Source organism: Eschscholzia californica, unplaced genomic scaffold (genome assembly GCF_041429995.1).
Source record: "Eschscholzia californica isolate CP2 unplaced genomic scaffold, dmEscCali1.0.p SCAF_5, whole genome shotgun sequence".
Taxonomy (NCBI): domain Eukaryota; kingdom Viridiplantae; phylum Streptophyta; class Magnoliopsida; order Ranunculales; family Papaveraceae; genus Eschscholzia; species Eschscholzia californica.
Genome location: NW_028238472.1, coordinates 38,601,114 through 38,673,202, shown reverse-complemented (window position 1 = coordinate 38,673,202; position 72,089 = coordinate 38,601,114). Strand labels below are relative to the sequence as shown.

The 72,089-nt window shown below is 36.9% G+C and overlaps 2 protein-coding genes and 2 long non-coding RNA genes across 7 annotated transcripts; 1 reads left to right on the top strand and 3 right to left on the bottom strand.

Moving 5' to 3' along the window:
* Positions 1–10,521: 10,521 nt before the first annotated feature.
* On the bottom strand, positions 10,522–16,970 carry LOC147539065 (uncharacterized). Its single transcript, XR_015226439.1, has 3 exons — positions 16,091–16,970; positions 14,164–14,422; positions 10,522–12,515 (listed from the first exon to the last, which is right to left on the bottom strand). It is a non-coding gene; the product is annotated as an uncharacterized LOC147539065 (long non-coding RNA).
* Positions 16,971–47,281: 30,311 nt separating this feature from the next.
* Positions 47,282–48,494, bottom strand: LOC147539064 (putative calcium-binding protein CML28). Its single transcript, XM_086643877.1, has one exon. It carries the CDS (start codon positions 48,331–48,333, stop codon positions 47,599–47,601), a length of 735 nt encoding a protein of 244 aa, XP_086500003.1. The 5' UTR covers positions 48,334–48,494; the 3' UTR covers positions 47,282–47,598.
* Positions 48,495–54,426: 5,932 nt separating this feature from the next.
* LOC147539063 (PX domain-containing protein EREL1-like) lies at positions 54,427–62,778 on the bottom strand. 4 transcript variants are annotated; one of them, XM_086644515.1, is made up of 10 exons: positions 62,160–62,778; positions 60,706–60,816; positions 59,005–59,103; positions 58,806–58,895; positions 58,334–58,442; positions 57,313–58,109; positions 56,480–56,644; positions 56,163–56,405; positions 55,375–55,593; positions 54,427–54,911 (listed from the first exon to the last, which is right to left on the bottom strand). In XM_086644515.1, the coding sequence occupies exons 1-10, from the start codon at positions 62,256–62,258 to the stop codon at positions 54,636–54,638; spliced, it is 2,208 nt and encodes a 735-aa protein (XP_086500641.1). In that variant the 5' UTR covers positions 62,259–62,778; the 3' UTR covers positions 54,427–54,635. The 4 variants fall into 4 exon arrangements, with proteins under 4 accessions (XP_086500641.1, XP_086500640.1, XP_086500642.1 ...); XM_086644514.1 differs by having other exon boundaries at positions 58,334–58,453; positions 58,802–58,895; positions 62,160–62,711; XM_086644516.1 differs by having other exon boundaries at positions 58,334–58,453; positions 62,160–62,681.
* A 3,912-nt stretch (positions 62,779–66,690) lies between these two features.
* Positions 66,691–67,231, top strand: LOC147539062 (uncharacterized). The gene is made up of 2 exons (XR_015226282.1): positions 66,691–66,829; positions 66,969–67,231. It is a non-coding gene; the product is annotated as an uncharacterized LOC147539062 (long non-coding RNA).
* Positions 67,232–72,089: the final 4,858 nt, after the last annotated feature.

The following is a 72,089-nucleotide window of genomic DNA, read 5'->3' as shown; positions in this document are numbered from 1 at the left end:
CTTGGATATTTAGGAGTTCCTTTGTTTTAGGATCTTCGATAGATATCTTCCCGAGTTGATAGATCCTCTAGTAGATGCTTCCTCCTTCGAGACTCTTGAAGCCCAAGTTAGGTAAATACTTGAGATCTTCAGCGAGTGAGATCTTTGATAAGATTCAGGATTAATTCGGTAAGTGTGAGCATGCTTCTACCTTCCTATGTTTCGGTCTTAAGATATCGTCCTTGCTTACGTGGACTTCTCTAGCCTTTCCGCAAATCCCATGGCAGAGCTCGTTGTGTTTGAGTCAGGGCAGGCCTTAAGGCACCAGGCATGATCGTGCCGACCCCCCAGTGTAGGGCTTGAGTGGCAGTCCTCCTTCGTATTCACCTCCCTGTGGACTTGATGTGGATTGACCCGCTTGACTTTTGGCCTTTTCTTGACTCATTGACCTTAGTCAACTGATGACCATTTTTTGGATCATCAGAAAGTAAAAATTCTTAATAACTTGAATAGAGGACTTAATACATAAGAGCTTAAAAACAAAGAAAATAAAACGCCTAAAACCTATAGGGTATACTAGCATACTATTTCCCCCTTTTATTTGGAAAATTCACGAGAAAACTTTAATTTAACTTGAATAATATTCTTACCTATTCCTGCTCTGATCTGACCGAGCTTATATGGATTTTCATTCTTGCATATCAGTCAGACTTGCCTATTTGGGCTTTAGGGTTTTTCCTTGGTTGCTTGCAATTTTGAGTCGCGATTACATAGCAATCTTGAGCTAGGCCTTGATTTCCCTTGATAGTTCCTATTAGGCTGGTTCTTAGGATGGGGAACTTCATCATTAAGTGTGACATGAAGACGATAGATCTACAATCTTGAATGAAGTGTCTTCCTAGGATGATGTTTTATGCATGAGTTGTTCAACTATGAGGAAATCCACCATAATCGCCCTTCCTTCTACAATCGCCAAAGGCAATGAGATTATTGTGTCTATGAGTACTTGACTCTCATTTAGCTCCGCTAAGAATGCATGAAATGGTTTTAAATAACTTGGGCTCACGACTAACTGTTGGAAACAAGCTCCGCTCATTCCATCCGCAGAGTTGCCAATATCAACCATTATTCGGTTTACACTCCAATTTGCTATTTTCGCAATGACCACCAGAGGATCGTTTTGCGGGGTAATTATCCCGACTAAGTCATCAGCTTGGAAGATAATTGGAGGATTTTTGGCTTCAAATTTTTTGTATATGGGAGTGGCCCCTAGCTTCGATTGCGTACCTATTTCGAGGGTTTTTGGTATTTCTTCTGAATGCTGGGCCTCCAAACATTGTGTTGACGCTTCCTACCGTCTTGGGTTCCGAATCTTCTTTGGGTTCTTTCCCATTCCCGATTTATTCTTTTCAGATGTGAAGTGGGTTTTGGTGTCCAGCCTTGATCCTGTTCCTCCTTCTCCAGTGAACTTCTTTACTCTATAATCGAGCACTCGAGCACGATATTATTGCTTGACATATCTGTCTAGCTATCATTTCTCTTTTGTACAGGTCCTACTCGTTGGCGGGCTGGTTCTCTTCTCTTTCCCTTTTTCTGGGCGGCTCCCTTTACGCCAGGAGATAAGTGATTTCTTTCATCTTTTGTATATCTCCTTCGTCTTTATCGCAGATTGGACTATCTCGATGAAGCCCTTTCAGGTGGAAGGCTCGTTTTTAGCTATTTCTTCGAGTATGTTATCCTGCCGCAGGGTTATCCAGATGACTTCAGAGTTCTAGTGAGACATTTGATCCATCTCGTTTCGGAACCTTTGCAAGTAGCTGGCCAACGATTCCACCTTTACCTATACAATGTTGAAAGATTCGCTCCTGTTTTATCCATTATTCGACTGCCCTGAAAATAGTGCAGAAGGCAGGATCTCGTCGAACGAATGGATAGTGCAAGTGCCAAGAGCGTTGTAACATGATCTAGACGGTCCTTTCAGAACTGTTGGGAAAACCAAGCACCACATCGATTTATCCGTGCTACTTAAGCTCATCAGTGAGATATAATCTTGGAGTAACATGCCCGGATTTGTCGAGCCATCATAGCTTTTTAAGCGAGGACACTTAAAATTTTAGGCCTGCTATTTCTGCCTTTATCGGCGTTTCTTCCGTCCTCTTAGTGAGTTCTTCCAACTGATGTATGACTAGATCGCTTGTCTGGAGGTCATCCTGGTCCCTTGATGTTGTGAGACACGGTATGACCTCTGCTTCACCGTTTTCAATCGGAGGGATGCTGATGGGCCTAGAAAGTTTCCTAAATAGGTCTACACCCGCAAGTGCACGGGTGTCAAGTTGTAATTTTCCGGTAAGACCGGTTCGTTCCTCAGAGACTAGTCAAACCTATTCTAGGACTCGGAAGTAACTCGATTTTTCTTTTAAAATTTGGTTTTGGTGATGATAAAATGAAATACTGAAACAAATATAAATAAAAATGAATTCAGATGGGGGAGAGGATCTAGGGTTTAGGAATTCACCACATAAAATTACCTTTAGAGCAAATAATTATCTAATTAATTCTCTTTTTTTTATAACTCAGAATTTCGGATAATGAACTATCCTAATTCCGGGAGATGTTTTCGTTAAAACCGAATAAAACATAACAATGTAATCATTTTATTTTAAATAAATAAATTTCTAAACTACTATTTATCAATTAATAAGTATGAACCGTCAAATGATTTAACATAAGCACGATGCATCAAATCGAAAAGTATAAATAGTGAAAAGAAAATCTATTTATCAAACTAAAACGAGTTAAACTATGAAGCATTAATCAAGAGTTAATCAATAAAAATTATATCTCTAAAAGATCAAAAATGGGTTTCATCGTAAAACCCTAGATGGAGAGTCTTAGCTAATCATGATCGAGATTTAAATAAATATGAATAATAAAAGAGGGAGAAGAAAACTTAACTTTTTCGCTATTTCAGAACCAAACAGGGCCTTAGGGAAAGATTTTCCTTCTGTTTTCCCAAAATTCTGCCAAACAGACCCTTAGGGAAAATTATTTTCTCATCTTCCCGGAAACGATTTCCAGGTGAGAAAATAATTTTCCTTCCCTGGTTTTTCTTCTCCTTCTCTGTTTTCTCCTTCTTTCTCACTCTATATTGTTTCTTTCTCTCTCTAAACAATCTATGAACACTCTCTAATGTTTATAACCGAGTGATGATAAAGAAAGAAGAAGAAGAAGATGATAATGGATTTTATAAACTTTGGTTCAATCTTTCTCTCTCTACAATATCTCTCTCTCTCTCAACTCTCTTAATCTAACTCTCTCTTTCTCACTAAGAGAAGAACTAGAAGAAGAAGATGAAAAGAAAAGAAACAGAAAACTGCAAATTTCTTTCTCTCTCTATAGCTCTCGGCTTTAATCTCTCTTTAATGGCCGAGTTCTTTGATCTCTCTTTCTCTCTCTCTCTCTCTGTAATGTCTTGTTTAGTTGAGCTCGAGAGGCTTCGTCCAATCCCCCCTGATCAAACTAAGATGATGCTCTCGGTTTTATACTTCCATGACCGGGTTTCTCTCTCTAGAATATTTTTCATCTTCTTTCCTTCTTCTTTGAATATATTCTCCAATCTTTCTCCCTTTGCAACTCGATTTCTATCCATCTCTATGTGAATTCGAAATCCTCACTTTCCTTTTCTGTCCTTCTTTCTATTTCTGTTTCAATCGGTCGGAATCTTGAAAAATCTCGGTTTTAAAAAGAAGAAGCAGCTCTCGGTTATAACAGGAAGAAGAAGATGATGATGACGTCAGCTGACGTCATCAAACTCGGTTTAGAGCTCGGTGTACCTCTGATGAAACCGAAAGTAGCCCACTTTGTTTCTTGTCCCTCCGATTACTTTGCTCGATGCGCACCACGTGTCCTTCTTGACTCTTGGTCCACCAAATTTGACCCGAACTTTGACTAGCTCTATTTTACTCATCTGGACTCCGATTTGACTTCCGTTTTCGCCTACGGGTTCATCTTGGACTCTACTTTCCATCCGAGCACTAATACTGATCATGAAATCAGAATCACAAAATTACCAAAAATACCCTCAGTCTGCATTTCTCCGACTTTTATTCGTTTTGCACACATAACTCTGAAAAAGGTACCTGAGTAGAAAAAGAGGTAATTCATGAGAGTAACTTGCCCTAGATAGACTAACTTATCCAATTTAAGAGACTAAGAGGGGACATTTTCATGTCTCATCAGATGCTTTCTCTTTGAGGGGCCCTTAAGGTTTCGACCTGGGACTGCATATTTTTCCTTCGCTTGTCGCCTCGACTCAGCAATAACTCCATGGCTTCAGAATAATAGTTACAGTTAGGGCATGGTGCAAGTGCACTGGCAGGGGTCAAGAATAGCTTTCTTAATAGAGTTTGCAGTGTTTCTTTTCGTTTATTTAGCCCCTCTGGCCCCTTCAGAGGAATTTTTTTTCTTCCTGAGCTTTACGGAAACTTGCTTGTAAAGCCAACATATTTTTTATGTCCTTCTGTTTTTCTACCTTAAGGCGTTTAACCTCAATAGCTAAGTTTGTCTTATACTTTTAGGTGTGCGGCCTAAACAGATAATTCCTCATCCTAAATCACTATTGATTTCAAAGTAAGTTTGAAAGTGAAGTAAGATATAATTCCACAAGGAATCAAGTTGAGATTCAAGTTGAATTTCAGGTTACAGAAGGATGGCGATTTGCTGGAGTCCCCCTCCTTCTAACGATAATTTGCTGATGTCAAAATTTGTCTAGAATCAGTCGAAGGGTAGGGATTGCTACGCTGTATCCCACCTTGCTCCTTTAGGTCTCGGGGCAAAATCTGCAAGGAACTCGGAAACCTCTTTGACACTCAAGACAGTCAGACTGCCCTTCCAGTTAAAATATGGAGTATTGAGTGAAACTGAGTTTATGAAGTTGTGACTTATTCGTTTATTTTGTTTGTGCCATCTTCAAGGCGATTTGATACCTTTTATAGGTTACTTTGACCGACTGTAGATATGCGGTGTTCATGAGGCGGCTGAGATCCACAGTGTTGGATTAAAACTACGATTTCATAGTGATGAGATATTAAGATTCCTCTTTGGGATAATCCGATATCTTTGGTTTATAGAAGTTACCTTGTTTAATGATACTTTATATATTGTGTTTCCAAGCTTATCGGTCCTTTAGGAAAAGTTTCCACCTTGTGGGGCTCTTCCAGCCCAAGTTTGGTAATACTTAAGATCCTCAATGACTAAGATCTTTGATTAGATTTCGTGATTAAGTCGGCAAGGCATTAGGAACACTTCTACCCCCCCCCCCCCCCCCCCCATGTTTTGGGATTGAGGTATCAGCCCCACTTACGCGGATCGCCTGGTCTTCTCTTAAATCCTTGGGTAGAGCTAGTTGTATTTGTGCCAAGGCACGACTTAGGCGCTTAGGACGCCTGGTCTTCAACATGAATAGCAGCTAGAAATATCACAAACATCAAAAACATTTGAAAAGGGAACAATATGGAGAAAGATTGGAAACATGAATAATATTTTGCAGAGATCGATGAGGTATGACAATAAAACCAATATAACCTAATGATATGGTGTGACATTAGCGGTCCCGACTGTAACTGTATATGCTTTAATGAAAGAAAAAAAATTAAATGATAAATCAAGAGACTGGCGAGAGGCTCCAAAATCATAAATATTCTCTGTAATGAGAGAACACTCAAAATAAGGGAGATTTTCTGAGAAGACCAAGAGTCATGCAAAACCTTCACTAACTCAGTTATTCCCCAAGTCGAAACGACCATACAAGATCATAAATGTTCCTTCGAACCTACATCTTGGAAGATGGAGGTGCATGTATCTTGTGCAGACCTTGGAATGCAGAGCATCTAAGGAAAGCCTTCGCCGAAAACCCCCCAAGAGATCCTTTAAGGTGCATCAACCTTTCAAACCATAAAACCGCACTTAGCCTTGCAAGCTAATGCGATAAAACTGCTAAAGTGACAATCTAACCCTGATAACTGCAAGTTAGGACAAAAGTATTTTCAATTACTTAGACACCAAAAATACCCGCAAGATGAAGCGAGGGAGCTGCTGAAGTGATAACCAGGCACTAAAAGAAAAAAACATGTTAGCTAAATCGACGAAAGTGCTGAGGCGATGGAACTGCTAAACTAATAACTAAACCCTAAGAAAAGTCATGTTAGTTAAGCTCACACATGTTTTCAACTAATCTAGGCAGTGAAAGTCCTGCTAGAGCAAAGCCCTAACCAAACATATGAATTGACGGAGTTAACCCTTGCTATTAAGGCACAATAAGTTGTACTTCAATAGACAAATTAAGTTCCAACTTCGTAAGAAAAATTAAGCCATGCTCCGCCAGGTACAGTAAGAGCCTTGCTTTGTGAGGCAAATTAAGCCTTGGTATGTTCGTCACAATAAGCCCTGTGGTACGAGGCAGTAAGCCTAGTTCAACTAGGCACATTAATACATGCTTCTCGAGACACATTAGGCCCTGCTTTGACAGACACATTAGGCCCTGCTTTGACAGACACATTAGGCCCTGATTTGACAGACACATGAGGTCCTGCTTCGCTACGCACACTAGGTCATCCTTTGCCAGACACATTAAGCCTTGCTTTGCCAGGCAATGAAAGCCCTACTTCGCCTGTAGATCTCGATCATCAAGAAGATAACTGAGAAAACTAATTTTCTACATCATCACAACATAGATAGGCGTTTTCTCTAGTAGTTTGCAGTCTCCAGCTTAAGTCTCTGTCTCTCTGAGGTCTTGGATCGAAGTGATAATGGATTAAGGTCTAATCCCAAATTATTCCATGTAATTGTTGATACTAGACTACATAAAAGTATTCTGGATGGCCTTCATGGCGGATCCAGAAATTCCTTCCAGGGAAGCTAAATGTTAAAGAATTTTTTTGACGAAATCCAGACTTGTTGAAGAAAAGTTTCCAAAAATGATTTACATAAATGATTTAAACTAAAATCACTTAACTGATTCTGGATGGCCTTCATGGCGGATCCAGAAATTCCTTCCAGGGGAGGCTAAATATTATAGAATTTTTGTGACGAAATCCAGTTGAAGAAAAGTTTTCAAAAATGATTTAAACCAAAAATGATTTACATAAATGACGAAATCCAGACTTGTTGAAGAAAAGTATCCAAAAATGATTTAAACTAAAATCACTTATAAATGAAAACCTAGTATCTTAATTGACCAAAAAATTATAGTTGAAGTCTTAAAAGAATTACATAAATAAATTACTCTCAATTTAATTATAATTAAGACTTGTATTTGTTATTTCATATTAATTTTAAAATTTAATTACATTATGTTACAATGACGAACAATACAGACTCGAATTTTCATCCTAAAGAAGAAGTCAAGAAAGCTGGTGCGGTATAACCTACGACAATAATTACAACAATTAAATTTTATTTGGGGAAAACACTAAAAAATATAATTGTCAAACAAATTTATTTTGGTTGAGTAATCTTACTTTTAAACGTTAAAATAAAATCAATCTAAAAAAGATTAATGTAATAAGTATTTTTTGTTTCTAGTGAATAAAATATTGATGGAAGAAGAGTAAAAGAAAAAATGAAATGTTGGGAGAGTTTGGAGCCGGAAGGATTCAAACCCCTACCAATGGCACCTCCACTCCAACATCCTTTCGTTTGGCTAAACAACAGTTTTGTATATAATCTTCAAAGCGATAATATTCAAAACAGGTATTATCGTCTTTCAACACTAAATCGTTTAGTCTCCGTATAGGGGATGGCCTTTAAAGATATTTTTATGGTATTTAAAAGTTCTAAGTGTTGTAGTAATTGTGGAAGTTTTTTTAATATGCTTGTTCAAGATCTTGCATCAAGTGAAATAACTATTGGAGCCAAGTAAGATTGGCTAGTAGAATCCTTTGGTGGGTCTAGATATCCCCGTTTCTTTTCACTCTTGCCATGGAGGGTCTTAGTCGTAAGCTTATGAGGAATAGTAGTCCGGAAAGATTTGAAGGTTTCAAGGCCACACAAAATAACTTTGAGATTTCCCATCTTCTTTTTGCAGATGACTGTATTATTTTTGGGAAAAACACCATTGATAATATCCATATCCTCAAAAAGATCCTCCAAGATTTCAGTGATACCTCGGGTCAGATGATCAATTATGCTAAATCCAATATCTTCTACTCTAACAATTCACATCCTAAGTTCAAAAGGCTAATTATGCGGACTCTTAAAGTGAAATATGCTTCTACATCATAGAAATATCTAGGAGCCCAACTGTTCATTGGGGCACAAAAAACTAAAGTGTTCAAAGAGTTACTCGATCAAATTCAGAAGAAGCTTAATAAATGGAATCACTCGTTTCTATCGCAAGCAGGTCGTACTGTGGTAATTTCAGCCATAGCCGCGGCCGTACCCCAATACCAGATGCAATGCTTTGCAATACCTAAAGGTATTTGCAAAAGCATCAAGGCCGTTCAACGGAAATTCTGGTGGGGTAAGTCTAATGGTATATGCACTAAAGCCTAGGATACTATTTGTACCCCTAGGAAATTTGGAGGACTAGGTCTCCATTTGCTGGATTTAGATAACACTGCTCTTCTTTCTAAGATGGCTTGGCGGCTCAAATCAAATCCAGAAGCTATTTGGGTAAAAATGCTGAAATCCAAGTACTACCCGCACTCCAACATCCCTGGTCCTGCTAAGGCTCATCACTCTTGGATATGGAAAACTATCCGTAAACATCTAGAGATGATTGAAGATCTCACCACGTGGGAAGTGCAGTCGGGGACAGATATTAATATATGGACTGACAACTGGATACCAGAAACCAACGGTACAATTCAGAACAACAATCAGTCCAATCTTATTAAAGTAGCTCAACTGATCACCAATAATAGTTGGAATAATGATATGCTGAGGGACAACTTTGACGATAATACTCAGAATCTTATTAGAACTATACCGATTAATAGTAGAGGCAGAGACCGTCCCAAATGGAAACTTACCAAATCTGGTAAATTTAGGGTAGCCTCCATGTATCAATGCCTTAGTGTCAATAATAGCAATCATAACACTAACAACCTTAACTGGAATTTTATCTGGTCTATTTCAGCTATTCCGCGTATCAAGTTATTTATCTGGAAAATCTGCTCCAAAGCCCTTCCAGTTCGAGAAAGGATAGGAAAATATATCAATAATATCACTAATTGTCCGAATTGCAATCTCTCAGAATCTATTGAACATGCACTGCTTCATTGTACGTTAGCGAAAAATATTTGGTTCTATTACAATATCATCACTCAAAACATCACTTATATTTCAGACTGAATCTTCTCGTGGGAAGATAATGTTAACCTTAGTTACACTAATAATAACATTCACTTTTCTACCATTTTATTGATTATTTGGAAAGTGAGGTGTGACCACTGCTTCCAACATGAGATTACAGATCTCAATTATATTATTAGAATGATTGAGAACTTCCCCAAAAGCAAAACTAATCAAAGAAGTAGTAAACAAAAATTAGCTGTTAATTGGCAACCTCCTCCACAAAATTTTATCAAGGTGAATGTTGATGCATCCTATACAAATCTTACTTCTAATGTGGGTGTTAGCTTTATTGTTCACAATGCAGATTCCAAATTCATCGAAGCACAGGCTAAAACACCGAGAGCGAGGAACAGTGAAGAGGGAGAAGCCCTGGCAATTTTATTTGGACTCGAATGGGCCATAGAGAATAATCATAAAAATATAATAGTGGAAAATGATAATGTCAATCTCATAAAACATCTTCATAACATAAAACACTCTATACATTGGCAATCTCTTATTCATGTGCAGAAAATCCAAGAAAAAATAAAAGAATTTGAAGAGGTGAAATTCAACTACATCCAGAGATCGGGAAACTCAAGTGCAGATAAACTGGCAAAATGGTCGAGAAAGAAGAATGCAAATAGAATATGGAAAAATATACCTTATATGTTAGTTTCAAAATACTGTAATAACTTTTTAGTATAATATATGAGCATATTTCAACAAAAAAAAAAAGTGAAATAACTATTGGAGCCACTTTTTCGAAAAAAAAATAGTAATAATATGCAACTTCAACCAAACAAGTATGGGACATAATTGATTGAATGTAAAAATATGTAAATCATTAATATCTAAAATTAGTTGTTGCAACTTCAGTCACCCTTCTCACGTTTGCACAACAAATATCTACCCCACCCCCCACTTACTGCTAAAGTTGATATGTCGTCGTGTATAATGTCCACACTACAATTGTATACTAGTATGTGAACCCTACCCTCTCTCTCTCTCTCTCTCTCTCTCTCTCTCTCTCTCTTCATCTCTATGTTTTTCTATAAAGCTGGTCATGGATGGGGCTATTATATTATGGAAGATGTGGTCCATGAACATGTGATTGGGCAAAGGGTGTTCAGTTTCTACCTCTCTCTCTCTTTTTTTCTCTCTAGAGATATCTTATAAAGTCATTCAATTGTTCACTATCTTGCAACCAAAGAAAGAGGTTTAGACCTAATTAAGCCAAGAAGAAGAAGAAGAAAAATGGGTAGTGAAAGCAGCTTAAGTCCTGTCATGCTTTTCCACAGCTTTCTTGAACTTCTTATATTTTAATTTATTTAATCAGTTCATTATAACTGTAATTCTTGATGAGAAGCTCAAGAAAGCTGTGGGAGAACATGGTGAATTAGGACTATAAAATTGTCATTAATTCGACCTCAGACTCGAAAGATCGATTGTCTTCAACCAAATTATCAATAAGAGAATTTATTCATACTAGTTGATTCTTTCTGGCTATGATGAGCATGGATTCATGGTAATTCCCATATTTTAAATATATATACGTAATTTTTCATAAATTTTATCTTAATTATAAATGTGGATCTAAATTATGAAAACTATCCTTATATAATCCATTATTTTGTAACAATTTTAGAAAAAAAAAATTTGTAGGTAGAATTTTAGATAAATTCTATGGGTATATAATAATGCTAATTCTTAATTTGATAGATAGTATTGTTTAATTTCTTTTTAAATTTTAAATTAATCATGTTTCTTCGTTCGTTTAATCACACAAACTAAACAAATCTAGTTTCTCATTCAAAAATGAAGCATTTTATTTTGAATTTTTATTTTATTAGGGTATTACTGTATTAGGTTCTTTCGATTTGCTCAAGCTACATTATATCTCTACCACTCAGCAAAGTGTTAATTGTTTAAAAACGACACCTCGACTAGCATCACTTCATACCAAGCTGAATCTTTTTCGTCACCCTTTCATCGTGACCCGGGAGGGTAACCATATCGATGTACCCTAATACTCTACAATCAATTACAAAATATGTTTCATTTTAAGGTTAGTTTAGTTTGCACATATCATTGACTTACTGTACGTGATTAATTGATCTTACATTTCTCTTAGTACTCTTGTTTAAATTCTTTTAGTGATAATTACTTAATTAGTAACATGTTGAGAAAGAGATGGCTTTTTCCAGATGAAGTGAAACATATGATTCATGTAACAAGAGAAGATTTTTCATTGCTTTGCCAAAAACATGTCTGGCCATGAAAGAGGAATTAAGTGGAACAAAATTGACCAGGTGGTAGAGTCGTGGAAAGACTTGTTTCTTCCATATTTATATCTACCTACTTAGAAAAATATGCTACTTCTGAAACATGGAAGAATTGAAATCTTAGATCACTGTCTTTCAGCCATCATTTTCCTAATCTTAATTTCGGTATATCAAAAATTCAAATGAAATAATGTAATTTGGCCTAGTTTGATATTATTTTTCTTAACTAATTGCAGACAATATATATTTTGGTGATGATACTGAAAATCTGATATAGTCCAGTTTTGAAAATATGTAAGGATTAAAATATAGATAAGACAGAAATTGGAAGGCTGAAATTGAGATAGAGAGATAGAAAAGGAGAGAGAGAGAATGGGAGAAGGGATAGGAATATTTTTTACTATGTCTGAACATGGGATCAGATTTTTATGATGAATAAAAACACAAAACTATACTATCTGTCATTGGGAATTCAAAAGAGATGATGAAAGAAAATCAACTTTACACCTTAATTTGAAAACTTCCATTTTTGACTCTTACCTCATCACCAGATCCCATCTTCACCAATTGTATGCCTGCAGATCTTTCTCTTTCTCTATACACGTGAAAAGGTAGTTCTCTTTTGTACTATTTACCATCCTTCCTTTTACTTTTCAGTTTACACCTATCTTATTAAACAACTTCATCAATCATTGTGTTACTGGTCAGTAAATAGGTCAATTGTCAACATAGTGTCAAACTTGGAGTCTGGGGTGTGAAGAGTCCATGTTTTTTTCTTTTGCTATTATTGTATTGTCCTTTATCTGTAGTGCCTGTCTTTTTTAATTTTTAAAAATTAGACTCCAAGAGTCATTACATTTCAATGACATTGCTACATCGTGAATACAATATGCAATACATCATGAATTTGAACAAACACTATAGTCAGGGACGGAACTAGGAGTAGTAGTCAAGGGGGGCCGAACCAAAAACTTTATAAAAATTGAAAAATCTAAGTCTACCAGTGCTCGAACTCAGGTATTTCAGGTCCACAACTCCCACCTCTACAATCTCCCCCACGCTACATATGTGCTATGACTTCAACTTTATTTATGTGATAAACGAGAGAGCAATCAGCATTTATAAATCAACAGGAAATTGGGTCGAAGGCCCAATTTTCGGGTTTTTTGGTTAAAAAGACAACTCATCTTTTTAAAGAGCTAGGCCCCAAATAACTTTTCGAAATGTTCTTGGAGGACAATCTTGTAGGAACTCACATTTTTAAGGTCAGAAATACCCTTTGTCTAATGAAAAATACCAAAAAAAAAAATTTCTAATAAACTACGAAGTTGTTTTTTACCAATGAAAAAAATCAAACGAGCGTGGTGGATTGGACGATTTTTCCGAGTTGATTCAATAAGGTCGAAAACGATTTCCTAATTTTTTTTATCATCAATATATTTTAGATTTTTGTAGTTGGATCTCTTTAATTGTTGTTTGAAGATGATTTTGAAGGTTTTGAGTTAGTTTTTTGTGAAGAATTCTAGAGAGAGAAAGTTGTAATTTTCAAGTTTTCAATTTTAAGGATTGAAATAATTTTTTTGCTATGTTAGTTATGATGTTTGGATGTTTATGTTCAAACTTATTTGTTGGATTTATATGGAAGTTGTGGAAGTATAGTTTGATGCAAGGAATGTGTTTGATAAAATGCTTGAAAGAGATTTTGTTGCTTGGAATACAATGTTAGTTAGTTATACAAGATTTGGGTTGGTTGAAATAGCTATAAAGTTGTTTGATGAAATGGCCATGAGAATGTTTGTTCTTGGACAATCATGATAAGTGCTTATGTTCAAATTGAAAATTTCATGAAAGCTTTAGAAGTTTTTCGAAGAAATATAAAAAGATGGTGCTAGAGCTTATAAAATGACTATTATGATTTTGTAGGGGTTTTAGCTAGTTTTTTGATACAACATTCTATTAGAAAAAATATAATAATTTGTAACAAAGTCAATGTTAAATCAATTCAAAAACTAATTTGCAAACTATTTGCAAGGTTATGCAAGGTTGTGCAAGTTGTTTGCAAGGCACTGCAAGCTCATTGCAAGGCTCTGCAAAGTGTCTACAAGGCAGTGCAAGGTGTTTGCAAAAACCATGCAAGGTGTTTGCAAGGTGTTTGCAAGGCTCTGCAAGGTGTTTGCAAGGTTATGCAAGGTGCTTGCAAAAGTCATACAAGGTGTTCGCAAGGCTCTGCAAAGTGTTTGCAAGGCTCTGCAAGGTGTTTGCAAAAACCATGCAAGGTGTTTGCAAGGCTCTGCAAGGTATTTGCAAGGCAGTGCAAAGTGTTTGCAAGGCAGTGCAAGGTGTTTGCAAGGTATTTTCTTAGACTAGGGTTAGGTTGGTCTTTTCACTGAAATAGGAAATTACATAATTGTCACCAGGGAGGTGAAGCCTAAAAAACTTTGATGTATCTTTTTTAACCAAAGTCATAATGTCTTAGGGACTTTTGGCCAAATTCCCCATAAATCAATTTACAACAAGTCAAGGGGGACATGGCCCCCTTTGGCATGCATGTAGATCCGTCCCTGACTATAGCATCCATATTAAGATATCTTGGACCCTAAAAGTCATTCTAGGCGGCCTGAAAGCTCACCTACTCCTATCTCTACTTAATTAGTGCTTAAATTATATGAGAAAAATCTTGATAACAAACTGCTTCCACTGAGACTCGATCCCACGACTTCATGGGTTAAAGAGGAGGTGTCCAACTATTGCACCAAAAAGTAGGGGATGGTTGTTTTTTTGTTGCATGTATATGATGTATTGTCGATTTAATTTAAGGACTATATCTATATAATAAGGCCGCGGCTTTCGGGAATAAAGAAAATCCTCCGGGGAATAAAGACTTCTCTTAAAACTAGTCAAATAAGATTGACTTTTATGTTTCTTTCTATTGCCTAGGGGCTTCTAATTTTAGAAGATGCTGTAAAAAAAAAGGTTCCTCCATCTCATCACCTCTCTCTACCACCTCATCCTCATGCCATCTCATCATCTTCTTCGGCGAAAGTCGCCGGCCGGCCAATTTTCCGGCCAGCGACCTTCAAATATAAAAAAAAATCTCTCTCCCTTTTTTTTTTTGAAATACCAATCCATGAAAGTAGCATTAACAATTCCGTCGTAAACAAGACATCTTTCACGAAGTTCGTCAAAAAGTTCTAAAGCTCTATCAAGATTACCCAAATTAAGAAACCCTAAAATGAGATTATTATAAACTAATGAATCAGCACCATGACCTTTATTAAGCATTTCACCAAGAAGATCAATAGCTTCGGTTATTCGATCAGAATCAACTAGTCCTTTAGTATGATGTCTATAAGTTACAAGTGAAGGACCAAATGGAGCATTAGCTAGAATTTTACCATAAACTTCTAGGGCAACATCAACACGACCAACATCACAATGGGTATTGATAAGAACATTATAAGAAACAATATTGGAACAATATTGGATTGAACAAAGAAGAATTGGAAGAGTTTTACCGCATCTTCGTGACGACGAACTCTGTACATGGAAGCCATTATAGCATTACAGGTGAACACAGTCGGACGAGTATTGGAGAAGACGGCTTGGCGAGCAGTGGCGGAAGCCCCATCTAGATAACCTGAGCGAGTTAGGAATGGAACCCTATTGTGAAGATTGAGGCGGTTTCCTACCAGAGCAGAGGTTGAATCAGGAAGACATGAAGCATTAGGGTCGGGACGAGGACGAGGGGGTGAGGGATCACGACGGACAGACCACTGTTCTCACGAAATGGTCTGTTCGTGAGAACAGATCCTCTCTCTAGATCTGTTCTAGAGAGAGAGAGAAAAGAAAAAAAATTACAGAGAAGAGAGAGAAAATAAAAAAAAAGTTATGTTTGAAGGTCGCCGGTCGGCCGACGACCTTCGCCGGAGAAGATGATGAGGTGGCAAGAAGATGAAGTGGCAGAGAGAACAGATGAGAAGGAGGAGAACTTTCAAAAAAATGTATTCTGTATTCCCCATAAAAATTTATTCCCCGGAGAACTTTCAAAAAAATCTGGATTCCCTCGAGAATTTATTCCCCGGAGAATTTTCTTTATTCCCTAAAGCCGCGGCCTATAATAAAACAGAAAGGAAAACGATGACTGGGACAAACATCCTTTTTTAATAAAGGATATTGTCTAGAAGCCCTTCTCAAAATTTAAAATATATTTCTTCGTAGAAATAAAGTTACATATTTAAAAAACAATAATCGTTTCCTTCTTAGAAATAAAATAACTAATTTAAGAAATAAAGAAACAATAAATTTCAAAGGTTAAAAAAAGAAATTGAAATCTCTATCTCTCTCAATAGAATAATAACTAATTTAGGAGAAAAGAAACAAAAAAGTAATACAAAGAAATAATAACTAATAAAAATCTCTCTCTGTCTCTCAATAAAATATAACAATAAATTTCGTAACATTTGATTGATACAAGTGTCCGTGCCCTAGGGCACAGGATATACCCTAGTATCTATACATATTTAAATGTATATACCTATGTCATTAAATTATCATCTCTCGTGACGGAATAGGCTAGTATGTTTAACTATAATAGGAATGTTTGGCTCATGGTCATAGAATCACACGGGGTTGGTCTGATTTCGGAGGTCCGAAGTGAGTTTTAGGAATGTGGTCCACATGTGCTTCACATTCTTATATTGGAACTTGTATGATTTCCTTAAACCTAAAGTCGAGTTTAAACATGAAGCTTGTGTTAATAAACTATGCAGTATGACTCTAACGATATTGAGTTACTTGAAAACAACTCAGATTCGAAGAGGGCCCTAATCGGTCTTAAGTCGAATTTCCGATTCAGTGGTTCAACGACATACTCGGTGAAATTTGTGAGAATATCTTGGTTTGTTTACTTTTTTTTTAATTTTAATAGAAAAAAAAATCAAAAATTAGGAAATTAAAGAATGAAGAATCCATGATTCTCCGGAAAGAAATATTAGAGCAAAAAATTTCAACCTTCTTTCTTTTTGGTGGTGTGAAGATGATAGTGTTGGTTGTAGTTTGACGACAGTCGTGTTGCAATAGTAAAGGATGTGGCGGTGATGGTTGTGGTCGTGGAAGTATAGTAATGATGGTGGTGGTTGTGGTAGTGGAGGTATAGTGGTAGCAGTGATAGAGGTTTAGTAAACGCGGTAGCCGGACGGTGGTAAACGGAGTTCTAATGGTGGTTTAGTAAAGAGTAAATAAAGAGAAAAAAATTTGGGTGACAAATACTAAAACTTAGAAAAGAATCAAAATTTTAACTGCGCCCCCACACAAACTTTTTTGGAATTACTGTTTTTGGTTGCCACTGCAATTACGTAGTACCAATTAAAATCAGATAAAAAAGGCCGCGGCTTTGGGGAATAAAGAAAATTCTCCGGGGAATAAAGACTTTTCTTAAAACTAGTCAAATAAGATTGACTTTTATGTTTCTTTTTTATTGTTAAGGGGCTTCTAATTTTAGAAGATGCTATAAAAAAAGGCTCCTTCATCTCATCACCTCTCTCTACCACCTCATCATCTTCTCCGGCGAAGGTCGCCGGACGGCTAATTTTCCGGCCGGCAACCTTCAAACATAAAAAAGAAAAAAAAAAATTCCCCTCTTTCTCTCTCTCTCTAACACTCCGGCGAAGGGAGACCTTCGCCGGAGGTCTGGTCTGTCCATGAACAGACCAAATCCAGTCTGTTCATGGACAGACCAGATCCGGTCTGTCCAGAGAATTAAAGTACATCTCTACCATCTAGTAATCTCTCTCTCTCTCTCTCTCTAAAATAATTAAAGTACATCTCTGCCAGGGCCGGCCCAGGGCCCAAAGCAGGCAAAGCCTCGCTTTGGGCCACCACACAATAGGGGCCACATTTCAATAAAAAAATTTAAAAGCATCCCCAGATCTTATAACATGTTAGAAAGAATTTGAGGGCCCCAAAATTCTTAAAACAACTAATGGGCCACATTTTAAAACACAACTCAAGCCCACATTTTTTAAAACATAAACCTTACCTAGGCTGCCCATCCCCAAAATCTTTTTCCCTCTCTTTCCATTACTTCCCAAATTAATCACAACCCCTAAACTATGCTTTAAAAAGCGCCGCCTAGGCGCCGCTTACACAGTAATCGGCTAGCTGCCGATTGACTAGCACTCGGTCAGCTAGTCGATTTCAGCAGCCGAGTTAGCCGGCGCCCAGGAGCCGACTACCCGGCTGGCTAGGCGCCGACTAACTCAGCTCGGGCAGCAGCTATTTTTTTTTTTTTTTCAAAACCCCAACTTAAAGTTAGGGTTTTAATGTTCTTTCCTCAAGGGTTAGTATGATCTTCAATCTACCTCATTATTATAGAGAGAGAAACACGAAGAAGTCTTCAATCTGCTCTTCTCTCCCTCGATCTCTCTTTCTATTTCTCATCCTCGATCTCTTTTTTTCTCTCTCTCCCTCTCTCTTTTTTGTCTTCTTTCTCTCTCTACAGCTGCAGAAAGTTGTCTTCTGTTTTTTCTTTATATTTTTTATTCTCTAGAACCCTCTATTTAAGCCTAATATAAATAAGAATTTGGAAAGATAATTTTCTTGGAAAAATAAGGCTACCATTATCATATTTAAACCTAAAATAAATAAGAATTTGGAAAGAAACTTGACCAACTTTGGTAGAAAATCTTGACGAGAGTGCACTAAATTGGAAATTGTAATTACCATATACCCTTTTGAATTTAAAATTTTTTAAAAAAATTCTATCTTTAACATTGAAAGATTTCGAATTTGGAAACAAATATTGAAGTCAATATTAGTTAAATTTCTTGCCAATTTTATTTTATTGTTGGTTGTCAATTTTGAAAGCAATTTTTTCTGAACTTAGTAATGAATCTAGGAGGAAAATGAGGATGAGTTTTAGCACAAATTTTAGTTAGTTTTATTATGGAAGTAATCTATCTATTATATTATTTATATTATGTATATATATAATTTATATATGATATATTATATATATACTCCATATATTATGTATAATCTCTATTATATAATTTATAATATATACATAATTTACATATGATATATTATAGTATATATTACTTTATATTAACCGATTAAATCCGACTGGTCCCGTTGTAGTCCCGACTAGTAGCTAGGCCCGGGTCGACCGACTAGTCCCGATTTCCGATTTTTCAAGCTTAGCCCCTAAATTACCACAACCCACCACCGTCCACTTCAAGTCTCAACAATCAACAGTAACTCCACTCCACCACGAGTTTCCACGAATCCCACGTTCCCACTTTGGCACTTCATTGTTCAAATTTTTAATTTCAACAAGACAACAAGGTTCCTTAACAAAAAAAAACAAGACAACAAGGCATTAAGGCAACCACCATAACACCATTCCACCAACTAATTTGGGGTTTTGGACAAAATCACCAAGATATCAAGGTAATCTTTACTCTCTCTCTCTAACTAAATAACTAAGTAACTAACCTAGTAATATTTTTTTTCATTATAATATTATATAATAAGGTTGTTTGACTATTTCTCTTTCTCTAATCATCTAACTAATCTATAAAACTATTAGTCTATTATTGATTTTATTATTATTATAGATTTCTTCATCATTAGGATTATTAATTTTCTAGATTTTGTGGTATTTCTTGGTTTCAGTCTCTCAGATTTCTAAAATTATTAGTATTACAAGTTTTTTACCAAAATCTAGCTAGCTTTTCTAATCGATTCACATATTGACTATTGTTCTTATTATGCTTGCAATTATCATGTGATTAAATTTTTTTATTGATTTTTAGAGATAGTTGGAGATTCCGTTATGCCTCCTAACAAAGTTCGAAAGCACGCATGCGGGGGTCTGAAAAGAAAAAAAAGAAGAGAAGAGATGAAGAACTAGTGCAATCCCGAGTCGGTGCTCTCGATAGATTTATTAGACACAATAGAGACATAAACGATGAAAGTGCGGAAGATGGCACCCGTCACCGTTGCATCCGCCGAAAGAAGTTTTTCAAAGTTGAAGTTGATCAAATCTTATATTCGATCTACTATGTTACAAGAAAGATTAAATGGGTTAGCTATCTTGTCAATTGAGAGACAAATGACTGAAAATCTCGATTACTTGATAACTATTAGTGATTTTGCATTTAAAAATGTAAGAATAACGAAATTTCAATGAATGTAATTATCAATATCTTTTTTTGAATATAAATATAATGAGAATATGTATGTACATGTAATTTTTTCTCATATAATTATGATTTGCATATATTATAGGGGCCACATTTTTCGGTTCTCGCTTCGGGCCACCAAAAAGTCAGGACCGGCCCTGATCTCTGCTCACCTCTGTTCTACAGAGAAACTACCAAGTCTACCAACACTATTACTTTCTCTCTCTACTTACTCCTCTTTCAATTTTCTCTCTCTAACAATTTCATCTTCTCAATCACAATCCCCACAACCATACAAAGATCCTAATGTTCCAATCGAAGAAAGAGTCTCTGATCTCCTCTCTCGGATGACACTTTCTGAGAAAATCGGTCAAATGACTCAAATCGATCGACCCCTTGCTACTCCTCAAGTCATCAAAAAATTCTTCATAGGTAAGTAAGTAAATTAATTAGATCTTAATTAATTGAGATTAATTAATTAATTGAATCTGATGAGTCAAATTAAGCAAGATTTGATTAATTGGATTTAACATGCAGGGAGTGTTTTAAATGGAGGAAGTAGTTCTCCGTCGCCCGATACAACGCCGGCATTGTGGGCAGACATGATAGATGGGTATCAGAAATCAGGGATGGAAACTAGGTTAAAGATACCAATTATATATGGAACAGATGGAGTTCATGGGCATAATAATGCCTTTGGTTCAACCGTTTTCCCTCATAATATAGGATTAGGTGCCGCCAGAGATGAAGATTTGATGATAAGAATTGGAAGCGCCACCGCTTTAGAATTTTTTTTTTTTTTTTTTTTTTTTTTTTTTTTTTTTATGTTTGAAGGTTGCCGGCCGGAAAACGGTTGAGATGAGATGGAGGAGAACTTTCAAAAAAATGTATTATGTATTCCCCATAAAAATTTATTCCCCGGAGAATTTTCACAAAAATCTGAATTCCCTCGAGAATTTATTCCCCGAAGAATTTTCTTTATTCCCCAAAGCCGCGGCCATAAAAAAGTACAAAGAAAAAAATAGTTTTGGGTTGAATTTAAGTTGTTCAGTCTCTCTAACAAAACTTCTACCAACGATCTAAAGTGGATTACTGGTTGCAATTGGCATTTTTTCTAGGGTTATTTCCCTAATGGCCCCCTACTTTGTGACCAGCTTCCCGCCTGGCCCCCTACTTTACAAGAAATACCCATATGGCCCCCTTCCGTTATAACACCGTTACTCTCTCTCTTCTATGTCATTTTCTCTCTCTGCCACATCATCTCACCTCGCCCCGTCATCATCTTCTCCGGCAGGGTCGCCGGCCGGCCAAATTTCCGTCTGGCGACCTTCAAATTGAAAAAAAAAAATTTCTTTTCTCTTCTTCTTCTTCCTCTCTCTCTCATCTTCTTCCTCTCTCTCTCTCTCTTCCCCTTTCTCCTCTCTCTCTCTCTACACACTCCGGCGAAGGGAGAGGAAGAAGATGAGAGACCGGGATCTGTTCTTTTGAACAAACCGGGATCTGTTCAAGGAGCAGACCTTCAAGGTCTGCTCCTTGAACAGATCGAGGTACTCCGGCGAAGGGTTTTCCCTTCGCCGGAGTGTGTAGAGAGAGAGGGGAGAAAGGGGAAGAGAGAGAGAGAGGAAGAAGATGAGAGAGAGAGAGAGGAAGAAGAAGAAGAGAGAGAAAATAGGAGAGAGAGAGGAAGAAGAAGAGAAAAGAATTTTTTTTTTTTAGTTTGAAGGTCGCCGGCCGGCCACCTCTGCCGGAGAAGGTGATGAGGTGGCGTAACAGATGATGTGGCGTGACATGGCAGAGAGAGAAAAGAGATAGAGGAGAGAGAGTAACGGTGTTATAACGGAAGGGGGCCATATGGGTATTTCTTGTAAAGTAGGGGGCCAGGCGGGAAGCTGGTCACAAAGTAGGGGGCCATTAGGGAAATAACCCTTTTTTCTATAAACCTAAATAAATTCGGACCCTTGCATTTTCATTTATAAATATTCTTCCGTGAGGCTCTTTGGCCTGGGGCTGAAGCGAGGCTTTACTCGCTTTGTCCCAACACAGAACCCTGTGAACAACAACATTTTCAATAGTAGAATAAATGAGATCATGGAAATAAAGAGAATGTAACAAGGGTTTTGACATGGTCCATAAGTGATGTAAATAGATACATCTCAAAGGAGAGTTTAGGTTCTGTTTGATAGGCACTTTCTCTAGGGAAAAGGGGGTTATTTTCTCTCAAAAATCAAATTTTCTAGTGTTTGATAGGTTATTTAGGGAGAAAAAAAAAAGAGGCACGTGACCTTTTTCCCTCTTTTTTCACAGTAAGTACTAAAGGCGCTTCCCTCAAACCAAAATGAGAGAATTGGTGAGTGAAGAAGGCGTCTTTAACATTTACATGGACGCCCTTCCAAACATTCATATTTAAAAGAACTGGGGTTCATTGAAACGGTGACTCCTCACTCCTGCCCATTCCAGTTAATGTGGTTTGAAGATGATTGAAACACCATTAGAGCCATTAGAGGTAAATCTTACGTATAACTACATTGAAGGATGGGCCAAAAAAATACTTAGTTGCTATCAGCATCTTGAATCATTCATGACATGAATATTTATGGTGGTTGATTTGGGGAAATAAGAAAATTATCTGAGTTATAAGGTTTTGGGTGGAAATAAATGTTTTTTTTACATTTTGTTTCCTCCAAACACTTCAACCTTTAAACTTCTTCTTCCTCAACCAAAATTTCAACGACTCCCACCATATTCCGGCGACATTCACCATTAACGCCGACCACCACCAAGGTCGTCTCTTCTTCTCCCTCTTTCTCTCTTTTCTTCCCTCTTCCTTTTTCTCTTTTCTTTCTCTCTCTCTCTCTCTCTCTCTCTCTCTTTTTTGTTTGTGGTTTATTCGTTGTCAGGAAAACGGACTAACTTCATTTTTGAAGAAACATAAATAGATAGATAGAAGATCACAATAATTGTACAATGCGCAGTGCAGCAATTGAGGTCAGGGAAGAAGATTTTACGAATACAAACACGAACAGCTAAAAACATCATCATCCACAACTACCTAATGATTACACCTTCATCCATGCCCCCTTCTCTTCCCATGTTGCAATATCTTTCTTGCCCGTTCTGGTAAAACATACACCACCTCTAGCATAAAGGAATACTGAAATTAGGGTTTGCTTCACAATACGGCCTTCGTCTGGTTTTCAAACGAAGGGGCTCTCCCGTTCGCCGGAACGTAGAGAAAGAAAGAAAGAGAAGCAAGGAGAGTGATGGAGAGAGAGAAAAAAAAAGAGGAAGGAGAGAGAGAGTTGTTGCCCGCGGTCGCCGACCAAGAGCCGTCGGCGACTCTCTGCCGGCAACAAGGGAAGGTGTGGTTGGTTAATTTATTTTGTTTTTCGCCCCCTTGAAATTTTGTACTCCTGATAGTTTTCTTATTTCCCCAAACAACCCACCATATTTATGGGCAAATTTCTGATGTCAAATATACTTGTTGAAATTTGCTAGGACGCAAAAAAAAGTTTTATTTTTTGCATTTGTCACTAGGTTAAAATACCAAACCCTCAAAACAAAAACTACTAAAGACTTCTAACAACCTCAATGATATAACGAAGTTGCTATCTAGTTATAACACTTCATTACCCATAATAAGAATTTGGAATTACAAAAATTAAGTCTATTACCAACGGCATTATACCGTCGGTAATATAAATTAGGGTTATTTCTCAAATGGCCCCCAACTTTGTGACCAGCTTCCTGCCTGGCCCCCTACTTTAGTAATAATTCTCGAAGGGTCCCCTTTTTCCGTTATCTTTAACTTTCCGTTACTCTCTCCTCCATCTCATTTTCTCTCTCTGCCACATCATTTCAGCACGCTGCATCATCGTCTTCACCGGTAGGGGTCGCCGGCCGGCCAAATTTCCGGTCGGCGACCTTCAAACTTTTTTTTTTTCTCTCTCTCTCTAAATTTTTTTTTTAATTCCGGAGAGGAAATAATTAAGAAAAAAAAAATTTAGAGAGAGAGAGAGAAGAGCGAGAAAAAAAATTTAACGGCCGGCGACCCCTGCTGGTGAAGATAATTAAACTCTATTGGCGACGACACGTAAAAAGTAATTACCGTCGATGATAGAAACTGACGCCATGTTTCTTCCGCTTTTTCGATGACCTCTTCATTTTGTAGACGGAAACAATACGTCGCTATAAGTTTTGCCGACGGAATATATACCGTCAGCAATAGTTTTTTCGTAATTTTATAAAATAAATTCTAGGCCCATAACTGCAGTTGGTGATTCATAAAGTGCAGCAACATAATGAACAATAACATGTTATTTTTAGGGAAACACAAATTTCAGAACAAATTTATAACGCATTAATCTAAAGATAAATTTATAAAATTCAACATATTCCTAAACTTATAACTAGCAACAACAAAATCATTTACATATATTAAATCTCTCTTCTTTAAAATTTATATTTCTTCCTCAGAAATTTCAATCCCTACAAGAAAAAGAAACAATACATATCTTATTATCTTGTGACTTCAAAATTAGTTTGATTAAGAGTCATTCCAATAAATAAAAAATTAGAAGTAAAACCATATAAATGGGTCGAAGATTCATGAATAAGAAACAATGTAAGCTAATGCGACACCGTAACAAACCATGTAAATTTTGACCTGTTATCACGGATTAATACTATATATTACGGAATCCCTAAAACTTGAAACATACATATCTATTTGAAACAAGAATTGGCATACTAGTTAAAAATAGAAAAACCACCGTGCCATTATGTGATTCCTAACCTAACCCACTCCAAGAATAGAAAAATTAAAACACAAACTAGAGAAACTATTATGGAATTACATTGTCATAATGATGTTTAGAAAGACTTGATTTATTTACTTAACTAAGTAAATTTTGCCTAATAACAAAAGTTTGATGTCTAAAAAGTTCAACGAGTTAAAAGTTATGTATCCTATGAAGCTAGGGAGTTTCTTTGACGATAGATTTTACACATCATAGGAAGGATGAATGCAAATAAATTATTACCTTGAACAACGGGTAGACTTATACCATTTCAGAGCAATAGAAAAATGAAACACATTTCAAACAATTGTCAAATCTCTCAGTTACTTGGATCCATTAGATATTTTTGACAGAGTTTTTCCAGCCAGTTGTACTAGGTTTACGAAAGTACTGTTAAATTGATAGAGACACAAGAGATATAACTAGCAAAGGTGATTTCATTGATAGACTTGGGTACATATTTATAGAGATTACAATAGGGTTTGTAGAGAAATAATAAATAAGGAAATATTACAAAGAGGAAACAATTAAAATTACAATTGCTATATTATGTATTTCTTTCTATCTTGGGGAGATATCTTCTAGATATCTTCCTTTTCTTCAATATACTTCAATACCCCCCGCAAGTTGGAGCAGGGGAAGGAATCTGAATCAAGCCCAACTTGGAGAGTAGCCGATGAAATGGATCTGAACCAAGTGGTTTCGTAAAGATGTCAGCTATCTGATCGGCAGAGCGAAGGTGAGTCGTCTTAATAAGACCAGATTCAATTTTCTCCCGAACGAAATGGCAATCGATCTCGATATGCTTTGTTCGTTCGTGAAAGACAGGATTGGCGGCAATGTGCATAGCCGCCATATTGTCACAGAAGACCTGAAAGGGTTCTGGAATTGAGACACGAAGGTCTTGAAACAAATATTTCAGCCACTGCAGTTCCGCAGTGAGTGTAGCTAGAGCCCGATATTCTGCCTCAGCCGAGGGTCGGGAAACAGTCGGTTGTTTCTTGGACTTCCAAGACAACGGACTTGAACCAAGCATAGTGAAGTAGCCGGTGGTCGAGCGACGGGTGATGGGACAACTAGCCCAATCAGAGTCGGTAAAACCAGAAATAGTTAGAGTGCTGGACGAAGAGAGAAGGAGGCCATGATTCATGGTGCCTTTCAAATAACGAACAACTCGAGTAGCCGCATCCATATGATTGGAGTGGGGATTTTGCATGAATTGACTAAGGTAATTCACAGAAAATGAAATGTCAGGACGAGTCACCGTGACATATAAAAGTCGACCAATAAGACGCCGAAACGAAGTTGGATCGTCTAATGGCGTACCATCAGTAGGTAATAACTTTAAGTGTTGTTCCATAGGAAAAAGACTTGGTTTAGCTCCGAGGAGACCCGAGTCGCGAAGAATGTCCAACGTGTATTTGCGTTGACAAAGGAAAATGCCTTTTGGGGAACGAGATACTTCGATTCCAAGAAAGTATTGAAGTCGTCCAAGGTTTTTAAGAGAAAAACGTTTCTCGAGACGTAATTGAAGAGATGAAATTTCCGAGGCATTATTGCCGGTGATAATGATGTCATCTACGTAAACTAAGACGTAAATGGCAGTCGGACCATCAAAAAAACAAAACAGTGAATGATCAAAAGATGACTGTTTAAAACCTTCAGCTTGTAAGCCGGTAGAAAATTTGGCAAACCACTGTCGAGAAGCTTGTTTTAATCCGTAAAGGGATTTGTGCAAGCGACATACTTTGTTGTCACCAGTCCTGGAAAACCCAGGTGGAATAGTCATGTAGACTTCTTCATCCAAGTCACCTTGGAGAAAAGCATTATTCACATCCAGCTGATGGAGGGGCCAATCTTTAATGGCAGCAACGGAAAGAAGTGCACGAACAGTGACCAACTTGGCGACTGGGGCGAAAGTATCATGATAATCGACGCCTTCTACTTGGGTATAACCTTTGGCAACGAGTCGCGCTTTATGACGTTCAATTGATCCGTCAGAGCGGTATTTGATTTTGTACACCCATTTACAACCAATTGGTTTCTTTCCCGGGGGTAAGGGAGTTAATGACCAAGTTTGATTTTGTTCAAGAGCTTGAATTTCCTTATCCATTGCAGCACGCCATTCTGGAAAAGCCTTGGCGGCGGAATAGGATGTGGGTTCTTCCGTATTGACAACGGAAGTAAGAAATGCTCGATGGGAAGGGGTGAATTTTTCAAAACTGACATAGTCAGTTAAGGGATATTTGGTGGAAGTCGTAGGTGCAGTAGTACAAGAACAAAGATAGTCAGCCAGATGGGCAGGACGTCTCGTTGTACGGACTGGTCGAGAAGAAGGTAAAGGTTCTTCGGGAGAAGTAGCTGAAACCGGGGTGGTGTCAGAATTCGAAGGTGAAGATTCTTTCGAAGGAGAAGCACCTTGCAGAGGGGAAATATCTTGCGAGGGAATAACAGAGTCAGAAGGAAGCTCGGGAGATTCCTCCGAGGAAGAAGCAGCGGAAGAGGAGGAGTCTAACACAATAGGTGGGATGGGGGTCGCGTCAGTGGAAGAGTGTGAATGGTCGTCGACCAAAGACGGGAGAGTATACATGTCCGGATGAGGCGAGTGGGTATCGTCGATGGGACTGAAGTAATAGGCGTCCGATGAAAGCGGAGTGAAGGAGGTAGGTTCAGAGAATGTCGATTGACGTTCAGCGAAAGGGAACTTATCCTCAAAAAAACTCACGTTCCGGGAATCATAGAGATTGTGTGTCTCTAAATCGTAAATGGTGTATCCTTTCTTCCCAGGCGGATAACCAACAAATATTCCAGGTTTAGCTCGATGGTCGAACTTATTTTGGATGTTGGTATTGGTTGCAAAACATAAACAACCGAAAACTCGGAGAGCTAAGTAGTCCGGTGGAGAATCATATAACATTTCATAAGGAGATTTGTATGAAAGTATTGGAGTCGGCATTCTATTGATTAAATAGGTTGCCGTTTTTAAACATTCCCCCCAAAATTTTAAAGGGAGATGTGCTTGAAAACGCAAAGCGCGAGCAACATCGAGTAAATGACGATGTTTACGTTCGACGACACCATTTTGTTCGGGTGTGGAGACGCAACTGCGTTGATGGAGAATTCCATGAGAATGGAACCAAGTTTGGAGATCATTGGATAAGAACTCGGCTCCATTATCAGAACGAAATGTTTCAATCGGGTTTGAAAATGTATTTTCAGGACTCGAGGATATAGATTTAATCTTCTTATGATATTGTTTAGAAACAAACTGAAAAAAGAAGTTTAAATGTGTTTTAGTCTCAGACTTGGTTTCCATAAGGAATGTCCAAGTAAATCTGGAGAAGTCATCAACAAGTGTGAGGAAATAACGCTTGTTGGTTAAAGATAGAACCGGAAAGGGTCCCCAAATATCAGCATGAATAAGTTGAAAAGCAAAAGTACTAAAACTACTACTTTTATTAAAAACCAACTTAGATTGTTTTGCCATAGGGCATACAACGCATTCATGCGACTTATTAAAGGAAATAAACGGGAAACGTTCTGATAAAGTACGTAAACGGCCTAAATTAGGATGTCCAAGTCGACGGTGCCAGACGTCGATTGACTTATTCAAAGCAAGTGCAGTAAAATTCCTACGGAGAATGTAGAGTCCATCAATAGCATCAGCCCGACCAATCTCCTGATGATTTGAGATCGTCTGAAAAAGGCAATGAGTTGAATCAAAATAAATACCAGATTTCAAAGATTTACAAGTCTGATTTACAGACATCAAATTAAATTTGAAATTAGGAATGTAATAAACTTGGTCAATAGAGAGAGAGTCGGAAAAGACGACTCTGCCAATGTATTTGACTAAGTAAGTCGCTCCATCAGGAATTTGAACATAACAAGATGGTGGTGCTAAAGCATAAGAGCTAAAAGCATCTAGAGAGAAGCAAACATGGTTTGAAGCACCACTATCAACAATCCAAACAGAAGGGTGAGATAGGGAAGTACCTGACATCATAGCAGAACTGGAAGGAGTTTGTGCATTGATAACTGCCATAATGCGGTCATAGTCTTCTCTGGTAAGAGTTGTAGCTGGAGAAGAGCTGGAACCCTGAGAAGTGCTACGGGCACCACCTGGACGAGGGGGGCGACCATGAAGAAGATAACATCGTTCAACAGGGTGACCGAGACGTTTGCAATGAGTGCACATTACATCTCTGTTACAAGTGTCAGCAGTGTGTCCATGAAGGTTGCACTTAGTACAATAAGGACGAATTCGCTTATTTCTCGGGGGAGGTAAATCACTTTCTTTCAGCTTGTTAGCGGCCGTGATCTTGGCGTTGAAAGCGTGAAAGTCAAAGGGAGCATTGATCTTGTTTTTCTGCTCTTCTTGAATGACCAAATTATATACCTTAGCCAGAGAAGGTAACGGTTCCATTAGAAGGATGTTATTGCAAGTTGCAGAATAACGTGCATGAAGACCCATGAGAAACTCAATTGTACGCGAGGTAAGATGATATTCAATGGTTGTTTTGCCAACAGGGCAAGCACATGAAGTGGGTGGAATGATAGCATCCAATTCGTCCCAATAAGACTTCAACTGAGAGTAATAAGCTGAAATAGTCTGGTGCTCCTGTGTAAGGGCAGAAATCTTTTTCTTCAGTTGATAAATGTAGGTAGCGTTAGACGTAGCAAAACGCTCCTTCAAATTCTTCCAAAGATCAAAAGCAGAAGCCGAACGTCTCGTGCTACGTCGGATTTCCTCGCTGACAGAATTGGATATCCAAGCAGCCACCATGGTGTCACAACGGATCCATGCATGAAGTTGCGCAGGATCCGTCGGTTTAGGGAGCGACCCATCGATAAAACCTTGCTTATTTTTGATGATAAGAGCATCATGCATACTGTGAGCCCATTCAGCATAGTCTGGCCCAGTAAGCACGGGGTTAACACCAACAGAAGTTGCATTGTCCGAAGGATGCACATAATAAGCCTCACATATTTGTTGGAGAGGAGTTGAATCTGTCATCGGTGGACTGTCATCGGAATTCGAGTTCAGATCACTTATGTTGGCAGATTGTCCAGAAGTCATTGTTCTGTAAAGAATAGAAGAAATAATGTCACAATATAAGCGACGGTGCAGAAAGTCACACTTAATATAAAAGTGGGAAAGATAAGCTGTCCCAAATATGGGAGAGTAAAAAAGGGACAGTAGATGCCGTCACAGATAAAAATTCCAAACAGGTGATAACTGTGGTAAAAAAAACCGTCACAAAAGATCGTAGTGAGGTGCTGTCACAAATAAAAATTGGTCAGTCAAAGTCAGAAGACTGTGTTTCGGTCAAAGTGGGTAGACTTTGTCGGTCACGGGTTAAGACAACCGGGTAGGGTCAAGACAACCGGGTAGGGTCACGGGTCAAAGGAACCGGGTAGGGTCACGGGTCAAAGCAACCGGTTAGGGTCAGTCGATTTTCCCGACCAATTTAGGGTTCCTGTTTGAAGCGCCGTCGCCGACCAAAATTAGGGTTCAGGCAGAGGGTTTATCAAATTAGGGTTTCTTCAAATATGATCGGTTTGGTGTAATTAATAAGGGGGAACTATCAATCGAAGAGGAAGTAGTTGAAATCGATTGATTTCGTCCACCAACAGTGAGTAAATATGGATAATTCGTAGAGAGAGAAAGCTCTCTGGAACTGCCGCTTTCGGCCAAATTTGTAATGGATTTGGTGGACGACCCTAGGTGGTCGTGGTTATTTTCCGACGAGAAGATGGTCCAGGTGTGGTGGTGTTTCCGACACGGGCAGATTTCCGACAGGAGATTCAAACTCTAGAGTTTGATCGCCGGAGAAGATGAAGTCGGGAACCAAAATAAGTTTTGGTTCCGATCTGGAACTGAATAGGTGTTGTTCCGGATTTAATATATCCTCTGGTATTGAAAAAAAACCAGATTTAATTTGGTTCTGGTATCCTAATATACTAGGTTTATCTTTTTCGGATTTATATGGAACCGGATTATGTCTGTTCTGGTTTTGTGAAGAAAACCCAGAACGAAACAGAACTAGTTTTAACCTTAAATCGGAACAGAAACAATTCTAACCTAGAATTGGAACAGAATTATTAATTCTAACCTAAAAATTAGCAAAAAAATATCAAAAAAATATCAAAAAAATTCGAAAAAAATTTGAAAAAAATTGAATTTTTATGAAAACTGACCTTTGAAGATGGAGTTGGGATGATCAAAATATAACGATAATAAGAATCCGTAGAGCTCCTTGGAAGAATAAAACCGAAGTAACGAAGTAATTATTACCAACAAAAAATCCCGGAAATATTAATTTGGCTCTAATACCATGTTAAATTGATAGAGACACAAGAGATATAACTAGCAAAGGTGATTTCATTGATAGACTTGGGTACATATTTATAGAGATTACAATAGGGTTTGTAGAGAAATAATAAATAAGGAAATATTACAAAGAGGAAACAATTAAAATTACAATTGCTATATTATGTATTTCTTTCTATCTTGGGGAGATATCTTCTAGATATCTTCCTTTTCTTCAATATACTTCAATAAGTACAAAACTCTTTTTTGAATTTCATCCATTCAAAATTTTCTCTTCTTTTTGTGAAGATAGATCAGTGAAGATCTTTTTTCTTTCTTGATTGAACGGTTGGTGAAATCAAAATGAGGGGTTTTAATTGGCATATGTTATAGATGTATGTTGTATTTTGGTAATTGGTTCAAGACATCTATTGTACGTTGTACTTAGGTTTCTTTCTAACCATCTATTAGGTTTACTTTGATTCCTAAGATGATAGTAATCAAAAGGAAATAGAGAGAGAGAGAGAGAGAGAGAGAGAGATGGCCTTATCAAGCAATGGAGAGAGAGAAAAAATAGAGAGATCAGAGATAACCATCCTTTAGGGCTTGGAGTTGATTTCTCAAGCAAGAGAGAGAGGAGAGAGAACCGTCGTTTAGGTCTAGTTGTAAGAGGGTAGTTTCCAAAAGTGGAGAGGCGGTTTAAGAGGCAGCAATAGGCAGTTTCCAAAAATTGGGATGGTTTCCAATTTTTTGGCTCAATAGGCAGTTTCCAATTTTTTGGCTTATAATATATATAAATAGGGGTTGAGTGCTTTGTAATCAACACACCAACACAAGCAACAACAACTCTTCTTTAGAGAGCTAGAGAGAGAGAGCAAGTAAGAGAGAAATTTGGTTCATAGTTTTGAGCGGTGTTTAATTTCTCGGTTGTCGAAGATCTAGTATAGAAGGTTAAATTCTATACGGTACCATCTTGGGGCGAACTTGCGGGTTGTGTTAGTCGTCTTCATCTATCCTTCAATAAAGATTTCTTGCTCGCCCGAGGACGTAGGCTTTAAAGCCGAACCTCGTTAAATTCTGTTCGCATATTTGATTTTGGCTTAGCTTTTCGATTAATCTTCATAATCGGATCAATTTCTAGGATAGGTTCGATAGCTTCCGCGACTTTTAGTTATATCAATTGGTGTCAGAGCCTTGTTGAGATTGAACGAAGAAAAGATGGGATCGAGAAGTGGTACGGTCAAATCAGGGAAATATGAGATAGAGAAGTTCAATGGGAAAAACGATTTTTCTTATTGGCGGTTGCAGATGAAGAATCTGTTAATCTCGCAGAAATTACATAAGACGTTGACGGGAAAGAAACCAGGAGATATGTCAGATGAGGATTGGGAGGAGTTAGATCTCGAAGCACGGGATACCATTATGTTGTGTCTTGAGAGGGACGTGGCGTTCCTAGTAGACGGAGAAACAACGGCGGCGGGTGTGTGGTTAAAGCTAGAAAGCAGTTTCATGACGAAAACTTTAACGAATCGGGTCTACTTAAAATCCAAATTATTCACATGTAGAATGGAAGAGGGTTCTTCTATTCAGGAATATGTGAATAGGTTTGACAGGATTATCTCAGATTTGAAGGATATTGATGTTAAGGTTGAGGATGAGGACCAAGCCCTCATATTGTTACTTTCATTGCCTAAATCCTATGAGAACCTTGTTCAAACTTTGATGCTTGTTGGTGATAGTCTAAGCATGGAAGAGACGAGAAATTCGCTATTAGCGGATGACCTTCGTAAGGTTGCTACTAGCAGTATGGCGTCGGGTGGAGTAGACAAAGAACAAGCACAAGGGTTGTTTGTAACGAGGGGGAGGAGTAATGAAAGGGGAAAGGGAAAGGGCGGGAAATCTAGATCCAAATCTAGAGGCTCTTTCAAGAAAACGTGCTTTAGTTGTGGTGAGCTTGGCCACTTTAAAGCGGCTTGTCCAAAGAGAAAATTGAAGCAAAAGAACGAAGGCTACAAGGAGAAACAAGAGATGCAAGAGGCGGGATATGTGTCAGAAGAGGCGGATGAATGTTTCTCGGTGACAGAGGTGTCTGAGAAAATCTTCGATAAGTGGATGCTTGATTCAGGGGCGTCACACCATATGTGTCCAAATAGGGAGTTGTTTACTACCTATAGGAGTATAGATGGTGGTACAGTTATACTGGGTGATGATAGTATATGTAAAACTGTGGGACTCGGAACAATACATATCAAGATGCACGATGGAGTGGTGAGAACATTGACGGACGTAAGACACATACCCGATTTGCGGAAAAATCTAATTTCCCTTGGTGTGTTGGAGCGGAACGGCTGTAAGATAATTATAGAGAATGACTCCATAAAAGTCGTTAAGGGTTCTTTAGTGGTAATGAGAGGTACTCGTTACGGTAATTTATACAAACTTTTGGGGACAACAATTACTGGAGATGTAGCAGTAGGAATCAGTGGAAGGGATCCAACGGCTAGTACGAGGCTTTAGCATATGCGCCTTGGGCATATGTCAGAAAAGGGTCTATCTCTGATGTGCGGGAAAGGCTTGTTGAAGGACATGAAGAAGCCTTGCATGGAGTTTTGTGAGCACTGTGTGTTCGGGAAGGCGCACAGGGTGACATTCTCTACAAGCAAGCACAGGAGCAAAGAGGTATTAGACTACGTACATACCGATGTCTGGGGACCGGCAAAGTTACCTTCCAAGGGTGGTTCCAGGTATTTTGTTACATTCGTTGATGATCATTCGAGATTTGTCTGGCTTTATTTTTTGAAACATAAGAATGAGGTATTCAGCACATTCCTGGTGTGGAAAGCAATGGTTGAGAACAAAACTGGTCGAAAGCTGAAGACGTTAAGGTCGGATAATGGGACCGAGTACACGGATGGGGCATTCAAGGAGTTTTGTAATCAGGAAGGCATTGTGAGGCACTGGACAGTAGTAAACACACCTCAGCAGAATGGAGTCGCAGAGAGATTGAACCGTACACTACTTGAGAAGGCTAGATGTATGCGCTCCAATTCGGGATTAGGCGTAGAATGGTGGGCAGAATCTGTTGCTACAGCTTGTTATATTGTGAACAAGTCTCCACATTCTTCTTTAGATGGCGGCATACCTTACGAGGTGTGGTCAGGTGAACATGCAGATTACGGGAGACTTAAGGTTTTCGGTTGTACGGCCTTTTACCATGTTAAAGGTAACAAACTTGACAATAGAGCAAAGAAGGCAATTTTCTTAAGATATGCTACAGGAGTCAAGGGTTATCGGCTATGGTGTACGGAAGACAAGAAGTTTGTAATCAGTAGAGATGTGGTGTTTGATGAGTCATCTATTGTAGCTATGGCGAAAGCTACGGTGCCTAGTTGTGGTGATGTTGGGTCTACTAAAGCTCAAGTAGTGGAAGTAGAAGCCGAAGACCAACGGGTTTCTAGGAATTATGATCAGGTGGAGCATCAGGATAATACTCAGGATGAGGAAATTGATGAACCCGATCATGAGGAGGTTCAAGGGGAAGGTACACAAGTTTTACAACAACAACAGCAGGATGTTTCGGTACACACTAGGCCGAAACGGTTATATAAGCCGGTACAGAGGTTAGGGTCAGACAAACCTCTTAGGCATTACGGGCAGGCAAATGTGGTTGAATATACACTCTCGGTGGAAGACGACGAGCCGGTCACCTTCAAACAAGCTATTACCGCGGAGGAAAGAGAGAGTTGGTTGGTTGCTATGCAAGAAGAGATGGAGTCTCTTCACAAGAACAAGACATGGGAGGTTGTCCCATTGCCCGAAGGTAAGTCTGTTATTGGTTGTAAATGGGTGTACAAGAAGAAAGAGGATTCTTCCGAAATCAAGGGTACAAGGTATAAGGCAAGACTAGTGGCCAAGGGATACGCACAGAAAGAAGGGGTCGACTACAATGAGATTTTCTCACCGGTCGTGAAACATACTTCTATTCGGGTGCTATTGAGTATTGTTGCTCATAGGGATCTTGAGCTGGAACAACTCGATGTTAAAACCGCCTTCTTGCACGGAGATTTGGAAGAAGAAATTTATATGGCTCAACCTGAGGGATACAAGGTTGAGGGTAAAGAAAATCAAGTATGTCGTTTGAGGAAATCTCTTTACGGATTAAAACAATCCCCTCGCCAATGGTACAAACGATTTGATTTTTTCATGCTAAAGCATGGTTTTCGCAGAAGTAATTATGATTGTTGTGTATACATCAAGAAGCTTCGCGAAGGTGACTTTATTTATCTCCTTTTGTATGTGGATGACATGCTTATTGCTTCTCGAAGCATGGTGGAGATAGATAAGTTGAAATCTCAACTCAGTCAAGAGTTTGAGATGAAAGACATGGGCGCTGCAAAGAAGATACTGGGAATGGAGATTAAGAGAGAGCGGTCAAGTAAGAAACTGTACTTGAATCAGAAAGGTTACATCGAACGAGTAGTTTCTCGGTTCGGGATGCAGAATGCGAAGGCGGTGTCAACACCTTTGGCACCACACTTCAGGCTCTCGGGAAAACAATCTCCCACTACTACGGTGGAGAAGGATCATATGGATCGTGTACCGTATGCTAGTGCAGTTGGCAGTTTGATGTACGCTATGGTGTGTACTCGTCCGGATATTTCACAAGCGGTCAGTGTGGTTAGTAGGTTTATGGCAAACCCGGGGAAGACACATTGGGAAGCTGTGAAGTGGGTCTTGAGGTACTTGAAGGGTACCGTTGATACGGGTTAGTGCTTTGGTGGAGACACATGTCAGGTAAGCGGTTATGTTGACTCGGATTATGCTGGCGATCTAGATAGAAGACGATCTACTACTGGTTATGTATTTAGGGTACATGGTGCTCCAGTTAGTTGGCGATCGATGTTACAATCTACAGTTGCGTTATCTACTACGGAGGCCGAGTATATGGCTATGGCCGAGGGTGTGAAGGAAGCATTGTGGTTGTGGGGTCTTCTGGATGATCTAGGGATTAAGCAGGAGTGCGTAGATGTATGGTGTGATAGTCAAAGTGCAATCCACTTGGCGAAGAATCAGGTACATCATGCTCGTACTAAGCATATCGATGTCAGGTATCACTTTGTACGAGATGTCATAGAGGAAGGTGATGTTTCTCTCATGAAGGTACACACGGATGAGAATCCCGCAGACATGTTGACTAAAGTGGTGACGTGTAGCAAGTTTCAGCATTGCTTGGAATTGCTACAAATTGGCTCGTGTTAAGTTGCCCGAAAGGGCGTAATGGCGACAAAGTTTTCTTTATGTGAAGGGTTGGTAGAACTACGGTAGGCTTGATCCTGTAAAAGGGTACGTAGGCAGCCATGGTCATATGGCGCAATCAGATGAAGTTACAAGAAGCAGATATATCTTACAAGGAGTATCCTGGTGTTCGTCCAAAATTTGAATGTATCAAATTGTGTACGAGGTGGAGAATTGTAAGAGGGTAGTTTCCAAAAGTGGAGAGGCGGTTTAAGAGGCAGCAATAGGCAGTTTCCAAAAATTGGGATGGTTTCCAATTTTTTGGCTCAATAGGCAGTTTCCAATTTTTTGGCTTATAATATATATAAATAGGGGTTGAGTGCTTTGTAATCAACACACCAACACAAGCAACAACAACTCTTCTTTAGAGAGCTAGAGAGAGAGAGAGAGCAAGTAAGAGAGAAATTTGGTTCATAGTTTTGAGCGGTGTTTAATTTCTCGGTTGTCGAAGATCTAGTATAGAAGGTTAAATTCTATACGGTACCATCTTGGGACGAACTTGCGGGTTGTGTTAGTCGTCTTCATCTATCCTTCAATAAAGATTTCTTGTTCGCCCGAGGACGTAGGCTTTAAAGCCGAACCTCGTTAAATTCTGTTCGCATATTTGATTTTGGCTTAGCTTTTCGATTAATCTTCATAATCAGATCAATTTCTAGGATAGGTTCGATAGCTTCCGCGACTTTTAGTTATATCACTAGTAGTTAAATTCTCAAACAATAGAGGAAGCAGAGAGAACCGTCATTTAGGTCTACGAGTTGATTTTCCAAGAAAAAGAGTGAGCACAGAAAACTATTGTCTAGGACTAGGAGTTGAAGCGAAGAGAGAACACGGGCAGCAAAATCAGAGAGAATGAGAAGTAAAATTCGTGTAGGGCTTTTTTCCCCTACTTCTGACAAAATAGGAAAAATTCGTCGGCCATAAATTTTCGCCGAAATCAAGTGTGTGAGAAAACGAGGTGAACTCTACCGACGGCTACAGCAAATTCCGTCGGCAGTGGTAAATCACTTCCGACGGCATATGATAAAATCGTCGGAAATAGATTTTCGCAGAAGTTTTTTTAGGCGTGAATTGTATCCACCAAATTAATAAATATCTCCGCCAAATTATCGCCGACAGAGTAGAGAAAATCATCGATAACGTTGGCAACCCGACTAGGGAAAAAACACAGAAACGTTCATGAGTGTGACCTATGCCGACGGCTTTATAGAAACCCGTCGGCATTTGTTAACAACTACCGACGATTACTTGCACCACAGTCTACATTATAGCCGACTCTTTCTAATGATGCAATCGGGAAATGGCATCGGCAATAACCATTTTTTTGGTAGTGAACGACTTACACCAACTTGTCTTTGATGATGATAGTAATAGAGCTTATTCAGTTCATGCGTTTATTCATGATGTTTCTATGTATATTGAACGTAATTATTCTTGGAACCCATGTTGTAAAACTAGGGTTTCAGAGAGAAAAGGAACTAGGGTTTCGAAGAGATGAAGAGGAAGTGAAGAATCAGGCTTAGGGCAAAATAATCCCCTTTATATACTTGGGTCAATCTTGACCAAAGTCTTCGGTCAAGTCCTTGAAGTTGTCTTGACCAGGTTCATCTTGACTTCAGGTCCATCTCTGGTTAGTCAATTCATATTGACTCCATTTTGACTATTAATCTGAAATCAAGAAACATAACAAATAAAGTTAGTTACAACTAATCATGAATTAGTTGTCTAACTAACTATTTTTCTGTTTTCTGTTTTTAATTCTCTTCTTCTCTTGTATTCACAACTTGTATAAATACTAGCTTGTAAGAAGAAGATGATTGATTGAATAAAAAGATAAACATTAGAGTTCTTAGAGTTTTCTTACATGGTATCAGTCTAGGTCTTGTGATCCAGAAGCTAGGGTTTTTTTTTCTCTTCGAACTCAGGAACATTCATTATCTCGCAATCAACAAAAGCATTTAACATTCAGAAAATCAAACATTTTTCATCAAAATTCAGAAGATTAAGAAGATTTCATCAAAATTCAGAATATTTCATCAAGATTAAGAAGAATTCATCAAAATTCAGAAGCTAATTGACAAAATTAGCAAAGGTTACAAGGTTACTTACTGTTTTTTCAGGCAGTTCTTCAAAACTTTCTTCAAATGGCTTCAAATCCAGGTACTTTGCCTCCAATTTCCTCTGTTACTAGTTTCATAACTGAGAAACTAGATGATTCTAATTATCTCATGTGGAAAGATCAAATTGAAACACTTCTAAGCACTTATGAGTTATTAGGGTTTGTAACTGGTACTATTGAGGAACCTCCACCTCTTAAATTCATTCATGGAGTAGAACAAGTGAATCCAGACTATCAACAATGGAGGAGTAAAGAGAATTTTGTAAAATCATATCTCAAAAGTACTCTTTCTAAGTCTGTGTATTATGATACCTATGGTCTTCAAACAGCTAGAGAAATTTGGGACTATCTCTTTCTAACAAATAATGAAGGCTTAGAGTCTCAAAAAGATCAATTGAGAAGAAAACTTCAAACAATTAAAAAAGGGAATTCTACTATTTCTACTTATCTTAGAGAATTAAAACAAATCTCTGACTCATTATTGTCTGTCAATGATAGAGTATCTGAGTCTGAATTAGTTAGAATAGCAATTCATGGTTTAAGTGTTGACTATGATCAATTCACAATTGCTATAAGAGCTAATAATGAGCATCTTTCTCTTGCTCAACTCAAATCAAGACTCATTCAGCATGAACAGTGGTTACTTTCTAGAGAAGTTGACCAAGAGGCATACTATGTTAGAAGATATAATCAACAACAGCATTCAAAACAACAATCAAAACAGGGTTTCAAACCATCTCCATCTTACTATAAACATCAGCCCTTAATAAAAAAAGATGAAAATGTTTCATCCTCTTTAGTGTCTGCAAATCCACAATCCAAAGGAAAGAGAGCTGATGATTTTGATTTTACAAAAGTTCCTTGTGGAATTTGTAAAAGATGGGGTCATTCAGCTGGTGTATGCTTTTTCAGATATCAACCAAATAAAACCCATATGGGTTATCACTCTGAGTCTCAAGATAACCAAGATTCATCATTAATCAATACTGAAAATGCACCAGATTCACTATATGCAGATGAAGCACTATTGGAATGTAATACTGCTGAAACATATGATACAATTCAGGGTTATATTAGTGCAAATGATGATGATATCTTCCAAGAGTGTCATACAGCAATTGTTTGTGACATAACAGATGATATAACAGATGATGTTTTTTATGACAGTGAGTCAAATTTTAATACAGATGAGGAATGTTATGTTACTACTGAATCTAATTCTACTCAAAATACAGTCTGGTTGGCTGATACAGGGGCCAGTAGTCATATGACACATAGTTCTTCTATTCTAAACTCAAGTCAGACCTATAAAGGTTCAGAAGCTGTTATGGTAGGTAGTGGGAAGTTTCTACCTATCACTGAAACAGGGTCCTCTATACTCTCCACTGCTACTCATAAATTTGAACTAAATAAGGTATTGTGTGTGCCAAATCTTAAAAGAAATCTTTTATCTATATCCAAGTTTACTAAAGAAAATTCTTGCTCAGTTGAGTTTCTGCCTTGGGGTTATAGCATCAAAGATCTATGGTCTAAGAAGGTTTTGGCAGAAGGTCCTATGAAGCAAAACCTATACCCTATTGAAGTTCACAATAGTATATTACAAGATAGAATGGTCTCAGCTCACCTAGCTCTAACTGCAGTACATTATGAGATATGGCATGCTAGGTTGGGACATTCAAACAATGGTATTATCAAACAATTACATCATGAAAATAAGATTTCTCTATCATCTACAAGTGATAAAATATTCTGCAATTCTTGTGTCATGGGTAAGAGTAAATGTCTTCCTTTTGAGGATTCTACTACTACTACAAATACACCACTATACTTGGTACATTGTGATGTCTGGGGCCCAGCACCTATTGCTACTCCAAATGGTGCTAAGTACTACATTTTATTTCTTGATGACTTTAGCAGACATAGCTGTATATATGCTATGAAAGCTAGGTCTGATAGTACAAAGTGTTTCATTCACTTCAAAGCTACTGTTGAAAATCTATTGAAGGAAAAGATAGTATATTTTCAATCAGATGGAGCTCCATAACTGAAACAGGGGGATTTCAGAAAGTATCTAGACACAAATGGGATCATTTTCAGGTGTTCTTGCCCATACACACCACAGCAAAATGGGAAAGCAGAAAGGAAACACAGACATATTACTGAATTAGGTAACACTATGTCTTTCCATTGCAATTTACCAAAATTTCTATGGTATGATGCTTTTAATACTGCAGTATATATAATCAATAGGATACCCACAAAACAACTTCAGGGAATCTCTCCACATGAGGTTCTCTTTCAAGTATCTCCTGATTATTCTAAATTCAAAGTCTTTGGCTGTGCTTGTTTTCCACACCTAGGAGTACTTAGGCATGATAAACTTAGCCCAAAAAGTATTTCATGTGTGTTCTTGGGATATAGCAGTGAGCACAAAGGATATAGATGTTATGAACCATCTAGTAAAAGACTCTACATATCTAGACATGTCATTTTTGATGAGGGCACTTTTCCTTTTGCCAACATCTCTAAGACACAGTCTAGTGGTGATCAGCAAATACATACACATATTTCATTGCCTCTTCCTCATTTGCTTCCTAACCAACCTACTCCTACTGAATTAGGGACACCTAGTCAATTTACTAGTTCACCAACTAATTCAGTCTCTAGAAACATTGATTCAAGTTCATTGGGGATTTCTAGTTCTAGAACTAGTACACCAGCAACTCATCTTGATTCAGTTCCAATTCAGCAGACTAGTCAGGTCACTACTAGAGGAAGAAATGGCATAATCAAGAGTAAACAACTACCCTCTGATTTTGTGGCTCATTTTACATCCCCTCACACTTTAAATGTTGCATACTTGTCCATTTTAAATCTACCCACTGAACCCACAACATACAAAGAAGCAGCCAAACACATAGAATGGACAAAGGCTATGCAGGAAGAGTATCAAGCACTCTTAGACAATAAAACTTGGTCTTTAGTTCCATATAACAAGACCATGAATGTTTTAGGCTGCAAATGGGTCTTCAAACTTAAACAGAAAAGTGATGGCAGCATTGAAAGGTACAAGGCTAGACTTGTAGCCAAAGGGTTTCACCAACAGGATGGTATTGACTATGCAGAGACTTTCAGTCCAGTTGTTAAGTCAAATACTATCAGAATAGTGCTTACTATTGCTGTTACCAGGTCATGGTTCATCAAACAGTTAGATGTGTCAAATGCATTTCTGCATGGCACACTGGATGAACCTGTATTTATGGTTCAACCCTCGGGATTTGTTCAACAAGGAAAAGAATCTTATGTCTGCCATCTTCATAAAGCTCTATATGGGCTCAAACAAGCACCCAGAGCATGGTTCACAAAGTTTGCCACAGTTTTGTATTCATATGGTTTTCATAAAAGGAAAACAGACCATTCCATGTTTGTCTTTCAGTCACACACAGGTACAATGGTGTTACTTTTGTATGTAGATGATATCATTCTTACAGGAAGCTCTGACAACCAACTAAATGGGTTAATAGCTGATTTGAGTACTGTGTTCAAGATGAAAGATTTGGGTAGTCTATCATATTTTTTGGGTATTGAAGTGGCTTATCATCATCAACAAAAATATATGATGCTCACACAAAACAAATATGCACTTGAAATACTAAAGAAAGCAGAACTATTGGATTCCAAACCCTCAAAGTTACCAGTATCAATTGGGCAAAGGGTCTCACTTACAGATGGAGCTGAGCTCTCAAATCCAACAGAATATAGGAGTCTGGTAGGAGCTTTGCAATACTTGACTTTAACTCGACCAGATCTCTCCTTTGCCGTCAATTATGCAGCTCAGTTCATGCACAAGCCAACATCAAGTCATTTAGTGTTAGTAAAGAAGATTCTAAGGTACATTAAAGGCTCAATGGGTTCTGGAATCAAAATTTCTCATGGTGATTTAACATCTTTAACAGGCTATTCTGACTCGGATTGGGCTGGTTGCCCTGACTCTCAAAAGTCCACAGGAGGGTACTGTGTGTTTCTTGGTACTACACTTGTTTCATGGTGTTCTAAGAAACAAGCTACTGTCGCTAAATCCTCGACAGAGGCTGAGTATAAGGCACTTTCAAATACAGCAACAGAAATGGTCTGGGTATCATACCTGATGGATGAGCTTGGCTGTTCTTTAAAGAAGCCGATGGTTCTCTACTGTGATAACATCAGTGCGAAGTATTTGGCCTCGAATCCGGTATTTCATGCCAGGACGAAGCATATTGAAGTGGATTTCCACTACGTTCGAGATTTGGTTGCAAATGGAACACTAGTGATTCATCATCTTCCCACGAAAGAACAGATCGCTGATATTTTCACTAAGGGTGTCTCCTATGATCTCTTCGATTCTTTTAGAAGCAAACTCATGATTCATAAGACCTCATGATCATTCGTTTGAGGGGGGCTGTAAAACTAGGGTTTCAGAGAGAAAAGGAACTAGGGTTTCGAAGAGATGAAGAGGAAGTGAAGAATCAGGCTTAGGGCAAAATAATCCCCTTTATATACTTGGGTCAATCTTGACCAAAGTCTTCGGTCAAGTCCTTGAAGTTGTCTTGACCAGGTTCATCTTGACTTCAGGTCCATCTCTGGTCAGTCAATTCATATTGACTCCATTTTGACTATTAATCTAAAATCAAGAAACATAACAAATAAAGTTAGTTACAACTAATCATGAATTAGTTGTCTAACTAACTATTTTTCTGTTTTCTGTTTTTAATTCTCTTCTTCTCTTGTATTCACAACTTGTATAAATACTAGCTTGTAAGAAGAAGATGATTGATTGAATAAAAAGATAAACATTAGAGTTCTTAGAGTTTTCTTACACATGTTAAAAAAATGTGAAATTTAGAGAGACACCAAATATTGATTTAAACAAAGCTATATTGTTAATGAATAATACAAATATATAGAGGTTACATTTATAAATGTGACGCCACATCCCCATAAATGGGCACGAGTACAACCTGATAATTCACAAACAAGACTAAACTCCAGAGGAGTCTCTATTGTAAATTGAACGGTCAAACCTACATAACCTGTCATTAAAGGTATGCGTTCCCATAAAACATTAATTATGAACACAACAGAAGCTATAACAAACTTAAATACACTACGACTATGATTCCAAACTGAAACACCAGAAATCTGTTAATTCACCCTGCACATGTTTATTCATCCCCATACAACCTATGTGATACACATTTGCATTATATGACTCTCATTATATAAAGGTATAACTTTAAGCTAAATCAACACCAAAGTGAAAAAAAATAACACTAAAGTGGAAGAAAGCGCCACAACCTCGATAATCCATTTGGTGATCCTAGAATGGTAGATGATTCCTACCTATGAACCTGCGTACTAAGAGCTGGTAGGAGGTCAGTGACTCACCGAAACGAGTTAAGCTAATAGAGAAGTCCAAAATAAAACAACGATAAATTTTTTTCGAAAGTAAAACATGCACACCAATAAATATATCAATCATGAACTAGCATACGTTAGCAGACTTAACTGCCCACCCATCGTTGACTCGCAATCGACGGAGAGTTACACCGAGATCTCTATAGTACCATAGCCAGTACATCACATATATACCAGCACCAACCAAGATATAAACATTCAATCGAGAAAGTATCTTACCCTTAGGTAGGTAAATCACTCTCCCACTACGCAACTCTGCAGTAAGATAACCTCATGATAAATATATACCTAGCTTAATTAGTTGCGTTCTAACATCATTGATTTGAAATAGTCAGGTTGTCCCTTCTAGTATTCGTGTTAGGACAAAATGTTTATTCTCATTGGTACCCTAGCATGCAACTACTTCGTGTGGTTTTGTCAAAATTATCCATTTTATCAAAATCCAAAATCTTATATATGTTTTTTTGAATAAGAAAACATCATTTACCCGCAATGTCAGAAGATACGAAACTCGCCTGTTCGCCCTCTATTGATATTAGACTTTTTAGCATGTTACTTATCTTATTAAACAAAAAAATGGAACAACAAAGAGTCATATTATAGCATGTAGAGGGATCTTAAAAATTATTAACAAACAAGTGGGGTTGTCTGGGATGTACACCCCTTGAGCCTTAAGTATCAGAATGTAACAGGTTTATAGGTCAATTGAGCGACCAGAGGTAGCAAATCTCCAAGCTCCGAGGGTCAACCTAAACGAGAATCTGGACCAAAGAATGGAGAACTGCCGGTGCCAATATCTTCATGACTCGTGTCAACCAACTTCACCAATCTCATACAACATACACAATCATCAAGTTATTATAGACATTTATTATAACAAATCTTTCAAAATCATTCGTTTGTAAATCATTTTCCATGTAAAAAATCATCAAAACCAACCCATCAATAAGAAACATCAATGATATACACTTCATTGTAAAACCATCACATAAATAAGCATAATCAACGTTATAACTTCATCAAAATCAAAGGTCTAAATCATGCAATTATGATTACCTACACATCTACACACTTAATCCTAAGATGACTCTAAAAATAGTATATATATATATATATATATATATATATAAGAAAATAAGAGGTCTCCCCTACCTAACATCTAGGATTTTCCCTTCTCCGTTTTGCCTCGAGCAACTCGCTATTCACTCGTTTTCGTTTTTCTCTCAACTCTCGAGACAAGTATAACTGAAAGAACAAGTAACATAAAAACAACAAAATAAAAGAACTAGCATTAAAGTCGGAAGACCCCGAGTGACTGAAAAAACAAGTGACTGACCCTTATCTTTGACTCAAATAAGTTACATCTTCGATCCATTTCAATCACACCATACATCGTTGGAAAGCTAATTTAGTTTCCTACACTTTGTTACTTTCAGCCTCAGCTAAATTTTCAGTTTATAATACTCTAAATGAACAAAGTACCTAAATGACTTGAACTATACCATCTCGGAAAGCTTACATCCTAAGCTACAAGTTTTTTGTTTTCGCGAAAGTCCATTATATTGCTCGACAAAAAACTGCATTGCACAATCCCTTGTTTCAACTCAATCGAATTGAATTTGTAGCTTCTCTCAATCCTTACCTTTCACCATGACATTCTCTAGCCTTAAGAATTGACCAGAATAACATGAAATTAGAAAACCTCGAAATTTCAGACCCATAAACCCTAAAATTCAAAGCAAACTCAATTAATCATCAAAACTATAATTCTTACCTTGATATATATTTTCTAGATTTATACTATCATCTCCTTGATGTTATCCTTTTGATTTCTTCATTAATTCATCAATTTTTACATATGAATCCATGAAATCCTCAATTAAAATGTCTCAAACAATTAAAATGAAATTTTAAAGATAAGGAATACTTACCAAGATCTTCACCTCCATTATGATTCCATAAAACCCTTCAGGCTTCCATCGTTTTCTTCTTCATTTTTCTATCTTTAAAAGTCACAAAAAAAAGGCAGTGACTTTGGGGAATAAAGAAAAATTCCCGAGGAACAAAAAATTTCTACAAAATTGGTCAACTGGCATAGACTTTTTTTTATTTCTTTTTGTTGCTATAGGGCTTCCAATTTTGGAGTTAAAAAAAATAAAATTTTCAGAATATCCCATATAAGAATTTAGAAAGAACTTTTATAAACTTAAACAAAATCTTTCTAGGGATCTAAACTCCTTGAAAGTGTTTCTTCTTTTCTTCATCCTCTTCTCCAAAGTTTTGTTTTCTTCTAATTATTAAACCCTAAAAACATGGAGAATAACCTAATATGTTTAGAAGTGATGAAAAATATGTTTTAGGGCTCAAATTAACTGATTTCTAGGGTTTAGGATGTGTTTACCTCTTTCTGGGGAGGATTAATGGATGAAATAAACTTACTTTGGATGTCCCACGGAAGATGTATTAAGAGCTTCAAGATATTTTGTTTGATGATTTCTAAGGTTTAGAATGTTTTCCCCTCTTTATCTCTCTAACTTTATTATTTTAGAGTTACAAGGGTAGTAGGGGTTAGAGATATGAGAAAAATAAGTAAGATAACTGATGGAGAAGGAAGAACAACAAGTTTGACTAGAAGTTATAGATGGATGAGATGGATGAGCTTTTCTCTAGAGAAGAAAGGGGAGGGGAAGAAGAAAGAATAGGGGAAAGTATCCCATTTTTATATTTTTTCCGTTAGTAGTTTGATTTCGTCTCCAATACAAATTATTGTGTAGAAGTTGTCAAGACATCCTAGTAATTATTACCTTCAAGAATTTCCAGTTATAACTTTTTGTGTTTATTTTCAGATTCTTTTGTCTCTCTTCAATTCTTTTACCCATTTGCTCTTACTTTCCCTTTCTTCTTTCTCATTTTCTATCTCACCTCTCTCTCAACATCATCATTGTCATCAACAAGCAACAACAATAACTACAACAAGCAACTAGAATTAACCAATATATTTAACTTATTAGCACAAATACAGACGGTAAAATTTTTTTCATTCTCACCAAATCATAATTCACCAACCATTAAAATGTTGTGGCAAATTCAGAGGTTAAATTATGTTTCCTTCTCCATTGTGGAGATCAAGATTCAGATCTTCATCTATATAAAATATACTTAGGTTATTTATTCTTTTAACTTCACTCATCTTTACACTAATTACCAATAATATTTTTTTGCACAATCCAAGAAATAAGATAAAATAAAACTTTGGGTGGTTCTATAGAATTATTGGTTTTTGCGCTCTTTCAACGGTAAATTCCACCAGCCCTTTTACGTATGAAGGGTCGCCAAAAGCAATTCTAGAGGGCATCTTTAGAATTCCCTTGAGCTTTGGACGTTCACTAACTCTACTTGTTCAGTTGGTTGTACATTTACTCCCAAATTTCGGAAGTCATAGACTCTATTCACGGTGAAAGCAGAATCAATTATTTATTGACTTGATTAAAGTATATATTGTAAGTAAATTAAGAAAAAAAAATGTATGGACAATTCTATTCTTTGTTTGATTGGTCATAACAAAGCATAGCCTACCAAAAGGAGTGCTAGAAAACAAATAAAAACCTAACCCTTTCAATAGAACAATAAATAACTACCTATACTGAAATTAATCAACACTCTAAAAGAGGTCAATATTGTTAATATTTACAGATTTTACTAAGCAAGGAAAATCTGAAACATAAAAGAAACCCTAATCTATATATGGCCATTGTGCCATGAACATGCTAAAGAGATAAGTTTAGAGAGGAAGAAAGTATTGAAGGTAATAATGAAACTAACCAGATCATGAAATTGGTTAAAATTAGGAAACAAGTTGAACAAGATTAGTTCCTGATTTCATCATCAACTTAAATTCATCAAAACTAACCATACCATCTCCATCCATATCAACTTTTTTAATCATCTCTTTACATTCTTCAAACCTAATCCCTTGTTTTAACCCTAAAGATTTCAAAACTGTACTCAACTCTTCAACACTTATTAACCCATCTTTATCTCCATCAAATACATGAAAAGCTTCTCTTAACTCTTCTTCTTCTTCATCTTCATCTTCTTCTTCTTCTTGGTCTTCTTCAACTCTCTCTACTTTCTCTTTCTTATTCTTCTTACCCATTATTGATTCATATAACTCATAAAATTCTTCAATATCAATCAACCCATCTCCATTAACATCAAGATTACCAACCATAATTCCAACTTCACTTTCACTAGTAAAAAACCCAATGTTTTTCAATGAATCTCTAAGTTCTTCTTTAGTTATAAACCCATCTCCATTTTTATCAAAAGTTGCAAATACCCTTTCAAGATCTCTATTTCTTAAACTCTTTTTATCATCAATGGTGCCATTAATAACACCATTATTACTCATCTTCTTGATATTCTTCTCCTCCTCCTTATCTTCCTTGAAATAATCTTGTTTGGGATTGTTAAGAATAAAAGATTGAATCCATAAAAAGAGCTTTTTTGGAGGGATATGAAAGATTGTATTAATAAACCCAATTAAGAAAAGAAGTACTAATAAGAAAATAGCAAACATCTTATTAATTTCAAGAGAGAAGTTAAAGATGAAAAAATGTTAGGTTTTTGTTAGGTTGAAGAAACTGCTGCATTAGAAAGATTTGATGAGAGAGAGAAAGAGAAAGAGAGATAGTAGTAAAGAGAAAACGCGTTTAATGGTGACGGTTGATCCCCACAAAGCGCGTGAACCATAAAAAACGGAATTGGTTAATAAATACTATCTGTATTAGTAGTGTAATTTGAATTAAACAACTAAGATTAGTAGTAGATGATATTATGTTTCACTAACCCACCATTATAAAATAAGAGTGTGGTGAGTTGTTAGATTATGAACAGCATTTATTATAGTCCCATAACTGAAATTGATTGGTCAACTAAGTCTTCTAAGTTGGAAGGAATTAATACTGGTTGACTTGAGTTGACTGTCATCCAGGGCAGACTCTTTTCTTTTTTTTGTTGAAACATCTAAGGGATACTCTTCTTCTTTTTTGTGGGGAAAGTCTAAGGCAGACTTTGGTAGTGTTTAATTATGTTTTTTTTTTGCTATGGTAGTGTGATGTAGAACGGATTATATAAAATAACTACGATTAACAATTAATAAAACTAGAATAATTAAGATAAAAGATTCAAACAAGACGATTTCCTATTTGATAAGTAATAACTGAATGAATGAAAAACAAACATAACGGACTCCCTTTTATAGGGTTTTTAGACAAACCTAAAATGGACTCAAACTTGGAAAGAAATAAAACCTAAATACTAATTTCTTGTTTGCTAAGATACCTAATCTGATAAGCATGGAAATAAAGAGATACCTTCTAAAATATATAAAATACCTTATCTATAGGGCTAGCTGAGTGGGCTTCCCTCTCGTAGTCGTTAGGCCCACTTAGCCACTATTCTGGGTTGCATTAGTCTCCTCTTCTTTCAAGAGGTTCTTCAATTGGTAGTAAAGTAACAAGTTTATCGTTCCAAAGAAACTCACATGTGAATATCTGATTGCCATGGTCTTCCCAATATTCGTAACATCACAACAAATCTCGTCTGAATAAGTAGAACCAATAGAAATAGGAATCTTGCAAAAACGGTCCACACGAGTAGATGACCGGATGGAATCCAAGCTGTTTTATACAGATGTTTTATGGGAAGAGTATGGATAACCAAATGCTTGAAGAGATGAGATTTTCGAATGATCCGTTGTCAATGACAATAGTGCGTACTTTACCTTTTAGAGTTCCTCTTGTAACGAATAAGTTTCATCGTTAGGATGCTTCGATAGAGTAAGGAGTAAAAAATAACTTTCGGAGAACAAAGACAACTCGGTCCCCATTGTCGGTCATAGTTTGTACTTTCTCAAATTAAAGTCTTTATCATCTAAATCATCTTCATCTTGTTTGTCAAGTAGGTTAACTTGTCTTCTTGAAGGGTAAACATTAGAATAATGCTCAAATTCTTGACATCTATAGCATTTTACCGGGAGGGGTTATTTATATGGGATTTTAATATTTGACTTTACCTCAGAATTTTTAGGTAAATCGGATTCTTCGGTTGAGTATCTCATAGAATTACCTTTAGGAGAAGAACCACGATAAATAACTCTTGAATCGTTCTCAACTGTTCTTGCCACACTTATACATTCAGAAACGGAGGAATAAGGACGAACATTGACAAGGTCCCTTATATCGGTACGAAGACCATCTTTGAACTTCTCAATTTTTCATGGAATCAGAATGTGGATAATTAATCGAGTGCTTAGTCGATGGAAGTCCGAAACATATTCTTCAATTGAACGATTACCTTGTCGACACGTAAGATGAGCGGAACATAATTAGTTCTCATAATCAGGTGGTAAGAAACGAGTCATTATCAACGGCTTAAGTTCATACCATGAAGTGATAGGCGGAAACCCATTAATTCTTCTATTTTCGGATTCTTGTTTCCACCATGTAAGAGTCATCTTCGATAAATATCCCGTAACACAACGAACTTAATCCGGTCCATAAATTTGCATGACATCGAAAAATATCTCAAGTCCAGAAATATAATCCAAGAAGTCTCCTATATTGATTGACCCATCAAATATAGGTACATCCATATGAATACGACATAGCGATGATGAAGACGAGGAAGACTCACGAGAATAAGAATTGCTCATGTCACGTGGTAATGTTGACCTTAAATGAGGAAACGGAGGTGATTTATGGAAGGAGAAGGATGGGGCTCGTGTGAGGTTTCGAATAGGTGTAAGGTGGTGGTCATGGTTGAGATTGAATTGGTTAAGGTCAATTCCGAAGGGTGGTCGACTAGGTGCTCTAGGATTTGGATTAAGGTTTTGGTCTTGGTCTCGGCTAAGGATATGGTTGGGGTCGGTTTCAAAGTATTGTCGACCAGGTGCCCTAGGGTTTGGGGTTTCGGGTTGGACCTTGGTCTCGGCTAAGGGTATGGTGCTCACGGTTTTGCATGGGGTTACAAGGGTGGGGAGAATGGTGTGTATTGTTACATAGTGGGGTTTAGAAAAAGGGTGATAGATAGGGTTTATGGTTGGTTGGGACGTAGGATTTTGAAAAAATCGGTATTACCGAATAATGGCGGGAACCTATGGTCGTTTATAGGTTAAGTAACACGACTAGATGAAGGTGAACTAAAGTTGTTGGTGGTTGTAAGCGTGGAGAGGATATGGGTGGTTCTGATGTGGTGGTTCGATGAGTTTGTTCTTGAGAAGAACTAGAATAAGAAGACATACCGTTAAGTGTGGTGTTCATATCTTGAAGCAGTTGTTGCATATCTTTAAACTTTTTGTTATTTTCTTGGTTTGATTGAGCAAAGGCTTTCTCCAAGTTTGTGATTGTTCAGAGTTCACTACAGATGTTCTCCTATTCGGATTCAAAGGTAGGAACTTTTTATTTTAAAAGAGTATCACGAGGATTAATCATGGTTCTCTAAAAAAAAAATTAGACTCTAGATACCACTTCATGTAGCACAACGGATTATATGAAATAACTACGATTAAGAACTAATAAAACTAGAATAACCAAGATAAAAGATGCAGACAAGACGATTTTCTTATTGATAATAAATGAATGAATGAAAAACAAACATAATAGACTCCCTTTTATAATTTTTTAGACCAACCTAAAATAGACTCGTAACTTAAAAAGAAACAAAACCTAAATACTAATTTCTTGTTTGCTAAGATACCTAATCTGGTAAACATGGAAATAAAGAGATAACTTCTAAATATATATATAAAATACCTAATCTATAGGGCTAGCCGAGTAGGCTTCCCTCTCGTGGACGTTAGGCTCACTTAACCACTATTTTGGGCTGCATCGTAGTGTTTATGTTGAGAGGGGTAATTTTGTATATGGGACACCCATATTTGAGGCGATGCGAAATCTGACACAGTTAATAGCGGTGGCTATTATATGAACAAACAAAAATCTCATACGAATAAAATCCTAAGGTGACAATATCGAAAATCTTATATAGACAAATAATTATAAGGGACATAAATTATAATACATTTTATCTGATACTTCCATATTTATTTTCAAAATAAGTCCCTGACTTTTATACGAGGCCCTTCAATAAACCCTAGATTATTTTTTCTTTTCTAATTACTAAGTCTTTAGATAGAGAAAGTATTAGAAGAACATCAGTGAAGAACTGAAGATGGTAAAATTGAGCAAATAAAAGGCAACCACGATTGAAGACCAAAAGGAGAAAGGCGGGGATAATTTTTTATTCAAACCTAAGGCTTCACTATGTTAGATTTTTGTTCATTAACATGGGCATAACCACATGGAGACCAACCATGGCTCAAGCCAGGGTTAGATTTGGCATATCTAATAAAGGCGATATTACTGCCAACAACTGGTAACCCGGTTGGTTAGTGTATCTATTTCGCAATACGGAGTCCCAAATTTGATCTTATGGAAGTGCAATCCAGGAATATTGAACTTTGGTGTAAATAAAGTTGTTTATGTAAGCTTTTGGTCATTTAATTCATCGTGCTTTAGGCCAATTAATTTGTCAGGCTTTAGGCCATTAGTAACTAGGCAGTTATCGTGTTTATCACATCGTATCGACGTATCAATGTCTTTGTAATGACTTTTGTAGTCAATGTTCAAAACAAACAGAGGCGATATTACTAATCATTAAAACTTGTGTAGCTTGGTTGGTTTACGTGGTATTTTGTGCATAATAGTCTCTTGTTCAAAAGTCTCTTAGCTGGTTTTTTTTCTTCTCAAGCTCGCCTTACAAGCTAGCCAGGCTAGGTTTGGGTCCTACTCCGCCCTTGCTCATCAACATATTTGAATTTTTGTTGAATAACTCTAAACATCTTAGATTTCCGAGAAAGATGTGAGCTCAGAATCTAGGATTTCGGAACCCTAGAAATCGAGTAATTTGTTGCTCTTAACGAGCAAAGCACATTGACCTCCTCGTATTTCGTGAAAATCCAACAAAAAAATAGGTCAGTCAGAAGACATAGCTACAAAATCTGAGATAAAAAAATAAAGTTGTCAGATTTCGTGTCAATTTGCCTCATGCAAAATTTTCGTGGGAATTTCATGAAAACTTGCTCTATCAAAGGTAAAATTGACACGAATTGGAAGGTTTTATCCTCTTCTGAGATTTTTTTTCTTCCATCATTAAGAACTTGGAAAATTATATGGTGGGCGAGTTGGAGAAATTAGAACTTAGATTCTCTGGAAGAAAAACAACATAGAACCTAGGTTGTTATAATCAAATAGGTTATTTCCCAAATAACACCCAACTATATGACTAGCTTCCTGCCTAGCCCCGTATTTTATCAAAAATTTCCAGATGGCCTCCTTTTTGAGTTACCGTTATAACACCGTTAACTAGTAATCACCTCTCTCTCCTCCATCTCATCACCTCTCTATGCCACCTCATCTTCTAGCCACCTCATCATCTTCACCGGCTGGCCAATTTTCTCTTTCTTCTCCTCTCTCTACTTCTTCTTCTCTCTCCTGTTTTCTCTCTCTTCTCACTCTCTCTCTTCTCTCTCTCTCTCTCTCTCTTTCTCTTCTCACTCTCTCTCTCTCTCTATAAACGGGTCGGCTAAGGGGGGAACCCTTCGTCGGTCGTCGGTCTAGGAAACCAGACCTTCGAAGGTCTGAGAAAAACCCAGACCAACGAATGTCTGGCTCCCCCCTTCGCCAGCCAGTTTATAGAAAGAAATTGTGAGAAGAGAGAAAAACAGGAGAGAGATGAAGAAGAAGAGAGGAAAAAAATTATTCTTTTTTTAAGTTTGAAGGTCGCCGCCGGCTGAACAACTTTCCGGTCGGCGACCTTCAAACTTAAAAAAAGAATATAGGTGATGAGATAGAGGGGAGAGAGGTGATGACTAGTTTACGGTGTTATAACGGTAACTCAAAAAATAGGTCATTTGAATATTTTTGATAAAGTATGAGGCTAGGCAGGAAGCTGGTCACAAAGTTGGAGGATATTTGAGAAATAACCCTAATTAAATTTAGGGTTGTGAATATGACTCAAGTTGTAGCTTAGTTGTTGTACACGAAGCTAGTTGCATTGACTTCTTTTAATTTAGTTTATTTATTTTATAAATCTTATCTTAATGTTTAAGTCCTTGTGGTTGGCAGTGGTTCACAAACTTACACATATTCTCGATTTTCTCTCCTATTTATTACACGACCAAGAATCAAACTAATTTTCTCTCCTACTTATTATGGCGGCCAAGAATCAAACTATCACTGTATCAGTATTTGTAGAAAGTTCAGAAATACTCTTTCACAAGAATTCATATATACTGTATCAGTATTTGTAAAAGTTCAGAAATACTCTATCACAAGAATTCATATATAGCACTTTGAAAGAGTTTCTTACATGAAAGAGTTCCTTAGAAATTCTCCAAAGAAAATACGAATGCAATTCTTTAGAAGGTTGGGATATACTTCCACTAACTAGGAGCACTCTACTCAGTGAAATTTTCTAAAATAGTAAGACCTAGAAACGGCAACATAAATAACATTACTCACCGTTTTTTTAAGCTGTAAAATCCAGATGTACTAAAGCGAACAATACCAATACCACTGGCAACCATGAATAAAAGTCGAAAGAACCCCAATAACTAACCTCTATTAATTTTTATTTCTCAATAATAATTACTGCTATTGAAATTTAAAAAAAAAAATTATGTACCAAAAACACTAATTATACATGAGCACATGCTGATGGAGTTTCTCGAAGAAATTAAAATGAGCAATAAAGATATATTGGCCTCTGAGTGTGGAATCAAAGATAGAATTTATCCATCTAACATTACAATATCATGATTCATCTATCTAAAAACTTGTTTAGTACAGTCTTTCTAGATGGAACCTCCTCTTTCTCCTCTTGTTCTTCTTTTTCTTTCTCAGATTTCACAGTTGTTTTAATAGCACAGCGGATTACAGAGTTTACCTGTTTCCTCAGTTTAGCATTATCAACGAAGAGATCCGTTAGCATCTTTCTGGTCTGGTAGTCCACCGACTCCAAGTTCTCTCCGGTGATCCGCTGACTTCTGCTAGGTGAAACACCTGTGTCTTCGTCATATTCAGCTAGGAGCTGTGCCTGATCAACATGTTTAAAAAGATCGGTATGAAGATCTAAATATGAAGAAGATCATTGTAATAGGATTATCAATTTTGAACACTTAATGATAAGAAAAGACTGTTAATAAACGATCTTCTACTTTATTTTAAAGTTACTAAATTCTTCATCCTTGTCTAAGAGAAATGTTTAAACCTACTTAAGGTAACTAACTGTCTTCGACAAACCTCATTAAGCCGTATGAAATCTATAAATCTAACTTAAATAATTCAGCGAGCCATTATTCGGAAAGATAGAAACTAACTACAAAAGAAAGAGGTGAAGCCTTATTTATTCACATCTATTCATTGAAGATAGCAAGATAATCTTTTCACTGTTAATAAAATTTAATCTTCACCCTTAATCTATAAAGCATTAATGAAATCAAAGATAATAGGAATACTTGCAATTATTCTAAATTGCCATTAGGAATAGATGAAAGTACCTCTGCGAGAAGAAAGCCAATTCTGTTGTCAGATGTTGTCAAGAGATCTAAAGCATCTGACAATGAAGAAGAATCTACACTGAACTTATCTTCGTCTTCTTCAAAGAGATTAACACTACATTCTTGAAGCCTCGTACGAAGAACTTCACATTCATGCAATAGCTTTGCTCTAGCATTCTTTGCATGCTTTGTTCTTTGCTTTTCATTTTGAATAGCTGCCTGCAGATATAAGCCAAAAGAATCAAAAGTTCATTTCAGTTCTACCCTTAGGATGTTCAGTAAAACATAGAGGGCTAACGAATTAATAGCAATATAGCTACTCATTACCTTTCAAAAAGTCCAAAGAATTATGAATCAACTAAACGATATTACATCGAAAAAGACAAAAAGAAATAGAATGTACTTCCATAACTACAGATTTGATTCGTCAATCTCATTCCAAATTCTCTTGCTCGCGAATATTAACTAGGAAATCCAGTCGTTATCTCCATTTATCAGACTCCTTAACACTGTACTTGTTACCTTATATGCAGGATAACTGGATATAAGGTACTATCACACCAACCATGGACAACTAAAAGCCTTCACAACTACAGCTGATACGCATCTTGACTAACTGGAGAGCTACTATCACATCAACTTACCAGATTAATTGAGAAACCATACCTTTACGTTTCTATATTGATACGGAGACAGTGACAGTTTACTGATTTACTCATTTGGACTATAATAACTATTAACTATGAAATGAAGTAGTAACCATATGCTTTAACAAACTCCCCATTTACCTCGAGCTCGGACCTTTCCTTTAACGACTGACCAAGCTCCTGCTTTAACTCTGATTGAGAATTCCTCAGAGATTTGACCTCTTTAACAAGAACTTTGGTATCTGCTTTTGATTTCAATAATAGCTCTTCATGAACCTTCTGCAAGCTAACAAGCTTTTGCTTTGTCGAATCCAATTCCTGCAGCAGCATATCCTTCTCTTGCAAAGCACATGTTTTCGTTGACTCCGTGCGATCTTTTTCTTCCTGTAAATACAATCAAAATCATTTAATTGGAAAACAACTTAATTCACAAGTAGGATTGAAGCTATTAGAAAAACCTCTTCAGACTTGAGCTTCCACTCCATTTCCAAAGACTTCCTTTGAAGTTCCTCCATATCCCACTGCATTTGGGTAAACCTTTCCCGTTCAACTAAAATGGCTTGCTGAAGATTTTCTTTGCTTTTCTGCTTGGAAGTTTCAAGTTCCACTTCCAAATCCTTAACCTAAGTAGTAAGTCATTTTCATGGTGTTACCTTTTAATCATATACAAAAATTCAAATGTTGCTAAACTGGCATGTATCAACAAATGAGTAGAGGTTCAAAAGGTAGAAACAGTAAATTTCTGGTACACAAATTGTATGTACTTCTAGACTCCAATCTAAAGCCAAAATAAATGGATTTTCTTGCTAACTGTCATCTATATGCTTCCAACGTTATAAGAATCAAAAGAATGTTAAAGACAAAAGGCACATAATGATACTGAATAAGAAGAGGAACGTGAGATTAATTAAGTAGAGAAAAGAGGAGATGATAGGATAGAAAGTGAAGCTGAAAAAAGGAAGACGTAAAATAACAAAAAAAAAATTGAGAATATCCAATCCGATAACAGTAGAGAGAAAATCAGTAGCACAATGTCTGCCAACATAAATGTGGAGCTCACAAGATGTGTACTTTAAAATTGGGTAAAGAATCCTTTATCTAATTTTGAAGTGATATACTCAACATAATAATGATAAACACATTTCATGGTGTCGACATCAGTTCTCTTTTCTTCTGATGTGTACAGCAAAGTGGCAACTACAGAAACTGTGAGATGGAAAATCCACACTACATGGTGCACAAGCAATTCAACACAAAGATTCAAGGTTGATAAATAATTTTAGGGGCATACCTTTGTCGTAAGGTATTCTTTGACGGCTATTTCTTGATTTAATCTTGCAATAAGATCCTCCATGTCTGTTTTCGCAGTAGCTAATCTCCGCTGCATGGTTAGAAGAACTCTATTCATTTTATGGCGCTGATCCAATGGAAGAACAACTTGTATATCATCTGGAAACTGTAAGCCTTCACGACCGAGAATTCCTATTGATGTTGACACTTCAGCACCTCCAGCAAACTCAGTGGAACTATCACCAAGTGAATTGGCTAACCCAGTAATTGATAAGTTACTACCTTTTATGGAACTTATGTCACTTCCAGCACTCTCAGAAGAGAGCTTCCGAGCATGACTGAACCTACCATTCTCTGATTTGCCATTGTCTGATTTAGAGGGACTATCCATATTACCTCCCAAAAAGTAACTGGTCTTGGAAGAATTTCCATTATCAACATCTCTCCCTGTAACACCTCTTTCTTTTCTGGAATGTACTTTCCGCGTAGGAAATCTTTCATCCAGAATATTACCTCCCATGAAGAGACCACCGTCATCGTTTGACGTGTTGTATGTAAGTTCTCTAGGACCAGACAAGTCTTGATCCAACTCTAAATCCTCTGTTCCAGTTTCAGAGCTATTATCCCGTCCTTGCCGCGGTGTTCCAAGCTCAGACGTCTCGTATGCATCACTAACATAATCAGGAGTTATTGATGAAGTACTAGCAAGGATAGAGACACCTGAACTTTGACGTAAAGAACCCACACTTTGACCAGAAAGATCTCCTTCTAAAGTTTGCTGATTTATATCATGAAATACTGTAAAAAAGGATCACATGAAACCAAAATGTTAAAGTCTGCCACTTTACCAAATGGAAGTACTGAAAAACTGAGAAAAAAATATTGCAAAATTGTTGAAAAACCCTCCTAAACTAAGGGGTTGCAGTATGACCTGATTTTATAGAAAACCCTCCTATATTGAGTGATATTATTATTAATTTATTAAAACAAAAAGAAAATTGATGCATTAAGCAGACACCTACACGACCTAGCAGCAGCTTCTAGCTCAAGAAAGGATGCCACAGGAACACTTCTAGATAAATCAATATCAGACAGTACCCTTCCCATCCACTCTTCCAACGCAAACCTTCTCTGCAACATAACTAACCATTGAACATATTAACAATCGAAACAGTTCCTGATTTGAAACTGATTATAATGAAAGCTATCACATCCTAAGGTAGATTAAGCTACACGGAGCTTTATGATAAATAATATTATTTTGAAACACAATAGCTACTCATATTTTTCACCTGCGTAACATCTCCCTATAACTTTCTGTTCACAACTATTGGCGAGGAAACAACTCTCCTATAAATTCCTTCATGTTACCATTAAGATATTTTATGTATTTAATGGTTAAAACAGATCAGCTTGAACTTAATTCCTCATTTTCTACTAGTACATCCATAGTAATGAGAAGTACAAGCTAGGAAATGCAAAGTGTTTACCTACCTCTTCTGGCAGTGACCTGCTGGAATTTATCCTCAAAACATGCTTCGGCGGTGCTGGGGGGAGATTTTTCTTAGGAAATGCCCTTTTGAGCTACAAAACAAGGGCAGAAAACAACCGTTAAAATGGACAGAGCCTAATTAACGAACATGACGAAGAGAAGAGTACTTCTAGGAAGAACGAGTGAAACACTTCTACTCACTTCAGTAGAAAGCCTCATGAAATCACTGAATCTTCGAAGCACTCCTCGTGAAGTACTATCCCCTTCTGGAGATTGGATGCCTACTTGAACACTGTAAAACTGCCCTTAAGAATGTTAAAATGGCATTGTTAAATCTTAATAACACATGAGATGTGTTTTATACTACGATGAGACGAGTTCTTTGAAAAGCTGCAATGAGATGAAAAATATTAAGTATAAAGCTCTTGTACTTGAATGATGGAGGTGGGGAAGGAGTAAGACAATATTGTAAGAATTCAAACTTGAGAAGAAGAGATGGAGGGGTTTAGTGTGAGTAGAGGAAGTAACGACTTTGGAATGGCGATAGCCCTACCATGTAAGTGTATTTATAATGTATATGTACATTATGTGTATAGGTCTATAGGATAGTAGGACTTGAAGCGGGACTTCGTAGGGATTAATCCACAAGCAGTTGCATATTGGGTGATGAAGTAAGTTTGGTGCGAATAATAATATTATATTAAGTGTCAAAACATTCAATTAGGTAGTCCTTAGTGTTTTAAAATATAAGGGAGGAAAGGATGGGACTTCAACTCAATTCAACGAAATTAATGTAACATTTTAATTCCACAATTCATATCAAAATGCAGAATAGCATTCAAACTGAATCATGAAACTCAAATTGTAAATTGTAAGATTAAAATCTTAAATTACTGGATTAAATTTGAGCCCCAAAGTTTCATGCTAACTGAAAATAGTAATATTTTTTAGTCACATTGGTTCTTCATGTTAACCCTATTTCTTTGTTACTCTATTCTCCACACCTTAAACCCACTATAGATTCTTGATTAACAATCAAGCCATCAACTTTAGTATTTAACTATTTATTTGTCTTCCTCGTTACCATCATATTCCTTTCAACAAGAAAGCCAAAAACCTTATTACGCACGATAATATATATGTAAGACAAATGAAAATTAACAATAGGAAGATCGAAGGAAAATAAATATGACATAACACAAAAAGACATTTATTGGGGGAAACAGGTCTTACAATTTACAGCCAGAATCTAAGATTTATGATATGATTTATTAAAACGAGAAAGGATTTATGATCCAACAACTTTTGTCTGGAGGGTTAATACAAAGGACTCACGGGAAGGGTAGCGTAATACCCGCATCGTGGCAGGATTTACTCCAATATTTGAGGTTATGTCACTTACACGGCAAATAAACATAAACCATTCAATCTACACAAACTATGTGAATCCTTCAATTTGCTACATGTAATGAAGCATGACTGAATATGCTTTGACATTTTTAGTGCTTATGTAGAGCTATATGGCCTATCAATGTAATGATTTTCAGCTTATGGGGTATAAGTATAATATTCTTGACTCAATATACGGAGTTTTAGGAATTGCTTTTCCTCCAATTAGTAGCTACTTAGGATCAGGATAGCTCAATACTGCACACATTAAATATATTATTGCCTTTAAAAGTAAAAAAATGACACAAAATCTATTAATTACATGTATACAAGTAATGGAAAGAATACCACCAAATAGATAAGTGATTTTCAGCAGAGTTACGTTATAGAGAAATTCAAGTTATGGACGAAAAAGTCACAACCGTTGTGAACTAGTTGTCTAGTTCACAACTTTAAATACATTAAAACACTTCATTTATTTTGGAAAGCTGAAGAAGAATGAAGAATCCTCACCACTATGCCCTCTGCGTCTCTCGACTTGGGTAAGATGATCCAAGATGGAATTGTAACACAATAACTCCACCCCGTGTGAGCATCATGTGGCCAAACAGTGGCTCTTCCGTCCTAAATGTTCACAAAAAGACAATCCGTGTGACAAAGGGAAAGCGTAAGAGTAGCGCATAGATAGCCATAAGAACAATTTATTAAAGAACTATAATAATAATAAAAATAAAATAAAATAAAATAAAAGTTATATAACCTTCAAAAGTTTGTATGATTTACAATTAGAAGAGCACAAAAAAACTAAACTCAATTTAAAATAACATTAAATACTTTCTAAGAAAAATTCAACAATGGCATGGAAACAGATCTCAGAAAAGGTATACTAATTTTTGAAGTTACAAAGTTGCTAATAAAGTGAGTACGTGTTACATTGCCTCAAACGTAAGTAAGTAATCAACGCAAGCGGCAGTGCACAATTAAACAAGACCAAGAATTCATGAAAAAAAATGATTGGTACACCAACGGTACAACTTTCTACTTGATTGAGTCACCTTTACAATAAGTTCGCCTCCAAAATATCAATTACACTACAAACAAGACAGACAGCCCCATTTGCCAGTGTGTACTATTGTGAGCTATGTTAGCCAGTCAGACTCTTGACTAGTCTCTATCTAGTTTCAGTCCGTAGTTGACTGACCCGACTAGTTGTAGACAGCCACTTGGGTTTTCAAAAGAACATAATCTTCGACTGGGTATCCCACTCAGACGACTAGATGTTCAATTTAATGCTCATTCGTCGAATGACTATTCATCTATTGTATTTTTATTCAAATAGGGGGGGGGGGGGGACAGGAAGGCTCTATTGTTTTCAATCCTTCTAATCCGTGCAACATTTAATATTATCTTATCGTTGATAAACTGAGATGATGTAGTATATAGACTAGATCTTTAGTGTTTTTTTGTGGAAAGTCTGAGTTGATTGACTAGCCTAGCCTCCTAATAGGAGACCAACAACATAGGTTTTAAGTTGAAGCAAAGACACCTCCTCAATGGAAAGTCTTGACTACATGGAGTTACACTTTCTAATATCTAGAGGTTCTAAAGGAAATCTTCAATTAAGACTACACTTGGAGATGGAGAAAACCTAGGGTTTTTCGTCTCGTATATTTCTTCCGTTTTGCCAAGTAATATAGGTGAAAGAACTTTCTCTATTCACTTTTCTTACAAGTTTCACCCAGGTTGAGATTCTCAAACCATCAAATTTTTTGACTAGTTCAATTAACTTCTACCAACAACAGATGGATCAAATTGAATTGTGTAAGTTGATGAAATTGATCAATTCAACAATTCAGCATTAAAAATCTGATTCTTCTCAGAAACATTATCATCAAAAGAGTCAAACCTAATACAAATTCGATCTATTTGTTGAATTACAGACAAAACCAGAAAAACTAAATTCTTACCCATTTCTTAGGCGCAGGACTCCAATCCATCCCCAAAGGTAAAGGCGATGTTCCATCATGTCGATGTTTCGGAGGACTCTTCTGCTTCTGCATCATCATATTTTTTTTTCTTTCTCTTTTAGATGATGAAGGATCAATCGATTATACAAAATCTAATCAATCGATCACCCAAAAGAGAGAATAACAAATTGGGGAAAATAAATTAGGGTTTCATTGATCCGATCTGAGTATCAGAACAGATAATTGAAGAAGATGAGCATGAAGAAAAGGCAAATGGCTAATGAAAAACAGAAAATTACAGGACGTGGCTAGGTTTGTAATACTACCAGAATTGTTTAGAATCGACGCCTGTTGGATTTTCAAACAAAGGTAAAATTGTCTCTCTCCCTCTAGTTTCTCTCTCTCTCTCTCTCTAGTTTCTCTCTCAAGAGAGTTTGTACTGAGAAAGGAAGCTCAGGAGTACCTCACCAAACTGTCTTGTTTGACATAGATCTCACGCCAAAAAGAAATTCCACACTTTTCATTCCTCATGTTATTTTAACCCCTTGGTTTGAAGGGTAGGGGGAGAAACCCTCATGGACACTAATGGATATTCATGTACAATGTATGTAGATATTTCGAGACATTTAGTGCGTAGATAAAACGTTATATAGACTTTTCAAGAGATTGAGTCCATTGTAAAATCCATTTCCAATGAAAGATAAAATTACGACTGGAGCAAAGAAATATATTTTCTCTCGAGGGTGCCACCAGTCTAAGTAGTGGAACTTGAATTTCTATAGGTAGTTACTGTAAGAGATCTGGTTTGACTCAGGAGCTGAAGAGAGCTAAAGATACTTAATGAATAATAGAGCTGAAGTTCATAAGGCTATGAGGGGAAAAACTGAGAAACTGTAACTTTGGTGTTAAAATAATTGAAGTTGTTAGCACCTATAAAATCCCTAAAAGTGTTATTAGAATAGTTTGTTAGAATCTAAAACACTTTAACCAACGAAAAAAATTTGTTATTTTTCTCATTAAGAAACGAGTATTTTCTCTCTCTTTCTTCAAACTCTCTTTCTTCAAACTCTCTTTCCGTTTTGTTTTCAATAATGATCAATTATAAATAGTGTTCAATGTACTATTGTAATCACAACGCAGTAAGCTCTGAAAGTAGGCGACGTCCTAAGCCCTGCTCGACAGGCACCTTAAGGCAGCACGCCTCTCAAAAGCAAAAGGCACCCTGCCTCGCATGACTAACTAAGTTGAAACCCTAGTAGCCCAAACTTTGACCAGGCACGAAGACAAAAATTAAGCCCTGCTTCGACATGCACTACTATGAAATATTACAGGGTATCTACATGAGAAACTAGCGTTTTTTTCATTTTTGGGCGACTGTTGGTAGGCAGTGCGGTTTAGGGGGTTGATATCCACCGCGTTGGATTGAAATTACTATTTCGTAGTTAAAAGATATTAGGTTTTCCTTTCAGGTTATCATGTATCATTGATATTTAGGAGTTTCTCTGTTTTATGATCCTTAGTTGACATGATTCCAAATTGATAAATTTTCTAGAAGATGTTTACTCCTTGGATGACTCTTGAAGCCCAAGTCACTTAAATACTTAAGATCCTCACCGACTGGGATCTTTGATTAGGTTCAGGATTAAGTCGGTGTATGTGATACGCGCTTCAACCCCCCCCCCCCCCCCCCCCCCATGTTTCGGGATTGAGGTATTGAACCTGCTGACGTAGACCCCTAGTCTTTTCGTAAATCTCAATTATCTGTTCTGCTTCTGCATCATCATATTCTTTTTCTTTCTCTTTTAGATGATGAAGGATCAATCGATTATACAAAATCTAATCAATCGATCACCCAAAAGAGAGAATAACAAATTGGGGAAAATAAATTAGGGTTTCATTGATCCGATCTGAGTATCAGAACAGATAATTGAAGAAGAAGAGCATGAAGAAAAGCAAATGGCTAATGAAAAACAGAAAATTACAAGACGTGGCTAATGAAGAAAGGTAAAATTGGGTTTGTCTCTCTCTCTCTCTCTAGTTTCTCTCTCAAAAGAGTTTGTACTAAGAAAGGAAGCTCAGGAGTACCTCACCAAACTGTCTTGTTTGACATGGATCTCACGCCAAAAAGAAATTCCACACTTTTCATTCCTCATGTTACTTTAACCCCTTGGTTTGAAGGGTAGGGGGTAGAGAACCTCATGGACATTAATGGATATTCATGTACAAATGTATGTAGATATTTCAAGACATTAAAAGTGCGTAGATAAAACATTATACAGACTTTTCAAGACATTGAGTCCGTTGTACAATCCATTTCAAATGGAAGATAAAATTACGACTGGAGCAAAGAAATATATTTTCTCTCGAGGGCGCCACCAGTCTAAGTGGTGGAACTTGAATTTATATAGATAGCTACTATATATAAGAGAATCATGTTTCACTCGGGAGCTGAAGAGAGCTAAAGATACTTAATGAATAATAGAGCTGAAATTCATAAGCCTACGAGTGGAGAAAGTGTAACTTTGGTGTTAAAATACTTGAAGCTGTTAGCGCTTATAACATTCCTAAAAGTGTTATTAGAATAGTTTGTTAGAATCTAAAAGACTTTAACCAACTGTAAAAATTTATTATTTTTTCTCATTAAGAATCGAGTATTTTCTCTCTCTTTCTTCAAACTCTCTTTCTGTTTTGTTTTCAATAATGATCAATTATAAATAGTGTTCAATGTACTATTGTAATCACAACGCAGTAAGCCCTGAAAGTAGGCGACGTCCTAAGCCCTGCTCGACAGGCACCCTAAGGCAGCACGCCTCTCAAAAGTAAAAGGCATCGCTAGCCAAGCAACCACAAAGCCCTGCCTCGCAGGACTAACTAAGTTGAAGCCCTAGTAGCCCAAACTATGACCAGACACGAAGACAAAAATTAACCCCTGCTTCGACATGCATTACTATGAAATATTATTGGGTATCTACATGAAAAACTAGCGTTTTTTCATTTTTGGGCGACTGTTGGTAGGCGGTGCGATTGAGGGGGTTGATATCCACCGCGTTGGATTGAAATTACTATTTCTTAGTTAAAAGATATTAGGTTTTTCTTTGAGGTTATCATGTATCATTGATATTTAGGAGTTCCTCTGTTTTATGATCCTTAGTTAACATGATTCCAAATTGATAAATTTTCTAGAAGATGTTTCCTCCTAGGATGACTCTTGAAGCCCAAGTCACTTAAATACTTAAGATCCTCACCGACTAGCATCTTTGATTAGGTTCAGGATTAAGTCGGTGTGTGTGATACGCGCTTCCACCCCCCATGTTTCAGGATTGAGGTATCGACCTGCTGACGTAGACCCCTAGTCTTCTCGTAAATCTCATGTCAGACTTGGTTATTTTTTAGTCAGGGCAGAGCTTAATGCGTCTAGGACTTTCGGTCATTTCTTGACTCATTTATCTTAATCAATTGATAACTATTTTTTAGATCATTAGGTGGCAATGAAATTATAACACTAAAAGCACCCATAACTATTATTTTCTGACACTACAAAAATGGGGACTTTTGGCAACGCTTTTTAGTGACGGTTTCCTAAGAACCGTCGGCAGAAGTTGCTATTACTGGGGGCACTTCTTCAGCATCTAAAGACTCTCGTCTGCCTAGTTCGACTTCTTCACCCGTCGGTTGTAGTTTGCCCTAGTTTTTCGTCTACCTAGTTCGAGAAGAGAGAGAAAAATCTAGAGATAACGAGAAAGAGATAAACTAGCAGAGGGAGAGAGAGGGAAATCCAGAGATATCGAGAAGTGTAAACCCTAGAAAAGCTACCGAGGAGGTTTGTTGTTTCTCACTCTAGATTCTTCATTCCTCTTTGTAACTAATGCGACTGTGTTAGCTAGAATCTGAGTTTAAATTTATATACAACCATTTAGATCTAACAGAAATTGATATGTCTTGTTTTAAGTTGAGTATCAAAAGATCTAATAGAAATCTTCTTTGTATCAAATGAATCATATTAGATAGAATCTGAGTTTGAATTTTCAAGTTGTTTATTACTATCAAATGAATGATAAGAGAATAGTTTAGTTTCCTGAGTACAATTCTATTTGTACATATTAGGGATTTTCTAGAGTCTAGGGTTTTAGTAGTAAGAATAGTTTCCTGGTTATAATCGTTTGAGAATGGTATATGAAATTCGAATATCAGCTACATTTTTTCCATTGGAAAACTGAAATTAACCTGATTTTCTCAAGTTAGGGTTTTTTTCTTCAATTGAAACTTATATAGCTAACACTTCTCAATTAGTAGACTGCTTGGTTCAACTTGTATTGTATACCTAAAACTTTCCTGTTTTGCTTGGTGGCCAGCTTTAAATGGCTATCCTCGTTCTTCCAATTCCTTGCATTATATTGATCATTCAGGTCGACTCAATGCCTACCAACAAGTAGCTTCTTGCTTCATTTACTTCTTGATTTCTTTATTTTCTGAGTGTTATCCTCTAAATACAACTTCCTAAATAAATACATGAAATTTGACTTGGTGACAGGCAATATTTGAGGTCGGGGAGGTCATACAGTTCTATGATTATGATGAACGTTTTCCTGCTTGGGGTTTTGGAGGGTTAGTCGGCCGATGGTGGAATATCACATTGTTTTAATCTGAATGGAATTGGGAGTATGGTTGAGGTATGAAAATTTGATTGTCACCTCTTAGTATTCTTCTTGTGTTTCGACGCTAAATGCATATTACCTACTTTATCTTAATGATTTGTTTGATCTAATTTGTACGTGGAAGGAGTAAATGGTATTCTATCTGCTATTAAAGTGTTTTGCAGGTGTTGCTCTTGCTGGACCCACCTTGTTTAGTCCAGTAATTAAAATCTTAAGGTGCTTACCCTTAAGGTTGCCTCCTAGTCTCCTACTTGCCGTGTGAGTGAGTTTTTAGTGTTGTATTCTATTAGGGTCTTACCATCTATTTCTAAATACCCACATTAGAGAAAAGTTTCAGTGTTAAGAGAATTCAACTTCTACAAGAAACAAGTCGATTATTGTGAATTTTTGTTAATATGAAAGTGAAACCTTATCTGCTCTTGTGTTTGATTTTGTTAAGAACTAGCTCAATATGCAACTTTGCTTTATATATGTGATATTGCTCGACTTTCTTAAACAATAATAGCCTTCAGTCAAGAATATTGGTGGAAGTTTGTTCTTGTTTTCCTTATCCTAATCATACTGCACGAATAGTTATTGATGGTAAATAAACTGACATCTACTATGTTTAGTTTTTATCTTACATAAATATATATATCAAATTAAACATTTGAAACTAGTTTATTAGGCAGTTGTAGATCGAAGCTACAAGTTTAAGAAATTATAAGAGTAATTTATCAACGTTATTCGTAGTCTTCGAGAAGATGTATGGGTCTTTCAATTTCAGCTGTTTGAATTTATCAACGTTATTCGTAGTCTTCGAGAAGATGTATGGGTCTTTCAATTTCAGCTGTTTGAACTCATCAAAGAAAATGTGATTCAGGTCTCACACGCCGCTTTGCAAAAATTTTTTTTAAACTATTATTAGTTGGCATTTGATTGATTAGTACTAAATAATTATGTTCGTTTTCACTTCAAGGAGCATAACCATATCAAAGCAAAGAATCTTAACGTTCATAACTCGGAAGATTTTCAAATAATTTTTTGGAGAAATTCGTCAAAGCTCCCGTTCTTTTGCAGACAACGAAAAGCAATGGAATGAAAATTACCAAGAGGAACTCAGAGAGTAAGAGACTCCAACTCTTTCTTGCAGTTAAGTATAGTGGAAGGTATGACATAAGACAACAAGCAATTCCAAATATTACTAGTACTAGGTTTCCTCCCCGTCCTACGGACGGGGAAGATCCCTCTTGGCTAACGCCTGAGAAAATAAATAAATTTAGATTACAACATTCTTGGAAAGAGAATAAAGAAGATAATGGAGAATAAATAGGGAGAGATATTAACCAACAGTTGTAAATCTGACTGAAAATGGTGAGGGAGAGAAATACGTGGGAAGGAAGTTAAATGGGAGAGAAATACGTGTGAAGTTAAATGGTGAGGGAGAGAAATACGTGGGTAGTTATGTAGGGATATCCTAACCACTTTTGGTCGTTTTATACTATTACCCTTCTATTTTGAAGGGATTTACACGAAAAGGGATTTTATAACAACCATTAAATGTGATCTTTATGAAAATCCCAATAAAAATAGACGGTCAGACTTATCCTCTGGATAACCGACTGAGCTGTTTTAATATAATAGATAACTAGAAATAAACTCTCTATAGACTCCCTTTTTATATATATATGACCTACTAGTACCCACAAGTGGTAAAGCACAAGTAACAGAAATTCGCAACTCCCCATCTGAGATCTGACAATCTCCATCATTATCTTCATCTGCTAGGACGTAAATGAATAAGAAGAAGACGACAGATTTGGACTCAGCCCTCCATACTATCGGATTCGAGATTGATGAAGTTTCACCTCTCAAAGTCACTGGCCGTCTACAAGTCACTTTCACCTGTTGTCAGGTACTATATATTAAAGCTGCCTCCTTTTTATTTATTTATTTATTTCCCCTCCTGCTTTCTGAATGAATTTTCATCATTGCTTTTGATTTTGATTTACTGGGTATGGGTGCTCACATGCCTTCCGATTTCAGCAGAGTTGTTGGCATCTAATTGACCATTAACCACCTCAAACAAGCCTTACTCGGTGACTTCCTCTTTGTCGAAGCCCTCCCCATCTCCGTCGGTAGAACCATCCAGGTAACAACCTAGCAATACTACTTTTTCTTCTTCGTATTCACTTTCTCATTTATTCGTTTGTTTGTGGTTGAGCCTCTTTTTTTGTACTACTACTACTAAAAGGGAATAAGATTATCATGTAATTGTCAGTGTGCACTCTGATGAGACATGAAAATGTCTCAATTGAATCTCTTAACTCGGGTTAGTTAGTCCAGTTCGAGCGGTTACTCTGATGATTTGTCTGATTTTCTTTCTCAGGTCTCATTTACGGAGTTCGATGCGAAAACATCTTGATAAAGACATACTTGAGGGGTATTTTGGTCATTTCTGAATTATAGTAATTTTGGTCAACAATGTTGCTTGGATGGAAAGTAGATGTCAAAACGAACCCAATGGCGAAAGCGGAGGTCAAATTGGAGTCCGGATGAGGAAATTAGAACGGGTAAAAGTTTGGTTCAAAACTCGTTCGCCAAGTAAACTGGAGGACAAGTGGCGCGCAAGAAGGGACTGCATCGCATGACTCCAAAGCTATACGGGATATATTCGGGCGTATTTAGAGGGCTCTCGGGATTTCATTTGAGACATGATTCGGTAGTTTTCCGATCCGACCGCTCCCGATTTAATAGGTCATGCTACACCATGTTTCAACTCCTTGATGCCAGCTATTAAATCACGTGACTCTAAGGAATTGTGCCATTGACCAATTAAAATCAGCACCATTGACAGCCAACTATTTTTTGACACGTGACAGCCATGAATTGGCAATACTCCACGTTTTCTGATTAGGTAATATTGGCTATATTATTTTGTTTCTCATTTTATTATATCTCTTTCCTTAAGACCTGGATATATGGAAAATCTAGAGAGATGAAGAAAAAGGAAAGTGATTTTATTTAGAAGAGAAAATGAAAGATATGGAAAGAGAGACATTACCGAGAGAGAGTGAATGGAACATTTCTTACATAGCAGCTGTGTTAATGGAGGAATGAGCTGGAGGTTTTCAATTAATAGAAGAATATATTCAGACCAAGATATATTCTACAAAGATTGAAGAAGGAAAGATGGGATTCGGCTGGATGAAGAAACAAGATAAGAGAGATTGGATTATCTCTAATCAGAGAAGATATCTTGGTTGTTTGATACAATGGAGAGACTTGAAGATTGATATAAAATCTTATATGATATTTTATGGAAAGAGTGAGCAATTTTCAGAGAATGACTAAGAGCTGGAGGTATTTGAAATACAGATATGGCTGGAATTATTGAAGAAGATGATTTGAGATTTTATTTCCTAGAGAGAGAAGATAAATCTGGGATTTCTTTCTTCTTCTTCTTGCTATCTCTGTTTATTCCTTCACCCTGTTCTACTTCTATAAAACAGAGAACAAGGGGATTAGAATGGGAATCTCATCTTTGGGGGCTTTAACCAAAACAGGGACAATTCTCTTTTCTGTTCTTCTTCATCTTCTCTCAAGAGCTTCATGAATATTTTACAGAGAGAGAGTGGAGAAGAACAGAGCATTTAAACAGTTTTCTCTTCTTTAAATTCCTTTCTGATTTTGTTTAGAGAGTTAAAAAGAGAGAGTCTGCAAAGACAGAGAGTTTCTTTTGTTGTTATTTTATGAGGAGATAGAGATAAAAAGAGGATTGTAAAGAGAGAGAGAGAGAGAGAGAGAGAGAGAGAGAGCAAAAGAGAATTGATTTCTTTCTTTTCTTGTATTAACAGAGAGAACTTTGTAGAGAGAAAGAGAGGGTTCATTGAATTTTCAGAGATCATAAGAGATTCTTCATCCCTTCTTTTCTTTGTGAGAGAGAAAAGAGAGTAAACAGAGAAGAGGGAGGATATTTGTAATATTGAGTCATCTTTGTGAGAGAGTACCTCATCATCAATTATCCATCTCATTCATCATGAAGGAGCAATCTCATCAATAAGCCATTTATTCAGTGATCATCTCAACTCTTACTTTTGATTTATAATGAAGAAATCTTTTATGATTATACAAAGTATGAGTAGCTAACTCTTTACCTAGAGTAAAGATGAAGCTTGGAGCATAAGTAATTATTTTATTTCTTTTCTTTTCATGATTTTCATTGATGTTCGTTATTGTTTAACTACACTTTATTTGATTCCATCAAATAACAATAGTAACTTCATCGTGTATGCTTACGACTTGATAGGTCATGCTTAGGAATAAATTTCTTTGATGATTTATGCTTGACATTTGATATACGATAGTTGGGATATTTTTATTTAGGAATCGGTATTTGTGTTGTTCATCTTAAATATGTTTGTTTGAAAGGTTCAATTTTCCGATGTTTAGATAATTTTGTTATTCTAAATGTTGAGTTATAAAATCATGATAGGAAGGGGGTGAAGCTAGTTATGAAAATTCAAGGTAGATTCTGATCTCTAGGGTAGTTTTTCCTCATTTTGATATCTTCAACCACTTTTCTTAAGTTCATGTTTGTTTAAGTCTTTTGATATTTATTTCATCACCAAACCCAATTTAAAAAGAAAAACCGTGATACTTCCAAGTCTTAGAATAGGTTTAACTAGTCTCTGAGGAACGAACCGGTCTTACCGGAAAAATTACAACTTGACACCCGTGCACTTGCGGGTATAGACCTATTTAGGGTAACCTTCTAGGCCCATCAAGTTTTTGGCGCCGCTGCCGGGGACTATGTTTTAAATTTATTCTAATTTTGGAAAGTTTTTATTTTTGGTAAGTTTTGAATTTTGGATACTTTGACTTGCTTCTCTGTTTTTGGTGTGCAGAACACTAAGGAGCTGAAGAGAAGGCGCAACAAGGAGGAGGACCTCAAAAGAAGAAATTTACTGTTTTTATTTTTTTTTATTTATTTTGGTGAGGAGAGACTTAGACTTTTTAGTACTTTCTTTTGTTTTGACCCTAAATTGGAGGGCTTTTATAAATTGTAACCGAAAATCCAACGAAGCCTCGGGTTCGAACACTCGCGGGGAGAGTGGCCCGGGTCGTCTGCAAAGGTCGTCGCCCGTCTCGAACGGGAGGTAACTTTCTCTAATCACCCACGAATCCCCTGTTAGTGGGTACTTTTTATAAGATCTTCGTAGTGCTTCCTCGGTTTTCGTGTTAAAAAAAAAAAAAAAAAAAAAAAAAAAAAATTTGAGAAATGGATAGATCGTGG

Excerpts from the sequence above, each read along its gene's own strand:
- LOC147539064 (XM_086643877.1), bottom strand. The coding sequence starts at position 48,333 with ATGTTTGCTATTTTCTTATTAGTACTTCTTTTCTTAATTGGGTTTATT.
- LOC147539063 (XM_086644514.1), bottom strand. The coding sequence starts at position 62,258 with ATGATGATGCAGAAGCAGAAGAGTCCTCCGAAACATCGACATGATGGA. Across the intron at positions 58,896-59,004 it reads TCATGAGGCTTTCTACTGAA|CTCAAAAGGGCATTTCCTAA; the intron begins GTGAGTAGAAGT and ends CTTGTTTTGTAG. Across the intron at positions 54,912-55,374 it reads TTGGCTTTCTTCTCGCAGAG|GCACAGCTCCTAGCTGAATA; the intron begins GTACTTTCATCT and ends CATGTTGATCAG.